At 43.5% G+C, this 60,948-nt stretch overlaps 1 protein-coding gene and 1 non-coding gene across 2 annotated transcripts; one reads left to right on the top strand and one right to left on the bottom strand.

The window, feature by feature from the left end:
* Nucleotides 1–2,536: 2,536 nt before the first annotated feature.
* B4galnt2 (beta-1,4-N-acetyl-galactosaminyltransferase 2 (SID blood group)) lies at nucleotides 2,537–38,579 on the bottom strand. The gene is made up of 11 exons (XM_076871364.1): nucleotides 38,566–38,579; nucleotides 27,063–27,242; nucleotides 26,227–26,364; nucleotides 19,449–19,555; nucleotides 16,981–17,018; nucleotides 12,956–13,136; nucleotides 11,497–11,583; nucleotides 8,029–8,216; nucleotides 7,040–7,180; nucleotides 3,333–3,552; nucleotides 2,537–2,742 (listed from the first exon to the last, which is right to left on the bottom strand). Exons 1-11 carry the CDS (start codon nucleotides 38,577–38,579, stop codon nucleotides 2,537–2,539), a joined length of 1,500 nt encoding a protein of 499 aa, XP_076727479.1.
* On the top strand, nucleotides 17,976–18,057 carry Trnaa-cgc (transfer RNA alanine (anticodon CGC)). Its single transcript has one exon. It is a non-coding gene; the product is annotated as a tRNA-Ala (tRNA).
* Nucleotides 38,580–60,948: the final 22,369 nt, after the last annotated feature.

Here is a 60,948-nt window from a genome sequence, read left to right as displayed (position 1 = left end):
GGGCTGTTGATGTTTAGATGAGTAAGAATAACACACATACACGCATATATAAAATTTAAAAATGATCATATATTTATCCCACTCAGTTTAACTTCCTTGTTTTCATTTCAGCAACATCCATAATTATATTTTTATAATCAAGTTTTTTTTTCAAATAACTTGTACTCTAAAAATAGTTCTAGTCTAAAGCAAAAAGCCACAGCCCGTGGGCCACAGGCAGCCTGTGGCTTGTCTTTGGATGGCCCTTAGAGCTCTCAGAATGGGTTCTACAATGTTTTAACAATAACACAAGACAGCTTATATGGCTCAGAAAGCCTAAAATATTTATTATCTGGTCCCTTACAAAAATGTTTCCTGACCCCCTAACCAAAAGCAAGGCTACTCAAAGTGTGGTCACTGGTATGATCTCTGAGCTGTGAAGCTGAATGTCAGTAGGGAATATGTTCCAAGACCCCAGGGGATGCCAGAAACCATGGTTAGTACCAAATCCTTCATATACTATGCTTTTTCTTATACATAAATATCTATGATAAAATTTAATTTATTAATAGAACTCAGAAAGAGATTAACAATGATAGCTAGTAATAAAATAGAACACTTATAATGACATACTGTAATAAAAGTAAATGTGCTTTCTAAATATCTTAATTTCTCACTGCTCTTAGCAATTATTTTCAGACCGCAAGTAAACATAGAAAGCAAAAACTCTGATAAGGAGCCCCACCATACATCTGTAAGCACAACTCTTTGTTGAGGTCACATTTTTTCATGGAAGACTTTCTTGATGAAGGAAGCTATATACTGATTAATTTGGACAGGGGTTTCTTATTTCCTGTGGACCAGCACTGAGCAATAATTATCCAAGGAATTAAAAATTTAAGTGTAACTATGGTCCTAAGTCTACAGAATTGACCTCGAGGGTTAATTGAAGCAACTCTAGGAAATTTAAAACTTAGCATTCCTTTTCACATTTTTAGAAATTATTTTTCTTCTAGAATATTCAAAGTTATCCATTAAAAGAATTTACAATGAACAAATATCACATTTAAAAATCTAAATTACTTGAAGCCAGGTGCAGTGGTGCATGCCTGTAATCCTAGCGACTCAGGAGGCTGAGGCAGGAAGATTATGAGTTCAAAGCCAGTTTCAGCAAAAGTGAGACACTAAACAAGTCAGTGAGACTCTGTCTCTAAATAAAATACAAAATAGGACTAGGGATGTGGCTCAGTGGTCGAGTGCCCCTGAGTTAAATCCCCAGTACACTCCCCAAATTACTTGAATAACACCTTAAATCTACTTAAAAAGAAAATTATTAAAATACTTTTTATAAAAATAAGATTATTGTAATTTTACCTTGTGGAAGAAAATCTAAGGCACAACAAAAATTTAAAGTTTATTTGAAGAAGAAGCAATTCACATAATCATATGTTCGTTGGCTGCTTGTGGTTAGCCAAGGTTAAGTTTTGTTTCTGTCTAATGTAAGCATTTACCAGAAATGACAGAAGTTTCACTTGTATTTTGCAGTGTAAGCAGCGTTATGGCCGTCTTTAAGATCCAGTCAGTTTTGTTTGTGCAGGAATTCTTCAGGCCTGGTATCCTGCTTGAATAGCATTCAACAACCATCTGATTGCCAATGTCAAGTTTGGTGTCATACCTCATGAATGATACATCTACACCTACACACACTCACCCTTCTTACCCACCAGCTGGTGCATCAATGTGCATCTTATTAGGAGTTATTTTTTGGCAGCCCTAACCACCAGGTCCACTGCCACCTGAACCAGGCTACAAACTCCTCAAGGCAAGGCTGCTGGTCATTCACTTTTTGGAGTCCACAAGATAGAATCAAATAAAAAGACGTGTGGATGATGGTGATGCTGGATATAACCTTTCTTTCTTTAAACATTCTTTTTAGATATACATGACAGTAGAGTGTATTTTGACATATTATACATACATGGAGTATAACTCCCATTCTTGTGGTTGTACATGATGTGGAGTTACGCAGGCTGTGTGTATTCACATATGGACACAAGAAAGTATGTCTGATTCATTCTATTGTCTTTCCTATTCCCATCCCCCTTCCTTCTCTTTATTCCCCTTTGTCTAATCCAATGAACTTTACCCCCCCCACACACACACATGATGTTTCTGATTGTCATATGATTTGCATCAAATAATCCTCAAGGATCCAGCAATTGTTCTCTTGACCGAGGACACCAACCAACAACCAATATATTCTATTGTGTGAAATCAGATGTGATGTTGTAATATTGTAATATACTCCTATGTGAAAATGCTTCATAAAAGGGAAGGCATCATACAAATAATTATTGTTATTAATGTAGTCTCCGTTGCCCTGATCATTGAGAATGACCCTTAACCTTTGATTGAGACATCCAACTTGCCCTATCCACAAGCAAATTCGCTGATATTCATCTTGTTAGGGAGTCTGCCTTCCGGTAGCCCTTGCCAGTTCCATTGTCCTCGATACCCACAACCAGTCAGTCTAGAGCTTTTCCTGCGCTCTGCACCTTTATGTGGAGCACTGGAGATGGTTCTTGAAGTAGTGGAGAGCCAGTTTGAACTGGACCCCAGCCCTGGTGTTGGTCCTGTATATGCTGTAGGTCTTCTCCAGGGCGGCCAACTCTGAGTCCTCCGATGGACTGCGGGGCTGGTGGCCGACAACCACATCTGTGCATGAGCCCACCAGCAGACTCCCCAGCCCATCAATAAAAAACTCTGTGAAGAGAGGGAGAGCGGGAGAAGAAATGAGAGCTCCCTCCAGAGAGCCTCCTGCAGCTCAGTGAGGGCGGCCAAGGGAGAAGCTAGAGAGGTCCAGCTCCGTGTAAAGCCACACCCCGAACTCCAGGAACCTGCCTGTCCCGATGTGTTGGGAGGCAATAAACTCATTTCTCAGGCAGAGAGGCATGATCAGGCTTCTATTGAACAGAACTGTGGGCTCCAGTTTGGAAGGATTGAGAGAGAGAGAGAGAGAGAGAGAGAGAGAGAGAGAGAGAGAGAGAGAGACGCGCGCACAGGGGCAGTTACCAGCAGCGCTTTAATAGGAGAGGACTTCTAGGGGAAAGTGACTGCAAAGCAGAACAGATCAGTAAGGGAATGAAGGGGAGGGGCATCTCAGATGGGCAGGGACAGCCTGGGAGAGGCCGGAAGTGGAAGACAGGTGAAGAGAGAGGGAGGCAAGAAAGATCATGAGCTCCCTAGTTTGGGGTGAAAGAGGAAGGAGACCCACTGGTGTGGCTCTTGGTGAGAACGCGCTGCGGAGGGGTACGCCCATCCCGGCTCCCTTCCCCGCTTCTCCAGCCTCCCACCTGAATGCGCCACACGTTGCAGGCGGGGATCAAAGCCAACTCTAAGGAGTCGCTCCGTGTGGGCCAGGAAGAAGTTGGCAACGCCACTGGTCACCACACAGTGGGGGAAGCCGTCCAGGCGCTGGAACCATCCGTTCCTCTTGTGAAGACAGTCACTTGCCTCGCTCTGTTCCAGCAACAGCTTGAACTGGAACACGTTCCCCATCACGCTGCCACCCACCTAGCCAGAGGGCACAGAGATGTGGTTTGAGAGCATCCTGCCTCTTCCAGGAAGCCCCACTGGACGACACCTCCCGTGTGATGAGAATCGCACCCGTTCTGGATTTGCCCTTCAAATCATCCCTCAGTTACTCTCTTCTTGCTCTGCGACCACAGTTTGTAACATACTGCTGCGGGGCCTTTTGGAGCTTTGAATTCCTGCGTTCCCTGATCTCCCTGATGTGAACAGCATTTCCCCAAGTCCAAAAGTCAGGCAACTGCTACCTTATGTTCTGATCACAGGAGCGCTAGCTCTCCTGTCCTGCAAGATCACTCAGCACTCTCTTCCATTACCGTAGTTCACGCAAGAGGCAGCCTATTCTCAATGGTCCATTTGTGAAGTGTGCATTTGCCAGATCTCCTTGCAGAAGATGTACCTAAGCTGCCTCCCTCCCTTTCTGTCTGATCCTGGCTTACCTCTCTATGCTGCCTGTCCATGCACTCATGGGGGATAAATGCATTTAAATGTTTGAGCTTCAGCAAAACCGGATGAGCAAGTACGTCATCCTTGGTATCCATGGAGAGCCGGTTCTCAGACCCTCTGCACTTACAGAACTCCACAGATGCTCAGGTCCCTTGTATGAAATGGCACAATTCCTGTATACTTTACATCTCTCTAGGGCCAGAGGTATAGCTCAATGGTAAAGCACTTGCCTAGCTGAGGTCCTGGGTTCCATCCCTAGCACTGAAAAAAAAAAAAAAAAAAATCATCTCTGGATTTCTTATGGCACCTACACAATGTAGTTGTTACACTGTATTGTTTAGGGAATAATGATAAGAAATGAAAATTTGTACAGGTTCAATATAGTCATGACCCTCAAGTGGTCTAACTACCTAGTACATGTCAGCAACAAGATAACTCCACCCCATGCCATTTTTGATCAGAGGTTGATTAGGTCCTCTGTTATAGAACTCACCAATACCAGGGGCAGACTGCATATCTAGGCCTGAAACAATCACCATCATTTAAAGGTGACACACTGAGGTCTACATTGTTCCTTCTCATCTTTTCCTTCTTCCTTACTTTTTATAAATGAACCCTCTGAGTTTTTAAGTGGAATAAATTTAAGTTGGCTAAAGTCAAGTAGCCAACTAAAGATGACATTTCCCACACCCCCTGCATCATAGTTTAATCTGGTGGCTAAATTCTGACTGGAGGGATATGATTTAGAACTAGTGTGTGCAACATCTAGCTCATGTCCTTAAAAGAAACCTTTGCAGGCCAGGCGTGGTGATGCACACCTATAATCCCAGAGGCTTCCCAGGCTGATGTAGGAGGACCAGGGTTCAAAGCCAGCCCCAGCAATTTAGTGAGACCCTATGCAACTTAGCAAGACTTTGTCTCAAGTTAAAAAAAAAAAAAAAAGAGGCTGGGGATGTGGCTCAGTGGTTAAGTGTGCCTGGGTTCAATTCCTAGTACACACACACACATACACACCAAAAAAAAAAAAAAAAAAAAAAAGAAAGAAACAGAAATCTGTTTGCCCTGGACTTCCTTCTCCCCCTTGTTTCTGGCCTGCGGGGGTGAGGTAGGGGGATCAAGGGGTGACAAGAGGAAACAGTTGTCTAGGATGCTCTTGGAAGCTGACCAGAATGCCAGCATGGAGTTTCAAAAGAGCATAAACTACACCTTCCCTCTTGTGTAGACTTGTTGGTATGGGGAAACCAACTATGTCTGAGTTCATTCAGATGCTCTGGGGATTTTCCACTGTGGTCATGCTACCTTACCTTAGGATCCATTTCCTTTTTTTTCTTCTCTTTTCTATACTTAATTGAAAAAAATAATTTTTTTTTTGAGGGGGGTTACCGGGGATTGAACGGTGCTTAATCACTGAACCACATCCCCAGCCCTTTTTAAAATATTTTTTTGTAGTTGTAAATTGACACAATACCTTTATTTTGTTTTATTTATTTCTATGTGGGGCTGAGGATCTAACCCAGTGCCTCGCACATGCAAGGCAAACATTCTACCGCTGAGCCACATCCTCAGCCCTCCAACCTTTTTTGATATTTTATTTAAAGACAGGGTCTCACTGAGTTGCTCAGTACCTTGCTAATCTGCTGAGGCTGGCTTTGAACTCAAGATCCTATTGCCTCAGCCTCCCAAACTGATGGGATTATAGGTGTGTGCTACTGTGCCCAGCTCAGCTAATTGACTTTTTTTTTTTTTTTTTTTTTTTTTTTTTTTTGGTATCGGGGATTGAACTCAGGGGCCTCAACCACTGAGTCATATCCTCAATCCCTTTTACATTTTATTTAGAGACAGGGTCTCATTGAGTTGCTCAATGCCTTGCTAAGTTGCTGAGGCTGACTTTGAACTCAAGATCCTCCTGCCTCAGCCTCCAGAGCCGCTGGGATTACAGGTGTGCACCACTGTGCCTGGCTAGTTAATTGACTTTTGATGTTTTTATTATTTTCCTCTTTTTAAAATGCCACTGGGGTCATGTGGCTTTTAAAATTTGTACTACAGGTCAAGCTTTCCTAATACTGAAATCTGAAATCCTAAATGGTCCACAACCCAAAACATTTTGAGAGGCAACATGACCCTACAAATAGTAAATTCTGTACCAGGAAACTTTGCCTCATGCACAAAATTATTTAAAATAGTGTACAAAATTGCCAGCATGGTGATGCACACCTGTAATCCCAGCAGCTTGGGAGGCTGAGACAGGAAGATCTCAAGTTCTAAGCCAGCCTCAGCAAAAAGCAAGGCACTGAGCAACTCAGTGAGACCCTGACTCTAAATAAAATACAAAATAGGGCTGGGGATGTGGCACTGAGTTCAATCCCTGGTACCCCCCACTCCCAAAATAGGATATAAGATTATCTTCAGGATATGTGTATGTATAAGGTATATACAAATCAAATGGATTTCACGTTTAGATCTGGGTCCCATCCAAGATATCTCATTGTATATATACAAATATTCAAAAAGTTGGGGCTGGGGTGTAGCTCAGTTGATAGAGTGCTTGCCTCACATGCCCAAGGCCCTGGGTTCAATCCCCAGCACCAAACAAAGCAAATATTCCAAAAGTTTTAAAAATCCAAATTACAAAGCACTTCTGGTCTCAAGCATTTAGATAAGGGTGGCTTTACCCTGTTTATAAAAAAAAATGTTCTGTGACAGAACTAAAGCACAGCTCTTTTAAATCTCCCATAGGTCCTCTGAGGGAGTTGGAAGTGATGCACAAACACACCATTTTAAAAGTAGAACAACTGTGAATTTTAAGTGGAGGGTGTATTTGCTCAAAGAAAAGCAAGTGTGGAGGCAAAAGCAGAATTCACATCTCCCGGTTCCTCGGGTTCCTTGTGCAGTGCTCTCAGGCCCAGAGCTGTGAGGACTTATTCATCTGTCACCTGTGGCATCAGCTCTCTCCCTCCCTCCCTCCCTCCCTCCCTCTCGGTGCTCTTTCCTCTCTTTTTCTCCAGCCTCCCCTTCTGTCCCTTACCACATCCAACTCGGTTTTCTCCAGGACATCCACCAGCACCTCAATCTTGGTCTTGTTGTTGAAGACAAAGTCATCGTCCACCCAGAGAACATATTTGGTGATAACTTGAGATATGGCCAGGTTTCTACCAGCAAACCAACCCTGTAAGTGGCACAAGCTTAGATCAGCAGTTGCCCACCCTGGTTACCAAGGAGAATTGCTGGGGATGCTTCCCAATAACCAGGCTGTACTCCCTCATGGATTATGTCAGAATCTGTGGGGGTGAAGCCAATACACGGCCAAGGTTGAAAAGCACTGGGAAAAGGGAATTCATGTCTCAGAGAAACACAGTAAGAGAGAGTGACTTTCTGGACAAAAAAAAGTTAGAAAGTCTTTATTGGGGGGTTGGGGTTGTGGCTCCATGGCAGAGCACTTGCCTCGCACATGTGAGGCACTGGGTTCAATCCTCAGCACCACATAAAAATAAATAAACAAGATAAAGATATTTTTAAAAAAGTCTTCACTGGCCTTGTAGACTCCATGAATGGACAGAAGAATTTTTTCACCTCACAGAATTCCTGTGATTCTTTTTCTACCTCCTAAGAGATGTCAAGTTTGGGGGACATCTGAAAAGTACTATAATCATTTCCTCCTTTACCCATGCAGGAAGGCATGTGGGGAAGAGAGAATTCTCTGCTGCTGGAGCTACACTTCAAGAATCCTTGGGATGTCAGAGACGGCAAGTTATTTATAAGGACCCCTTGTCATTTCCACACCAAATATGAAGGAAGATGAAATAACTGCTTGTTAATGCAGAAATATGAGGGTGACCCGATTTCTTTCTGAATCTGGAGTTAGCAAAGGGACTCAGGGAGAGACTCCAGGCCCTCCCACTCCAGGACTCCTCTTGTCTTTGGAGACCACTATAGTAGCCCCATCCAGGGTAGAACTTGACTCTGGAGCCCTCTTGTCCAAGGAGAAAAGTACCCCCAGACCTGAGAGGGACATACCTTCCCAAAGGGCATTGTATAATACTCCACATAGTCATCTTTAATTTCCAGGGGCTTCTTGCCATCATCAGCCACGATCACAGTCACATCTGGGTAATACTCTCGAATACTCTGGAGTAGGACCTTAAGCTTGTGGGGACGAAGGAAAGTCTTGGTGGCAATGGTCACCAGATTTCTGAGCTTCTTCTCTGAACAAAAAAAGAGTAGATGCCAGAGTTTTGTCTTGCAGGAAGCCTCACTGTCTTGACTTGCTCTCTGATGTTGCTTGGTTTTATTTTACCAGTGCTGGGAATTAAACCCAGGGCCTTACATACTAGGTAAGTGTTCTACCACTGAGCCACACCCCAGCCTCCTGAGGGCTTCTTCTTCTCTTCCTTTTTTTTTTTTTTTTTTTTTTTTTTTTTGGTACTGGGGATTGAACCCAGGAGCCCTTAACCCCTGAGCTACATCCCTAGTCCTTTTTTATATTTTATTTGGAGACAAGTTGCTGAGGCTGGCTTTGAACTCACAATCCTCCTGTCTCAGCCTCCAGAGCCCCTGGGATTACAGGTGTACTCCATCGCGCCTGCCCTGAGGGATTCTTCATGCCACATGTCACTTGATTGGAAACTGAAGGCATTGACAACACCCAACTTGTTGAAATTTTACATCTTTTCCTTTTCCTGGTTCTGTGAGCTCTGCTATGCCATCTTCCTACTGTTAGAATGCTTCCTTTTTTTTTTTTTTTCTTTTCTTTCTACTCACTCTTTAGCATTTTACAGGCACCCTGCTTCCATCTTAATACTAGAAGTTAAGATGCTCAGAGCTTCACCACTCAAGAGGTCCAAGGAGGAGAGTCACAGAACCCAGGTCTTAAGAAATCGAGACCTGTTCCTGCCATCAGATACAAGCCCTAGGAGAAGTCTACCTGGTCATTCTCCTCAGGAAGATATGGAAGGAAGGAGGTCCATTTGGAGACTGCAAGGCCTGGACTAAATTGTCCATTCTGAGGCATGTGACTTACGTAAAAGACTGGGGATAGGTCAGCTTTTCCAAGGAGAAGATCCCATGATGAAACAACTGGAGCCGTAGGTGGTCTGGAGTCAGCCAGTGGAGGTGGAGCCCTACCCACCAGCTGAATTTGGGGATGTCAGCAGGGCTGGTGTGGATGGAGTTAGCTCTGGCTGAAAGCCACACCCTACTACTGTGGGTAGGTGAGCATACATAACCCCAGGCAGAGTCACTTTCTCAGAATGACAGAAATCAGAAGTCATTTCAGAATCCCCTTAAAAATTTTGTCTTGGGCTGGGGATGTGGCTCAAGTGGTAGCGCGCTCGCCTGGCATGCGTGCGGCCCGGGTTCGATCCTCGGCACCACATACAAACAAAGATGTTGTGTCCGCCGAGAACTAAAAAATAAATATTAAAAAATTCTCTCTCTCTTTAAAAAAATTTTTTTTGTCTTGCACCTTTACTTCAGCTCCTAGTGAATCTGATGAAGGGGAAAAGACACCAGTGGAAAGAGGCAAGTAAAGCGTCCTCAAGCTGGGGGTGGTAGTACAATCCTGAAATCCCATTCACTATGGAGGCTTAGGCTGGAGGATGGGAAATTCAAGGCTAACCTCAGCAATTTAGCAAGACCCTAAGCCACTCAGTGAGACCCTGTCTCTAAATAAAACACAAAAAAGGGCTGGGGATGTGGCTAGGGGATGTGCTAAATTGGCTTTGAACTAGCAATCCTCCTGCCTCAGCCTCCTGAGTCATAGGGATTACAGGCATGTGTTTCTGCACCCAGTTAAAGCATATATTTTAATCACTAAAAATATTGTGGAATATATGTTTTTTTTTTGTGTGTGAACTGAGTGCTTTACCAAAGCCCTATTTGATGTTCTTTCCTTACTAATATATAGGTGTCCTTAAGTAAAATTAGACTTTAATGTGTGTTGAAGATGTTCATTTCCCCCATGTGTCCATTGTCATTTCACTTTGCTTATGGTGGGTTTCTGCCATAAAAATATTCTAAAATGTTATAGATCTTTTTTTGGGGGGAGTACCGGTGATTGAACTCAGGGGCACTTGAACACTGAGCCACATCCCCAGCCCTATTTTATATTTTATTTAGAGACAAGGTCTCACTGAGTTGCTTAGTACCTCACTTTTTGCTGAGGCTGGCTTTGAACTCATGATCCTCCTGTCTCAGACTCCTGAGCCACTGGGATTACAGGTGTGGGCCACTGTGCCTGGCTAAAATGTTATATATCTTATGGTTTTAGTCTCTAGGCTTTGTGTCATGCCTTACATGCCAACATTACTTTTTAAACTCTATGGGTTATTTTTTAGTACTTTAAAAATACTTAGATATGTGATCTATTTGAAATCTATCTTGCGATGAGTTGTGATATAGATTCAACTTTTTACCTTTCACATAGCTACACAGTGATCCCACATAATTTCTTGACTAATCCATCTTTAAGTTGTTAATTTGCCCCATTTAATTTGAAAAGCTACCTTTATCACGCTGTGAAATTCCAACATGTATTGAGTCTATTTCTGGGTTTCCAATTTTATTCCAAAGTGTTCACTATTTTTATTACTATTACTTATTAAAATGTTATAAATCACCAGACAGTCACTCACACCTAAAATCACCATGGCTCAGGAGGCTGAGACAGGAGGATGACAACTTCAAGGACAGCCTCAGCAACTTAGCAAGGCTCTATGCAACTTAGTGAGACCCTGTCTCAAAATATAAAAAATTTTTAAAAACATGGTGGGGAGGACTAGGGTATAGTTCAGTAGAGTATTTGCCTAGCATGTGTGAGTTACTGGCTTTGATTCTCAGCACCACATAAAAATCAATAAACAGGGCTGACATTGTGGCTCAGTGGCAGAGCACTTACCTTGAGTATGTGAGGAATTGTGTTCGATCCAGGGCACCACAATAAATAAACAAACAAAATACAGATCGTGCCCATGTATAACTTATAATAAGTAAATAAATAAATAAATAAACCATGTAGAGCCAAAGGAATGAGAAGCTGTACTCCATTTGTGTACTATGTGTCAAAATGCAATCTACTGTAAAATAAATTATATAATTTTTAAAAATTATGTTACTTGCAACAAATAAATAAATAAAGGTATTGTGTCCATCTACAACTAAAAATTAAAAAAAAAAAACAACAAGGCAGAATGTGGCTCAGTAGTTAATTGCCCTAGAGTTCAATTCCCAGTACAAAAAAAAATTTTAAAAAGGTATAATTTCCTTTTTCAAAATAAGCAGAAACCACATAGTAAGTAAATACAGTGAAGCAATACTAGGGGAATGTGTTCTAAATTTTTTTTTTCCCTTGAACAAAACTTGTGCTCAAGAATCCCACCAGCCCTGTAGTTGTGATCAGTTCTCCTCCATATCAGAGACATCTCCTCCAAATTTCAACCAGTAGCTCTACAAGATACCACAGTGGAGCTCCAAGGACAAGGGCCTTACCTGGTCCGGGGTCATATAACTTGGGTATGACCGGATGGCGGATGGTCACTGGGAACTTGGCCACTGAGGATTTGGATGTCAGAATCACTGAAGGGAGAAAAGACTGAGTAGCACCACATCTGGGTGGAACTCCACACTGCCCCAGGAAGCAGACTGGATGGGCTCAGGTGAAGGTGGTGGGGTGAGTCCTGGCAGGGACAAGATTGAGGACTCCACAGAGCCTATGGCCTGTGGGCTCCTGACTTGTCCCTAGGGCAACCTGATGAATGCCTCCAAAGCTCTCATTCTCCCCCTGTGAGAGTGTGCTGGGCGGAGTGGGCTATGGATCCCAGAGTCTGGATTAAGATTGTGCCGTGTACTCTCTGAAACACCTTGAAGAAGTCACTTCACTGCCTTCTCTGCCTACAAAACCAGGATAACAGTACCTGCTCTGTTTCACCTCACAGGGTCATTTTCTGAAAGGAAACGCTTTAAAACTTGAAGGTGGGAAGAACTATCTTTTTAGCTAGGGGTCATGAGTGATCTGTCCCATGTTGCATTTGTCTTCTGTTGGTGTCCTGGGAATGCATCCTGTGCGGCTAGTGAAGAGAAAAGGGTGATTTTTAACTGATCCAGAAGGAAACCGAGACTGCCTTGAAGATGGCAGGAACTGTTCTCCCGAGGTTTCTGGAGCGGGGAGAGGAGACAAAGTCACTGCCCTTAGAACTGAGAGTTCCCCCACATGTCCTCTTTCTGTTAGAGCCCAGGCCAGTATATTCATGCACAGACTGGCTCCCTCCTCTCTCCTTTCAAAGCTGAAGACTGAGCTTTAAGACCTGGGGAATAGGAGACATAACTGGACGGGAGACAGAATGGCTGGTGCTTTGGTTCGGGTAAATCTCTCCCAAAGGAAATGTGCTGAAGGCTTGCTTACCAGTGTGGCACCACCGGAAGGGGAGGAGCCTTTAGGGGGCGGGGCATGGGGAGGTCTTCAGATGACTGCAGGTGAGCTCCTGAGGGGATGGTGGGACCCTAGCCCCTGCCTCTTCTGTTCTCTTTTGCTTCCATGCACTCCATGCCATGATGTGCTGCCTCCCCGCAGGCCCAAAGCAAAGGTCCAAACAACCATGAACTGAAACCTCCAAAGCTGTGGGCCATGATAAACTTTTCCTCTTTATAAATTGATCATTTCAGGTATTTGTTATGACAGAACACTAATACAGGTGGTTTCCTCAGCAAGCCCACTGTTGTGTGATGGGAGCCTCATGAATGGTTTGTTCTGTCCTTGAGTCACCCTACGGGATCAATGGCAATGTAGGAATAGTATTGGATACAGTAATTGGGAAGTCTGGTATTAGAAATAAATGCAAATGAAGAATCTTAAACACAGGCAGGCTTCCTGGAGAAAGAAGACTGAAGAGGAATCCCAGTGGTATTTTCTAGTTTCTTAGACATTTGTGGTCCAAAGACAGGTTCTCACCCGTGTCCACTTTGTGGTGCTGGTACCCTGTGCTGGTATATGTCACATGCTGGAGAATGAACTTCAAAAGCTCCCGGCTACTGGTTGAAATGATCAGCTGCTTCTGGCCTCTGCCCTGCACAATATCACCTGGGACATCAGCGAGAGTGTTGAATGTCCCCAGAGAAGCTGTCAGGGTGACCTAGGATAGTATTAAGTTTATTCACATTATTATGCAACTATCATCCATTTCTATAACTTCTTCACCAATCCCAACTGATTCTTTGTATCCATTTAACAATAACTTCCCATTTTTCATTCCCCAGGCCCCTGGCCCCTGGCAGAAAGATGCTAAATGCCAGGATAGGAAAGTATCTTTTTTCAGGAAAAGCATATGCACAGGATGACCAGCAGGGGGCAGAGCACAGAAGAGCTGAAGACACAGGAGGGCTGAAGGACATTGTAGTTCTAGTTTTGCAGGGAATGGCTGCTGCAGCTGTATCCTCTCCATCCACTAAGGCCTAGACTAAGTATTAGGACTCCTGTGTGTTTAAGGAACTGTTTCTGCAAACATAGGGTATTTCTTGGTTTGTAAGATTTCTTCTTATTCTTCTTACTAGATTTGTTCTTGCTATTATTCTGTGTTACTGAGATCAAATTTAGGACTTCACACATGCTAGGAGAGTATTCTACCACTGAGTCACACCCCCAACCCTACTCCTGGGTTTGTTGTTGTTGTTGTTGTTGTTGTTGTTTGTTTGTTTATTTTGTTTTAAGAGTACATTTTTATTTTATTATTTTTTATATACACACACTTTTGGGGGGGGCTGGTGGGGTTTTTTGTTGTTGTTGTTGTTGTTTTGTTTTTGAGGTTTTTTTGTTTGTTTTGTTTTGTACTGGGTGCTTAATTACTGTACATCCCCAGCCCTTTTTTGTATTTTATTTAGAGACGGGGTCTCTTGAGTTGCTTAGGGTCTTGCTTAATTGCTGAGGTTGGCTTTGAACTCACAATCCTCCTGCCTCAGCCTCCTGAGCTGTTGGGATTATAGGCATGGGCTACCATGCCTATTTTACGGCTGTTTTTGACTATTTGCCATCTCATCCTCACTCTAACCTCCAAAGGGAGATTTTTAGGACTTGGTTGGAGACCCTTTTCCCTTCTTACTTTATACTTTCCTGCTAAAGGATTTCATCCATTCTTATTACTTTAAAGAAACAATTATTTATGAATGGTTTCAAAACCAGCTCATATCTTTTGGTAATCTAGCTGCCTGGTTGGTGGTCTTGCTAGGAAATTTCCCAAGCAACTCCAACTTAGTGTCTTAGACACTGAATTATTGATAGTTTTGATACTGATAGAAACTACTGGATAGATACCCATTGCCCACTCACCCCCTTTCTCCCTGCTTGGTGAATGGCACTTTGTCCACTCACCTGCTCAAGCCCCCCAAAGGAAGTTTTTCTTGTTCTCTTCTTCTCCTCTTACCTACAGCCCATTGTGGGCAAGCCCTGCCAGCTCTATCTTAGACATGCAGGTAGCTGTACACCTCTTCTCTCCACCCCCACTGCCACCCTCCACGCTGCTCTCTGCTCTTGCCTTCTGCAATAATCAAGTAGATTTGTTTGGTTTTGGTGCTGGGGATGGTACCCAGAGTCACTTTACCACTGAGCCACATCCCCAGCCCTTTTTATATTTTATTTTGAGACACAGTCTCACTAAGTTGATTAGGGCATTATTAAATTGCTGAGGCTGGTCTTGAACTTGCGATCCTCCTGTTTCTGCCTCCTGAATTGCTGGGATTACAGTTGTGTGTCATCACACCCAGTCATAGTCAGGTATCTTTATGAAAATACCCAAAGGATTTAAAGTCAGCATACTGCAGTGACACAGCCATATCAATGTTGACAGCAACTCAATTCATAAGAGCTAAGCTATGGAACCAATCTAGGAGCTCCTCAACAGATGAATGGATAAAGAAAATGTGGTATATATACACAATGGGATATTATTCAGTCATAAAAAAGAATGACTTTATGACTTTTTTCCAGTAAATGGATGGATATGGAGACTATTATGCTAAGTGAAATAAGCCGATCCCCCATACCAAAGTTGAATGTTCTCTCTGATCTGTGGCCATCCAACAAGGTGTGTGTGGGGGAAATAGAAGTTCATTGGATTAGACAAAGGAGAATGAAAAAAAAGTGAGGGGGGACAGGAATAGAAAAGACAGCAGAATGAATCTGACATAAGATTCCTAGGTACATATATGAATATACCACAGTGAATATCATTTACAACCACAAGACTAGGATCCTAATTAGAATAAGATGTACTCCATGTTTGTATAAATATGTCAAAGTATACTCTACTGTCATGTATAATTAAAAATAACAAGTAAAAAATCAACTGTAGGGGCTGGGGATATAGCTCAGTTGGTAGAGTGTGTGTGTGTGTGTGTGTGTGTGTGTGTGTGTGTGTGGTGCTGGGGATTGAACCCAGGTCCTTGTGCATGCAAAGCAAGTACTCTACCAACTGAGCTATATCCCCAGCCCCTACAGTTGATTTTTTACTTGTTATTTTTAATTATACATGACAGTAGAGTATACTTTGACATATTTATACAAACATGGAGTACATCTTATTCTAATTAGGATCCTAGTCTTGTGGTTGTAAATGATATTCACTGTGGTATATTCATATATGTACCTAGGAATCTTATGTCAGATTCATTCTGCTGTCTTTTCTATTCCTGTCCCCCCTCACTTTTTTTTCATTCTCCTTTGTCTAATCCAATGAACTTCTATTTCCCCCACACACACCTTGTTGGATGTCCACAGATCAGAGAGAACATTCAACCTTTGGTATGGGGGATTGGCTTATTTCACTTAGCATAATAGTCTCCATATCCATCTATTTACTGGAAAAAAGTCATAAAGTCATTCTTTTTTATGACTGAGTAATATCCCATTGTGTATATATACCACATTTTCTTTATCCATAAACTGTAATCCCAGCAGCTTGGGAGGCTGAGACAGGAGGATCCTGAGTTCAAAGTCAGCCTCAGCAACTTAGCAAGGCCTTAAGCAACTCAGCAAGATCCTAGGAGGGTCTAGGGATAAAGCTCAGCATTTGAGAGCCCTTAGGTTCGATCCCTAGTACAAAAAAAAAAAAAAAAAAAAAAAATCAACTGGATTGTCACTCCTGCTGAAAACATGATTTAATCAACAGATACTCTCTGAGAATGAACACGGTATTCCAGTGAGGAAGACATCAACCAGCACAGAGCCACACACAGTTACTCAGCTACAGATAAGGACCATAAAGAAGGTAGCAGAAGGAACTGGGGCATAGTTCATGGGTAGAACACCTTTCATGAGTCCCTGGATTCTATCCCCAGCACTGAAAGCAAAAAAATGTAAAAATAAAACAAAAGGGGCTGGGGATACAGCTCAGTTGGTAGAGTGCTTGCCTTGCATACACAGGCCCTGGGTTCAATCCCCAGCACCACAAAAAACAAAACAAAACAAAACAAAAAAAACAGTGCAACAAGAAAGTGACAGTAACAAGGTTGGGGACGTGCTCAAGGGGTGGGGGAACCAGAGAAGACCCACGGAGGACAGAATTAGCTCACTCATCACCATTCCAGCCTCTATCTGGCATGCAGAGGTAGGAAAACTAAAGTTACCTTTCACCCAGGGTACATCCCACCAATCAGATATCCCTTCAAAAGATCTCGACTTGGAGCATTCAGTAGGGAAAGAAGGACACTGAGCACTGTTGTCCTGCCAGCCCTGACCTCAACAGAGGTCACACAAGCCAGAGGCCACACAAGCTAGCAGCTTTCTCTGCAGCAGAAATAGCAGCCACGGTGGTGGCCCAATGCTTTGTGAGGCCTTGGGAATTCTCCCCACAACTCCAGCCACCCCCAAGGCTGAGAAGATCATGCTTCTACACCCATCCTCCTCATGGCCCACCTTGGACTCACGGGCTATTTCATCTGATAAGGGCAGTAACGGCAGTGCAATGCTGGGAAGGGGAATCTTACCTCATAGACTGGGGCATCTGGACCTTCAAACTGGAGACCTGGAGGACACAGGGAAAAGGACAAAAAGTGCCATCTGAGAGGATGCCAAGGATCCCTGATGCTCTCCCCTAACTACACATCCTTGAGAGACTCTAAGTGTCACCAGCTTTCCAGAGTGTTGGCTGACAAACCTCTTCTCTCCAAAGCTGTCAGATGGTGCCACAGTCTTTCAAAAACCCAAGTGGTTCTAAGGCCTCCAGGGCCCTTCCTCAGCTTTGGATGCTGGGAATTTACTCAGCTCCTTCCTGGTACCGAAAGGAAGGCAGCAATGGAGACATCCTTAGACAAGGGATCTGGATTTGTAAAATTCACAGAGATAGAAAGGAGAACGGGGATTGCTAGAGGCTGGGGAATGAGGAATTGTTGTTAAATAGGTATATAGTACCAATTGTAGCTGGGTACGATGGTGCATGCTTGTAATCCCAGAGGCTCCAGAGCCTAAGAAAGGAGGATCCTGAGTTCAAAGTCAGCGTCAGCAACTTATCAAGGCCCTAAACAACTCAGCAAAAGCCTGTCTCTAAATAGAATATGAAAAATGGGTTGAGGATGTGGCTTAGTGGTTGAGTGTCCCTAGGTTCAATCTCTAGTACCAAAAAAAAAAAAAGAAAAAAGTACCAATTGGAGGGCTGGAGGTGTGGCTCAGTGGTAGAGTGCTTACTGAGCATGTGCAAGGCCTTGAGTTCCATCCCCAGCACTGTGGAAAATAAAAATAAAATAAAAAGTTTCAGTTGGGAATTGTGAAGAGGTTCTAGAGATGTCTAGAGATGGGTGATGGTTGTAAAACAGTGTGAATATACTCAATGCCACTGAACTATATGCTTTAAAATGGTCAAAATGAGGGTCAGGGTTGTAGTTCAGTGGTAGAGTGCTTGCCTCTCATGTGTGAGGCACTGGGTTCAATCCTCAGCACCATATAAAAAATAAATGAAGTAAAGATATATTTTAAAAAGTTATCTTCTGGAGCTGGGGATATAGCTCAGTTGGTAGAGTGCTTGCCTCGCATGCACTAGGCCCTGGGTTCAATCCCCAGCTCCAAAAAAAAAGGTTATCTTCTAAAAAAATGGTCAAAATGATAGTTTGTGTTGCACATATTTTACCATAATGAAAAGTATCATCCCAAATAGAAAAGCATTTTTAAATAGCTATTCAAAAGCTAGGGATGGTGGCATACACTTGAAATCCCATCTACTTGGGAGGTTAAGGCAGAAAGATCTGAAGTTCAAGTCCAGCCTGGGCAACTTGATGAGACCCTGTCTCAAAATAAAATAAAAAGGGTTGGGGTTGCAACTCAGAGTTAAAGCACTTGTTCAGCATATGGGAGACCTTGGGTTCAATCCCCAGCACCAAAAAAACAAAAAACAACAATAACAACAACAACAACAACAAAAAAAAAAACTATTCAAATCCATTATCAATTCACTCCAAATGTATTTACTTTAAAATCTCTATTTTTATAATATGTTTAATTGTAATTCAGACACACCTTCTTTATGTGGCCCGAGTAAGCTTACTAGACTCTTACCGTCTAGAGAATTGGCAATATAGATAGAGTTTATTTCAGGGCTGGGGTTGTATTTCAGCTGTAGAGCGTTTGAAAAGCAAGAGGGCAGGAACAGAAATGAAGGGAGCTGGCTCACCTGGAGGAGGGGCTGAGGCTACTCCCTGCTTCTCTCTTCCCTTTGTCCCATCTGGGAGGCTCAGCCCCAGCTCTGGTACCTGCCTCTGGCACTTACTCATTGTTCCCTGTTTGGTGACTTTAAGTAATTTGGCTCTTGCTCATTGATACAGGACCTAAAGAGGGCTCATCTGACTCCAGGAGACATGCCCCATCCCAGCTGTCATTGCCACCCAGCATATACTTGAAGAGTTCATGGTGGGGCTGTTTGCCTAAAGATCCCAGAGCAGAAGAGTCCATCAGCCCAGTCCACTGAATCCACCGTCTCTGCACTGGGGGAAGACATGTGCACATGCAGTCTCATGCTTCTTGTCTCTTCTGGTAACATCGCACTTGGCTTTGAAAAGGGATGTGATACTGAACTAGAGGGATGTGTAAAAATCTACCATGGAGGAAGTTCTAAACAGCAGAAATAAGCTTTTCAAAATGCCCTCCCTGGAGAACGGCTCATGTGTTGCCTTTGCCCTTCATGCTAAAATATTCCCAAGAGTCAACTTTGCCCTAAGATTCTTAGAGACACACAGCTGTCTGTCCTCTTCTGTATTTTCTTTGTTCCCCAGGAAGATCACAGCCGCTAAGGGAGATTGCCAGTTGTGGAACCAGGGAGGTTAACATTAAATGACATCACACCAAGCTTCTTGAGTGGTGCTGTGTATACAGCTGGCACTCAATGAATGACTCCTTCTTCTCCCTCCTTTTTCCCTAAGGAGAGTAAGAATAATGTCTGCAGCCTCTAGGATGCTGGTATACCTACCTGGGATGAGAATCGTGTGCAGGGGCATCACCTCTACTCCGTGGACTGGGTACCCAAAGGGGATGTTGGGCTGGGCCAGCAGGGGTAGTGGGCGTGGCAGCCCTTCTCTGCAGGAGAATGCAAACATGAGCAGCTGCCCTGATGCTGGTCCTGTGGTTGGTCCTCAAAGTGGTCCCTGCACACACAGCTTTGCCCTTCCCATGTTGAGAAATCAAAAGTAGATTGTTCCTGTCACCCTCCCGCATATCTTTATTTTCACTCCTCACCCCAAGCTCTATTCCACAAAGGTACTAGGGCAGTATACAACAAAGCACATAAATATTAAAAATCATAACAAAAAATGAAATTATCAGACCATGGGGGTCAACCCTCCTGCAGTAGCTGAAAACCAAGGTCATATCTGAACTTCCTGGTAGCCAGGTATAAAGTGATTGACAGTACACTGTCCTTATTATCAACAGGGAGATGCAGATCCATTCTGGAAGGGAAAGAAACTTTCTCCAATACTAAAACATTAGCTATATCACAAGAAACTTGATTGTGAGTGGTTGTTATCTCAATATTTGTAGAGCAAACCCAGTAACTATTTTTATGGTTTGCTATAGTTGTTGACATCCTTCAGTCAATGGCAAAAGCATACCAATCCAGGAAGAATGAGGCTTTGAGGGACAAAACTGTGGTTAAAATGTAACTTTGAGGGATCCAGTTAACTAAGCATATCACTTAAATTACCTTGGGAAAAATAAGACCATTCCAGCGAATATGCATGCTAATAAGAAAAGGATAAAATTTTTAAATGAAAAAGGGCATAAATAAACATGTGAAACATGCTTCACTTCCATATCAATCAAGAAATGTGTATTTAAAAAATAATGAAGTTTGTAATCCCAGTGGCTCAGGAAACTAAGGCAGGAGGATTGCAGGTTCAAAGCCAGCCTCAGCAATTTAGCAAGGTCCTAAACAACTCAGTGAGACCCTGTCTCTAAATAAAATCCAAAAAAGGGCTAGGGATGTGGCTCAGTTGTTGAGTGCCCCTGAATTCAATCCCCGGTACCCCCAAAAAATAAATAAATAAATAAAAATAATGAAATACTTTTCAAATTGAAGTTTTAAAATGGTAAAAGCAGTGGCTGGGGATGTGGCTCAAGCGGTAGCATGCTGGCCTGGCATGTGTGCGGCCCGGGTTCGATCCTCAGCACCACATACAAACAAAGATGTTGTATCCGCCGAGAACTGAAAAATAAATATTAAAAAATTCTCTCTCTCTCTCAAAAAGGACTGAGGATGTGGTTCAGTGGTTAAGGGCCCCTGGGTTCAATCCTGGGTGCCAAAATAAATAAATAAATACATAAAAATGAATACAGCGTAATGAGAAAATGGTAACAAATACTCAAAGCTCATCACTTCTTAAGTATTTTACTATTAACTCTGATCTTGAAACTCTTTCTGTACAGTGGAGATATTTTAGAATTGTGACCTACTAGATGTCTCTTTCCAACTCCACATCCAGTAACGTCACACTGGTAACTTAAAATCAGCTACGGTATGGGTATTTTTCCACCAGGGAACCTGGCAAACACTCCAAATCAGGGTGACCTGCTTGGAGGCCATTTAACAACACCCTCAATAAATAACACTCATACTCACGAATATCCTCTAGACTTTTAAAAGCACAAATGATGGTATACTGTGCAATCTCCTCACATCTTGCTTTTTTTGACCTAATAGAGCTCTGTTCCCTACCAATGCATCTAGATTTACCAAATTCCTTTTACTACCTGAAACTTTTGTCCTCAGAATTGCTCCTCTGTGAAATAGAAGAAGATCTTAGAAGATGGAAAAATATACCCTGTTCATGGATAGGCAGAACTAACATCATCAAAATGACGATATTACCAAAAGTTCTCTATAGGTTTAATGCAATGCCAATCAAAATCCCAATGGCATTTCTTATAGAAATAGAGAAAGCAATCATGAAATTCATACGGAAAAATAAAAGACCCAGAATAGCAAAAACAATGCTAAGCAGGAAGGGTGAATCAGGCGGTATAGCGATACCAGACTTCAAACTATACTACAGAGCAATAGTAACAAAAACAGCATGGTACTGGTACCAAAACAGGCGGGTGGACCAATGGTACAGAATAGAGGACACAGAAACCAATCCACAAAACTACAACTATCTTCTATTTGATAAAGGGGCTAAAAGCATGCAATGGAGGAAGGATAGCATCTTCAACAAATGGTGCTGGGAAAACTGGAAATCCATATGCAACAAAATGAAACTGAATCCCTTTCTCTCGCCATGCACAAAAGTTAACTCAAAATGGATCAAGGAGCTTGATATCAAATCAGAGACACGGCGTCTGATAGAAGAAAAAGTCGGCTACGATCTACATACTGTGGGGTCGGGCTCCAAATTCCTCAATAGGACACCCATAGCACAACAGTTAATAACTAGAATCAACAAATGGGACTTACTCAAACTAAAAAGTTTTTTCTCAGCAAAAGAAACAATAAGAGAGGTAAATAGGGAGCCTACATCCTGGGAACAAATCTTTACTCCTCACACTTCAGATAGAGCCCTAATATCCAGAGTATACAAAGAACTCAAAAAATTAGACAACAAGATAACAAATAACCCAATCAACAAATGGGCCAAAGACATGAACAGACACTTCTCAGAGGAGGACATACAATCAATCGACAAGTACATGAAAAAATGCTCACCATCCCTAGCAGTCAGAGAAATGCAAATCAAAACCATCCTAAGATACCATCTCACTCCAGTAAGATTGGCAGCTATTATGAAGTCAAACAACAACAAGTGCTGGCGAGGATGTGGGGAAAAGGGTACACTTGTTCATTGTTGGTGGGACTGCAAATTGGTGCAGCCAATCTGGAAAGCAGTATGGAGATTTCTTGGAAAGCTGGGAATGGAACCACCATTTGACCCAGCTATTCCCCTTCTAGGTCTATTCCCTAAAGACCTAAATAGAGCATGCTACAGGGACACTGCTACATCGATGTTCATAGCAGCACAATTCACAATAGCAAGACTGTGGAACCAACCTAGATGCCCTTCAATAGACGAATGGATTAAAAAAATGTGGCATTTATACACAATGGAGTATTACTCTGCATTAAGAAATGACAAAATCATAGAATTTGGAGGGAAATGGATGGCATTAGAGCAGATTATGCTAAGTGAAGCCAGCCAATCCCTAAAAAACAAATGCCAAATGTCTTCTTTGATATAAGGAGAGTAACTAAGAACAGAGTAGGGACGAAGAGCATGAGAAGAAGATTAACATTAAACAGGGATGAGAGGTGGGAGGGAAAGGGAGGGAGAAGGGAAATTGCATGGAAATGGAAGGAGACCCTCAGGGTTATACAAAATTACATACAAGAGGTAGCGAGGGGAAAGGGAAAAATAATACAAGGGGGAGATATGAACTGCAGTAGAGGGGGTAGAGAGAGAAGAGGGGAGGGGAGGGGAGGGGAGGGGGATAGTAAAGGATAGGAAAGGCAGCAGAATACAACAGACCCGAGTATGGCAATATATAAATCAATGGAAGTGTAACTGATGTGATTCTGCAATTTGTATAAGGGGTAAAAATAGGAGTTCATAACCCACTTGAATCAAAGTGTGAAATATGATATATCAAGAACTATGTAATGTTTTGAACAGCCAACAATAAAAAAAAAAAAAAAAAAAAAAAAAAAGAATTGCTCCTCTGTGCTGGAAATGAACCACACTTAAGAGTTCTGCCCAGAGTCCCACATTATTTAATAGCGTCCTGTCTGCCAGGCCTGTGCTAAACTGGAGACACAGAAATACATGAAGCCCCTTTCCTGGAAGAATGGGAACCCAGACCCAGGCCCAGATGCCAATAATGAGAACACTAAGCCATCTTTTCAATAACAAAGAGAAAGCTGGGCTTTGACTGAACCTTGTTCTCAAATATTCTTTTCTCAATTATCAGATATGGAATCCATTCTCCCTCCCAAGATCTTCCATGTCACTCCCTCTAACTACTATGATAACACTGAGCTTTGAGTTGAACTCTTGAGCTTCCACCCAACTTGTTAAATACATTCCATGGACCACTGACTGTTCACATTCACTCATAATTCAACACTGGGTTCCATCACTCTGTTGCTATAGGGGCACACAAGGAGTGTTAATGTGAATAGACACTTGATTATGGGTTAGGGTGCACTTACTAGCATAAGCTCATTGAGTGCAGGGTCTGCATTAGATTTATCTCTATACCTAACTCACACCTTGCTCAAAGCAGGCATTCACTGTATTTCAGGAGTTAAATAAGAAAGATGTGAGGAGCTGAGTGTGGTGGCACACATCTGTAATTCCAGCGGCTCAGGAGGCTGAGGTAGGAGGATCCTGAGTTCAAAGTCAGCCTCAGCAAAAGCAAGGCCCTAAGCCACTCAGTGAGACCCTGTTTCTAAATTAAAATACAAAATAGGGTTGGGGATGTGTCTCAGTGACCAAGTGCCCCTGAATTCAATCCCCAGAACCAAAAAAGAAAAGAAAAGAAAGAAAGATGCGAGGAACATCATGGAGGAGCTGAACTGAGCATCTCTCTGCCTAGCTAATTTTCACTTTCTTTCCTCACATAATAATTGCATCATGATTTTGGTATAGAATAATATTCACTGTGTATATTATTGTAACTATGTTCACATTAATCATGAATAAGCCATAGATTGCTTTTTGCCAATTGCTACATTTTCTTTGCCAAACTTATACTTCCTTGTTTGCTTAAAAGCTTTCTGTACGTCATTGACACTTGACCTTGGAAGTCTGAGCCAATAGTATAAGTCTCTCGGTACATTTAAACGTATTAAACAATGTGTCTGTTTCTCCTCTGTCACAGATATGTCTCCTACAGCCTTATTTCTATCCCTCTGTTGACCACTTAGGCTTTGCTTGATGCATACCTGTCTTCACCACCATCCACGTCAACCATTATTAGTGGGCTCTGTTGACTTTTGTTCATTCCTATATTGTCTAGTGTAATCCCAAGAGCACTGGTCATTTCCACAGGGGGAGGAGGGGAAGATGCGGACATGCCTAGGATCTTCTCCAGCTCCATACCCTTCCCTGCTTGGAATCAGTCTCTTCTGATAATTCCTCTGCCCAGCTCCCTCTACCCTAGCACTCCACCCCTTAACCTTTCCCTGGCTCTCCCCATCTCACCCCCCTGGGACTCTTCAAATACCTTTCTCTTTTCTTTCCTTCTCCACCTGGGATATTCCCTCCTGGTGACAACCAACAGTTCCCAGGGTGGAGACAGAAGCTGACTAACCATAGGAGCATGTCCCCTGTGCCTCCCCTTACACCATTCTCTCATTTTATGCATGTTTACAGAGGCTTTCTTTGTGTCAGCCACTGTCTCAGGTCTGGAGTCTCTGTACAGAAATGTCATGAATTAGTGCCAGAGAGAAACTGGGAGACGATCAGACAAATGGTCTCAAGGTGAGAACTTGTCACACCAATGTATGGCCATCTCTATACTTAGATTGTTATTATTTGTTTATTTATTTATTTTGCAGTACTGATAATAGAACTCAGGCCTTACATATGCGGGGTGAGTGCCCCACCACTAAGCTGTATCTTCAGCCCTTTTCGTATCTCCCCACTGTCCTATAATCTCACAGAGAACAGGATGATCACGATGAAGGTGTTCAATCATATTACAAAGCAGATACAGTTTTAAGCCCTTTCCATCTATCAACTCCTTAGATCCTTAGGATGACCCTAAGAGCTAAGTACCATCATTGTGTTACAGAGAAGGCTAAGCAGATCGCCCAAGGTCACTAGCAGAAGGTGGAGGCTATAGGACCTGAGTGCAGCTCCATGCCCCTGCCTCCCATGCCCCAGCCCCATTGCTTTGCACATAGTCAGATGTGCCAGGTTCAAATCCATGGCAGAATCACCTGTGTATCCCATTGGCTATGTGGTTTTCAACACTCCCTTCCTACTGGTGCCTGAATCTCTCTCCCAGGGACTCCTCTACTTGCATGTGATTTGGGGATAGTGGCTCACTCCAAAAATCAAACACAGAGGGATTTGACTGGGTCCTTCTCTTACTTTTGATTTTGACTTTGGCTCAGTCAACAGAACACTAAGGCAATGACCTGGGGACAGTATCTTGCAGAGTTAATGACAACATAGGCACCAGATGGCTTTGGGGCCTGACCAGATCTTTAGTGTCCCCTTGACTCTTGTTCAGCTTCCAGCCTGCCCATCTTACCATCTAGGGATTTGGTGAAACCCCAGAATCCTTCCCACCAATTCCCTCTTGATATCAGCCAGAGAATCATTTCTTCCCTTTTCAACTAAGAGTCTTGGTTGATACACGCGCTGAGTGTTTGCACCTCTTGTAATTAAAAAAAAAAAAAAGTGACATGCCCCTTTTCACATATGGCAGGTGAACTGTATGTTCCCAATATGCAAATGAATAAAATAATGCAACTTGGTGATGAGTACAGAGCGACCCGCTGAGATGCCTGGGTGCATGGAGGCTCTCCCACCATCACCCTAAGAACTAGTTTCAAAATACCTCCATTCCTTTTTCTTCTTCTGTTATGAAATATTTTATGCATGTTCTATAAAACTTCTCTTAAGGACCATGTTCTCAATTCCCTTCTCATTTATTCCCAATAGCTCCTGCCAAGAGAAGGAAATCCTGGTTTTTCTCTTAGGACCCACTCCAACTCTCCCCAGACCCATGATCCCCCCGGCCCACATTACCTCCTCTGAAAGTGTTCAAATTCAGCCTGTCTCCTTGCCTTCACCGCTGGGAGCTCGCTTTGATTATAGGCATCCTGAAAGTTATAACCTCCTTGCCGTCGGGTGGTTTCACATTTGCACTGCTTTTTAGGAAACAGCCTAGAGGAAGCAAGAGGGCTGTAAACTTGGGTTGGGTGGGAGGGAACCTGAGGTCCAATTCAGTGTGTCCTTAACCCTAAGGATCTCCTTTATCACACCCTTGAGATCCTGGAATCCTCCAGCAGAGACACAGGTAGGGAGGGAAGGAAGGGAGGATTTGATCTCTCTCTCTCTCTCTCTCTCTCTCTCTCTCTCTCTCTCTATATATATATATATATATATATATATATATATATCCCCATCCATCCCAGGCTGGGCTTGCAATCCTCATGCCTCAACCTCCCAAGTCACTGGTATTACAGGCATGAACCTCAGCATCTGGCTTCCCCTCTCTTGAATTGTCCCCTTCACCTGGCCTCTTTCATCCTGAGAGCCACAGGAACCTCAGCAATGTCTCAGTCCCATGAGGAGGGGAGGGCAGAGCAATAGGAAAGAAATGTCTCCCTTTAGTCTTGGCCCATTGGGTCCTCCAAGTATTAAGGGATTTTGCTGAGTGCTACAGAGAACAGAGATTGTGCTCTGAAGACCAGGCTCTCTCCTGGCTCCTACAACTGGGAATCACTTTAGCAGATCAGCAGGGGTTCAGGAAGGCAGGGAGCTGTCTATACACTGGGCATAGCGGGGCTCTATATACCACAGGAGAGGCAAGAAGAGAGAGCAGGAGGGTGAGGGTGAAGAGAGAATACTCAGTGGCTCACCAGATTCCATCATAGGAAAACAGTTTCCGGAGGCGCTCCTCAGGAAGAAGTTTCAGCGGCAGGTGTGAATGCTCTGGCTTGAAGCTGCCGAATGCTACTGGAAGGGACACACTTCTGAATAAAACTAGGACAATGCTGAGTACCAAGATGAAGGCTAACGCCTTGAGGAGCCACAGATATCTAGAGATGATGGAAATATAAAAAAGCAAAACACTTTAACAACTCTTCCTCCTCCTCCTCCTCCACTTCCTCCTTCTATTCTGGGCGGCTGGGGATGGAACCCAGGGACTCTGCCCTTGCTACATCCCCAGACTCATTAAAATCTCTCTTTTTTTAAAAACTTCATAATAAATGGCATGGTTACATGATGTATATGAGAACAGTAACTTGAGGAAAAATGCAAGTTGAACGTGCTTCTTATACTGATCACCAAAATTGGTTTCTGATAGAAAGAATCAAGTTGCAATAAAAGTATTCAGAAACATTTCAAATAAAAGTGAATAAAACTGTCTCCAAAAAATGAAGAAAAAAATATAACAGTGGTCCACTTTATACTGTGAATATAGCCCTTGCTGCTCTGACACTCTAACTTATTTTTTAAATGAACATGTTTCTTTCTGTTCCTCTCTAGATTCTCCCTAATCCCATGGGCAAATAGGATTATCTTTCTTCCCCATCCTAGGCAGATGCCACAGGAACAATGTAATTCAGACTTAGGGATGGAACCAGAAGTCCTCAGAAATGACTGTCTCCCAAATCAACAAGTGAATTACAACTCCAACAGAGAACACATGGACTGTAGCCTTTGGGTCACCTCTTTAAAAACTGCCTGCTCCCCTGGATGGGCAGAATCACAGGCCCTGGGACAGGAGTTCCCTGTGTTTCTCCTTTGCTAGCAAAGCAATAAGACTTCTTTTTCCTTTTACTCAAAACCTTGTCCTTGTTATTGCATGGGCATCAGGGACAAGAAGCAAGCTTTTGGTAATACTCGCCTAATATGTGCAAAGCCCTAGATTTGATCCCCAGCACAAAGAAAAACAAAGATACCTTCTGATTGTGTGTTTTGTCACTATATTCATTTTATGATTCATGACACTTTGACAGCACAGATACATCTACAATGGAGCTGGGTGTGGTGATGCACACCTGTAATCCCAGCTCGCTACCACAGAGAATCAACACAGCTGTGTTCAAGATCAACACAGCGAGACCTCCAGTCAGAAGAAGGAGGAGGAGGAGGAAGAGAAAGGAAAAGAAACACCTTTAATAGGTGTAAGGTCCTTGCTTAGCATCTGGGTGTCCACCCTAAGTAACAGCCCCCATTTTCCTGCCCAAGGGAATATTATCACTCCCTCAAACCAACCTCACCCTTAATCACCCACATTCGGACCCACCTGGCTCTAATTCCTGAGCCTCTCTCATAAAAGTTCCAGAACTCGGAGCTGGGGTGTGACTCCGCAGTAGAGGGCTTGAATAGCCCATGCAGAGCCCTGGGCTGGCTCCTCAGCACCACATAAAAATAAAATAAAGGCATTGGGTCCAACTACAACTAGAGATAAAATATTAAAAAAAAAAAAATCCCAGAACTCAAGCTTGTGTTGCCCGTCTCTACTATGGAGGGATGTTGCTTTTATTTGTCAGCTCTGACAAATAATCTCTCTCATGTGTATCTCTGGCTGGTCTCCGTGTTTCATTACTTGCTCGCCCATTTCCCGCTTTCTCCCTTTCCTTTCAATAGGAAAGTCTAGATGTTTAAATATGCATCAGAACTTTTAAAGATATCTGCATGGTGAAAAATAACTCTGAAGTAAGAAGAGTAGTGTTGCCAAAATCTTGGTCCCTGTCTCCAATGCCAATTCAATAACCAGGACACGGTTTTGAGAAAAAGGAAAAAGAAGGTTTATTGTTTTACAGGAGACTTCTGTCCCAGAGGCTGTGATCCTGCCCAACAGCAGGAATAGGGGTTTTTTTAAAGAGCTAATTCAAGGGCTACATTCTACGTGTTCTCTGTTGGAGTTGTAATTCACTTGTTAATTTGGGAGATAGTCATTACCACTTACTTTTGGTAGGACTGACACAAGTGTACCTCTTAAGTTACATAAAAAACAACAACAACAACAAAAAAAACATTGTTTTTCCTTTAAATGTCCATGTAGGACTGTGCTCAGCCTGTACTCTCCTGCCAGGTGTTTAAGACCAGGTTGGTCAAAACTGACCTTGTACTTATCTACCCTTAAGAGTCAGCTGAGGGCTGGGGTTGTGGACTCAGCAATAGAATGCTCACCTAGCAGGTGTGAGGCCCTGGGTTTGATCCTCAGGTCCACATAAAAATAAATAAATAAAATAAAGTTACTATATCCAACTACAACTAAAAAATAAATATTAAAAAAAAAAAAAGAATCAGTGAAATTCCTCAGAGATTACTCTTGGGGACGTGTGAGAAGTCTCTTGGCTCCTTTAACCAGTGGTACCGTCTTCCAGGATGGGCCAGTGTCTTGTTAACCATATGTGACTTCTCTTGGAAGCATCAATGACCTTCCATCTCCAATGACTGTCTTCTTTGCAGAATGTGCACTGGTTGGCTTCCACGATCCCTTCCTTTTTTTTTTTTTTGGAAGATATCTTTTCAATTGTTTTTTGATTTTTTCTCTAGGGTCCTATTGATCAGCAGATTGGGTGACTCATGAGAGTTGCAGGGCCCAAAGAGGGGTTCCTTCGTTTTTTAGATTCTGGCTTAGGGCCAAAGTAAGGGCAAGGCCCAAAATGTTGGCTGCATTTTCCTTGGTTCTTTTACTTCCTTGACTTTGGTCTCCAAGTGTTTGGTTTTAAACACCCAGCAGGTTAGTTTCACCATTCTTAAAGTGGGAGTAACAGGTTATAACTTCAATATCTATGATTTTACAGTTACCCATTGAAAGGACACTTGTAGAGTCCACACAAAATCCAAAGACCACACTATACACCAGAATCTCATGCAAGGGGTCAGAGAGGGTTTCAGGTGGGGGCAGAGTCTCTGGAGTTGGAGGACTTGACCATGAGTCATAGGTCTCTATCTTGGGCATCAGGGGCTGGGAGAATAAGTAGGCAACGGTTCTAAAATGTACAAGGAAAATACTATTATTGGCAATGACCAACACACTCTATTTTGCTGAGACTCCATGCCATATAAGAAATGCTTCTTCCATGAGAAAGCCCTGCCTCTGTACCCATCATCAGTTGCTCAGTATAGCATGTTTGACAACACAAAATGGCAATTCTTATATAATGTAAAAGTGTTCTCTCTGTTTCCCATTTTTCTTGGACTACATACCCTGTCAGAGATTGATTGTCTAGATGTTAGTAACCATTCTTTTTTTTTTTTAATATTTATTTCTTTAGGTTTTAGGTGGACACAGTATCTTTATTTCACATTTATGTGGTGCTGAGAATCGAACCCAGTTCCCCACGCATGCTAGGCGAGCATGCTACCACTTAAGCCACATCCCCAGCCCAGTAACCATTCTTTAACTTGTACTCAATTAGGGACATTTTGGCCCCTTTTCTGCTTATGATTTTAGATCTCATGATGTTTGTTTATGGTTTTGAATCACAACAATAGCCACTTATAATTAATGTGGTTTTGAACTATAAAAGGTATGCTCAAATCCCGAGAAGGGGTTGAAGGGTGTAGACTTGCAGCCTACCCCTTGAACCACCAGCTGGTAGGTCCAGACCACACACTGGTGAATACAGTTTCTGTCTCCTGCTTTAAGATCGACTTGGTGACATATTGCAATCTTGCCTTAACAATATAAAATGAAATTAACAGAGAAAAAAAAACTTGTGTAATAACTATGAACCAAGAAAAATGATTTTTATAATCTTAAACTTTACTTCATTATATATTATAAGCCCTTTTTATTCTGAGATCTCAGTAATCTTTATAACAAAATTTGTTCTTTTGAATACAACTCTAAATGAGCTCAAGTCTAGCCTATTTGGAGCCAATCTAACATGGAGTAAGGTGGGAGGCATAGTCTTACCTCAAGTAAGGCGGTGCTCTTGATAGATAACACAGTACAACATTACATCTAAAACATGAATCAAACAAAAACTAAGAGAGTTTTTCACTTTCTTTTTGTGGAAAAAATGGCAAGATGCTTCCGTGTCTTACAATTCTGCAACTTAAACATTCACAACTTCAGGGCTGGGGTTTGGTTCAGTGGTAGAGTGTTTGCCTAGCATGTGTGAGGCACTGGGTTCGATTCTCAGCACCACATGGGCTGGGGATGTGGCTCAAGCGGTAGCGCGCTCGCCTGGCATGCATGGGGCACTGGGTTCGATCCTCGGCACTGCCTAAAAATAAGGATGTTGTGTCCACCGAAAACTAAAAAATAAATATTAAAAAAAAATTCTTTCTCTCTTAAAAAAATTTTAAAAAATCTCAGCACCACATAAAAGTAATTGAAATAAAGGCCAATTGACAACGAAAGAATATTAAAAAAAAAATTCACAACTTCTTTTTTGGGGGGAAGGGGATACCGGGGATTGAACTCAGGGGCACTCAACTACTGAGCACATCCTCAGCCCTATTTTGTATTTTATTTAGAGACAGGGTCTCACTGAGTTGCTTAGTGCCTTGCTTTTGCTGAGGCTGGCTTTGAACTTGAGATCACAACTTTTGTTTTTTTATTTAGTTGTAGATGAACACACAGTATCTTTATTTATTTTTATGTGGTGCTGAGGATTGAACCCAGTACTTTACACGTTCGAGGCAAGCACTTTACCACTGAGCTACAGCCTCAGCCTCAAGATCACATGCCGGGTTTCAGTTCTCGAGACTAAAAGGCTCAGGGGTCACTCCAGTTAAACTGGGCTAAGTGGGCTGCACGAAATAACCACACAAGAGACACAAATACCTTTTTCTTTGGGGTCGCTGTGACGGCTCCTCTAACCTTAAGGGTCTGCAGAAAGAGAGAGAGCGAGAGCACGTGCTGACCCCTTTTATTGAGGGAAACTATTCAAATGAGGCAAGGGGTCAGGTTTCAGGGGGCTGAGTATCTTCATGATGTCCACTGTCAGCAGGTTGACTGACACCTGGGTAGGCCACACCCAAGGGCACAGTAAGAGAAGGGGACACACACAAGGCACTTCCATGGAAGATTCTATCCTAAACAGGGCAAGGGGTTACATTACAAAGGAATAGGTGAGCATAGCTTCACCCATGGGACTGTAGCAAGACACCCATGCACGAGACATCGACCCTGGAACCAAGAAGAATGGGGAAAGCTCTGCCACATTTCTGCGACTGAATGCCTCAGCACCCAGCCGGGGTCACGTGTAAGGTTGATCTTCCACAATCATAACTTCTTTACATCCTTAGTTTTGTTCTATCTTTCGTCTTGGACTTTAGACAATATTACTTACCAGACGAAATACTTTCTCATCTAGAAACATGTCTTTTACCTTCTAACTTCCCATACTAAAATATTTCCATACCTATAACTTTCTTCTATCTTTTTTAGTTTCAGACCCTTTCTTAAATTTATAGCCTGAAACAATCCTTATGAATGTTATCTGTGCATGTAATTTCCACAACAAATTTCATCACAGGAGAGGGATCAGACAATCTGGCATATACAAAAACCATGCCTTAATCTTTTTTTTTTTCTCCCTGGTGGCTTTCAAGGGGTTGGGGATGAAGCACAAGATATTTTTGAGGCTGACCTGTCTGCCTTTCCAGTATCATGATGCCATCAACTTAAGTGAGTTCCCCACCCTCAATTGTACACAAAGGCTCCTTTGCCTTTTTCTTATATAGGTACATTGACATGCAGAGGCTGCCTACAAAACACAGGCTGGCCTTAATTTCTGTCTTTTCCTTTTCTGGGTGCACTTACTTATTCTGCCAATCTCCCCAGGAATTAAGTTTGATGGGATACTATTAACAGCAAGAACTGTTTTGCCCCAGTGATGGATATCCCTTGGTCAAATGGGGTATCCTGTCACATCTTAAGAGGGGAGACTGCTCCTTTCCCAGAGGGCCTGGAAGGCAGGGCAAAGGCCAGGTTCTTTTTTTTTTTTTTTTTTTTTTTTTAGTAATTCCAAAAGTTGACTTCCCTCGATGCACAGGACACAAGGTGAGAGGCAGACTCACATGAACCTTAACAAGACACAGGCCTGAGCACCACCTCAAGGAGGACAGCATCTGCTCACAGCACATTCAGCCACCACTATGGGTGCCAGGATGAACCAGCAAGCAGGGTGAGGCCTCCCGCGCACCAGTCTGCCTTGGCTCCGGGTTCCAGTCAGCATAAAGCAACAAATACTAACACATGACACGCAGAAGGGAAGCCAAGGGGCAATGAGAGAGACCAGGGTGGGGTGTTTTCTCATATGTCCAAGAACAGTGTGACATTTCAAGTACTGAAAGGAAAACCATACATTTTTGTGCATGGGGCATATGACCTTTGAACCATACTGTGAGTACCACTGACCCGCATCACCTCTGTGGATGCTGAGGGATACATCCAAGTAGGGCTGGGCAGAGCTGAGCCAAGCCAGGCCTGGGCAAACCAGGGAGGCCCAGGCAGGGTTGCCCTGAACATGCCCCACTCTGCATCCTGGAAGACAGAGCTTGGCCCAGCCCAGAGGCCGCCAGACAAAGAAGCCTTGACATTAGGACTTACTGGTGAAACTCTGTGGGGAGGGTTTTTGCATATGTGTTATTTTTCCTGTTGCACAAAAAGTTCACCCTCACCTGCCCACCACATCCAGGTAAGAAAGAAGGCTGGGCACTGCCCATCCTGTGCCACATAGGGCAGGATGGTGAAGAGCAGCCAATCAGAAACACACTCACACTGTAGCAATGGCTGCACCAAGCCCCCGGCCACCTGCCAGGCACCTCCTGCCCCTGACAGTGACACCAGGTTTTCTTTAGCCATTTTCTACATCCCAGGAAACTTTTCTAGGATTTTTTTTTTTTTTTTTCCAATTTAGGGCTGGTGTCCTGGACCACAGTGAGATGATCTGCGGCTGCTCGGGACCAGGCTGAGAATCGGTGCTGGGAGCACTAGCACTGGGTTGAAGAGATTTAAATCTGTGTCCTGCTTGTGTCCTGCTATCCTTGCACACCATAGGTAGTGCCTTTGGACACCTTCAGCTTAGCTCCTGACATCAGACCCCTTATCACACAACTGCATAAATGCCTGTACGTACAGACTCTCTTCCATATACTTGACCCCTGACACACCAACTTCAATGTCAAGATTGTGCAATGTGATCCAGAAAAAACATTTAAAGGCTAGACTGTGTCACAGCAAACTGTCTCTCTCTAGACTGGCTTATGCCTTTAGGTGGCATTCAGCCAAGATCCCTCTGCTCAAGAGACTACTGGTAAATCAATGCAGGGGTTGGGGTTGTGGCTCAGCGGTAGAATGCTCACCTAGCATATGTGGGGCACTGGGTTCAATCCTCAGCACCACATAAAAATAAATTAAAGGTATTATGTCCAACTACAAGTAAAACAAAATATTTTTTAAAAATCAATGTAGCATGGCCCATGTCTTAAAGAGACAGTAACAGGTGAAAAAAAATTACTCAGATGAGAGAGGATCATCCAAACCAGGGCTGACAGATAGGAACCTTTAAACAGACAGACCTGCAGATACAAATTTTTCCTACTTACTTTACTTTTTTTTTTTTTTTTGGTACTGGGGATTGAACTCAGGGGCACCCAACCACTGAGCCACATCCCCAGCCCTATTTTGTATTTTATTTAGAGACAGGGTCTCACAACTCACAATCCTTCTGTCTCAGCCTTTCAAGCCACTGGAATTACAGGTATGCACCACCGCCACCCGGCTACTTACTTTACTTTTGATAGACCAACTCCAACTGCAACATTGTAAAATAATTCAGAAAGCTATTCAAAAGCCAGATCTTTACAGTAAAATATTGTCTTAGACAGGCTTGTACCTTTAGCTGGCCCTTTCTTCAACTCACCCTACCTCTGAGCAACTCCAATTTCAAGATTGTACAAAAGAGAAACACTGAGAGAGACAACCAGAGAGGAGCCCCCAAAACCATGACTGGACAGATGGGAACTTTTAAATTGAGCAGCCAAGATCTTTTCCAAGAGTCTACCTATAGGATCAATGCAGTATTGGCCATGTTTTAAAAGGGGTAGTAACAGATACAAATAAAACAAAACCACAGACCATCATAGAATTCCCAAGCTCAAGGCCAACAAACACATGAGAACCTAGAACAGACCAGAAAGAAGTACTACCTACTGGTGTGGGTTCTCCTACATCAGTGGACGCGTAGATGTGTGAACATACACAAATGTCCCCAGAAAGAGGGACCAGATGTGTGGAATCAAGGGTCTTGGCGTGTACACCAGGACACACCAAATGGTCAAGGGTGTGACTTTCTTGAGTTTAGTTTCCTTTCTCTCAAAGTGGACCATGAGGGAGAAAACTGTACTGTTTAGGGAGAGAAGGCAGGCATTCCCCAAGGCAAAAGGAGCTTTGGCAGCTGCTGGGATGGTCCCCCAGTCCCTCCTTTGCCCACAGGAACAGCTCCTCTGGTTCCACCTGAGGCAAACTCACCCATCTCCTAACTCTTGCAGTTGACTCTCAACAAGTTCACCAGCACGCTCAGCATGGAAGTGGGGTTCCTTGGAGAGACAGGCCTGACCAAGAAAGCTGGAGTGGGGGCTGCTCTCGGTTCTCACCTGGGTTACCAAATTTGTTGCTGGAAGCTCGGTCCTTGTTCCCAGAGCTAAACCAATAATGAGGCCATGGTTTTGAGAAAAAGGAAAGAGAAGGTTTATTGCTTTGCTAGCAAAGGAGAAACACAGGGGACTCCTGTCCCAGAGGCTGTGATTCTGCCCATCAGCAGCTACAGGGTTTTTTTTAAAGAGGTGACTCAAAGGCTACATTCCACGTGTTCTCTGTTGGAGTTGTCATTCACTTGTTAATTTGGGATAGTCATTTCTGAGATCTTGTGGTATCACCCCCAAAGTCTGGATTACCTAATTCCTATGGTGAATGTGTACTGAGGGACAAATAACTCTGCCTGGGTTGGAGAAGAAAGGTAATTCAGTTTCCCCTGAGATTAGGGAAGGGGAGAGATTAGGTAGAAGCAGGGAGAGAGGAGGAGAAAGAAGCATGTCTATTTTAAAACAAGTCACAGTGGCAGAGCAGCAAGGACTATATTCACAGCGCCGAGTGGAGCACTGTTACAATCTGAGAGCCTTAGGAATTAAGGGGACCTTCTGTTTCCAGTCACAGTAGACCAGGCAATGCAGACCAATCTCCTCAGTGATGACAATGAGAAAAGCTGGAACATGCACAAGTGTGCATGTGCACACACACACATACACACACAACCTGTGAAGATATCAGAAGGCTACCAAGATAGTTGAGGTGAGGGGGGGCAGCCACCAAGGAGGCTCCCAAAGAGCTCTGCCTCCAGGAATTCACACCTTTGTGTGGCCCTTAGCCTTTGTTACCAACAAGCACATACTATATGCCATTTTTAAAATTAGACAATAAAAGGCACAAAGCCTCCTCTTTTGTGGCATTTTCCAGTAACAATGAACAATCATGTGGGAGTTGACCTTGGCAAAGTTATTTGACTTCCTCTTCATTTGTTTCCATTTCTAATCCTTTTGATGTCCTTTCCTAATTCTAAAGAGAAGACACACCTACATGGTTAAGAGATTAATTGCTAAATCTATTTCTTTAGATTTATAGAACCAGAGCATCCTGAAAACCTTCAGATAACATGAGAAAGTGTAACTGCACTTCATGGTTTGGTTTGATTTTGGTTTTGTTTTTATTTTTTTATTTTTTATTTTTATTTATTTATTTATTTTTTTGGTACCAAGGATTGAACTCACGGTGTTTAACCATCGAGTCACATCCCCCAATCTTTTTTTAAAAAAATATATTTTATTTAGAGATAGCTCTCAGTGCATTGCTTAGGGCCTCGCTAAAATGCTGAGGCTGGCTTAGAACTCCCAGTCCTCCTGCCTCAGCCTCCAGAGCCACTGGAAGTACAGGCCTTATCCATGGGCCCAGTATTGTAATTTATTTTTATTTTTTTTAAAGAGAGTGAGAGAGAGAGAGAATTTTAATATTTATTTTTTAGTTATCAGCGGACACAACTATCTTTGTTTTTTTGTATGTGGTGCTGAGGATCGAACCCGGGCCGCATGCATGCATGCCAGGCGAGCGCGCTACTGCTTGAGCCACATCCCCAGCCCTGTAATTTATTTTTAATTGTTAATTGTCTAACAACGAAAGAAGGAGTCTATCTCTGTTGCACATGCTTGTAATCCCAGCGAGTCAGGAGGCTGAGGCAGGAGGATCACAAGTTTGAGGCTAGCCTTAGCAACTTAGGGAGATCCTGTCCCAAAGCTTTAAAATAAATAAATAAATAAGCTGGGGATGTAGTGGTAAAGAGGCCCTTTTGTGCCATCCCCCTGCAGATTTTTGTGCCTGATTCCAACTGTTCATAAATGAATTCGTTGGCATCAGTTAGAGTTTGGAGCCTGGGGCATTGAGTTCCAGCTTCCTCCTCAGTCACCCGTTTAGGAATGGGAAGGTAAATGTTGGGGGAATGTTAGAATGAAAGTTAGCCAGGAACGTGAGTAAATGCAACTGCTGCCTTCCTTCCCTCATTCCCCTGTGTTCAACGTGTGCTTCTTTCTAATGTTTGTAAAATGTCACCTCACGAACGCGTTTTTTTTTTTTTGCATTTTCACAAGATGACTTCCTTGTCCGTGTTTAATGATTGTTCTAGAGTTTTGAGAAATATAAAGAAAGTATACTTTGGGGAAAAACAAAAACCCGCAAACGACTTCTTCACAGTCTATAAAACTAATCTACACTTCCAAGACGAGTTTTCCGCGTTAATTATTATGCTAATTCTTAAAGATGTGTTAGCGCTCCGGCTACGGAGCAGACTCTCAATCTGTCTTGTGGATGTGCGCTTGGATCTGAAAACCAATTTTTCAAAATCCCAGGCTCTGAGCAAGATGCTTTCAAAAGCTGCAGAAGGGACAAAACCAGCTCCTGGACTGCCCAGAGCCCGCGCGCCCGGGGACTGTATCCTTCTGATCGCCACTTGGTCCTCGGCACCGGAAAGAAGCCCCAGCCCAGGTCAACGCTTGTGGGTTCCAGGCTGCGAGCCGGGTAGCCAGTGCCCCCAAGGCCGAATTCCATGCTCTAATTCCTCCACAACGCGTTCCTGGCCACGAGAGGTTATCTCCATATGGAATTTTCTCACGGAAAAAATCAGTTCCCTCTTCGTTCCTATGGGCGCCGCGTTGGGGACCCAACCTGGACTGCAACTGCTTCCGAACGCGCGGTCCCCCGTTACTGAGGCTGCCACCTACCCGCGAGACGCGTTGGACTTAACACCAATTCCCCGCTGACTGCCCGGCGCCTGCTGCGCCCACGTCGGCTCCTTCCGAGGCAGTGCACCCACTTTTCTCTGCTCCGGGGATACTCACTTGCTTAAAGTCATCCCGAATCACGCCGCTCCCCGATGGCCGAGATCGTGGGGCGAGGCAGCCACTCCACCCACCGCCCAGGGCTGGTACAAACTCAAGCAGGTTCTCCGGAGGCCCGGCAGGTGTGGGAAGCCGCCGGAGCTTGGGGCGGTGCACGCCCAGGTCCTGGATCTTCCTGTGCGCCCAGGTTGTTCCCTGGCTCGTGGAAACATCTTTGTGCTTGTTTGGATTGGTTCTGCTGGACTTCCCGGTGCAAAGAGCCGCCACTGACCCACGCCCGAGAGAACTCCATAAGGTAATGAGGATGATCACTGACCTTTTTTCTGCCATTTACTAGATAAGTAGTGGACTCAGCCCTAAAAGCGTTGTCTACTCTTCAGTTAATCATTACAACAGCCCTAACCGGTGAGTACAGGTATTAGCCCCATTTTTCACTTGAGGGAATTAAGGCTACGTGGGATAACCGGATAACAAGTGGGATTCAAACCGAATCTGGGTGACCCTGAAGCCCGCAAGTTGAGCCCTTTCTGTCCCTCGGACCCAGGGCTAAGAAAACAAGACGCCTTCGCTCTGCTTGGTGGAAAGTTCGGGGACTCTCTGCTGGGGACCGCGTGTTTTCCAAGTATTTCCCAAACCTCAGGATCGAGAGGAGCTGGGAGAGCCTGGGTAGGCAGCACGGTCCGGTCCCCACTTCCCACAAGTCACCTCCCTTTTTTTGTTGCTTCTAGGCGTCTGCCCCAGGCTTCGGGAGCCAGTCGCACCCAGCGGTTAACGCCCGCGCCTATACAGCTTCCTCACTTCTCAGGTGACAACTCTGCCTGACCCCGTATCTACCAGAGGCTTCGTTATCTATGGGTCCATGGGTTTCCCTTTCCACTTCACAAAGAAACTACTCCGGTACACACTGCTAGTTTCCCTGCCCTGCGTCGCCTACCTGTCCTTACTGCCTAGGCTGGGTCCGTGCCCACCCATCTCTCAGCCTCGCCCACAGCCCAAATTCGTCCTTTGCCCTACCTCGACTCTCTTCGCCCTACACTCCACGGAAGCTATCTGGGCAAAAGACGCTCAGAGTGGAAAACTGAAGTGCGTTGGAATCCTTCTAAAAGGGACCTGTGCAGCCATATAATACCTATATGCCTGCAAAAGTGAGTGATGAATCTTAGACGAAATTAGCATTTTCTCATTTACGATAAACTGGGGTGCAGGGGTGAAGAATAGAGGTATTTTGGACTAGACAGAGGTGAGTGAAGGGAGGGGAGGGGACATGGGGTAGGAATGATAGTAGAACGAATCAGACATTATTACCCTAGGTGCAGATATGATTACATGCCCATGTAACTCTACATCGTGTACAACAAGAAGAATGAGAAGTTATACTCCACTTATGTATGATGTATTAAAATGCATTCTACTGTCATGTATAACTAATTAAAACAAATAAAATGTATTAAAAATAAATGAGCATTTTCAGGACCCTTTTCATAAGCCAGCTCAGTGTTGGGGGTTCCAAAAGCCATCCCTACTGTGACTGTACTGTATTTTACTCTGACTCAGCTAAATGGAAAACAGGATTGTTTTTCAAGTAGACACAATGATGGTATGCAACATTGCCATGCTTCCATGTGAGTATTTAATTATACCTTGCCAGTGTCCCAAAAAGGATGTAAGATGAAACATAAAATACAAGGTAGTGTAACTAAAAGATAAAAGTGGTAATCAATAAGTTAACCAAGTCTGGAATGAGTGCAATAGAAAGATTCCCAGAATGATCTAAACCTTGGTGCCAGTGAGTTCCAGAATCCCTTTGGAATTTCTCCTTAGCCAGCAGACAAGATACCCAGCTAGTAGGGAGTTGGAAGTCACAATTGCAGATAACTTATTTCCCGGCTCTGGACTGAAAGAGGAATGTTATTCTCTCTTTGACAAGAGCAATCAGCAAAATGTTGTGCTGACCATGTGTGTGCATTAAATGAAGAATGTTCATGCAAGCCCTTCTTGCTTACAAAGGCTTTCCCTAACATTATTCATTATTCAACACTCCTAATAATGCTGCCAGGGAAGACCCAACCTGTGAGAGATTGTATGATTCATTTGGATTTTTGTGGCCAGTGAAGGGACCAGTGTTGGCCAGTAAAGGGCAACCAGTGTTGGCTCAGCACTGTCAAAATAGAAAAGCTCTTTGCCCTATCACCTCTTCTTGTGACTTGGAAGTGGGGAAGGGGTTAATTCAACCCTAAACTTCTACCTCACTGCAGTGCTGTGATTGGCGATTGTGGTTGCTGAGTCTCTTCCTGCTCCAGGGAAGAATTGAAAAGAAGAGAAGGTGAAGGTTAAATGAGGTTGTTCTTTTTCTGCCTGAACAGGGACTCTGCATGTGTTCTCCATGACAGAGCCAGTTGCCCTCCCAGATCCAGATAGTGTCTGCTGCTACTGCTCTGCGGACTAGAGGAGGCTCAAGACCACCTGGAGCCCCAAACTTGCCATGTCTGTTCACATCTCTGGGATCAGCCCACAGGTAGCCTCTCTCAGTGGCTTCCCTATCACTATAGCTGGTGGTAATGTATCACTATAACAAGACTTCCACTTCTGCAAGGCTGTGGGCATTTCTGGCTCTCACCTTGGCAAACTGACAAATTCTTAAGTAATTGGAAAATTGCCTGGGTAATTTCAGCTGCTCCCAGGGCCCAGAACACCTGCCTCTAACTAACATTGATCTTGTTAGGTTAAAGGGCAAACTCTATTCTCTCTCTCTTTTTTTTTTTTTTTTAAGAAATGGTGCCTCACTAAGTTGCCCAGACTGGTCTCAAACTCTTGGGATCCTCCTGCCTCAGCTGAGGATACAGGATACAGCTTCAGCTACAGGCATGAGCCACCATGCCTGGGAAGGTCAAACACCTTGTCTTTCACAGTTGGGCTCCTGTCTTCTTGTTCCTGTGGGAGAAACTTCGAGTGGCCTTCAAGGTACTCAGATCTGTCTAGCAGATCCTGGTGTTGTGACTGAATTTTCTGACAGGTGTTCTTGGAAGACCAAATAAACTAGCTTTGCATTCCAGTCAAGATAGCACTTTCTACCAAGAAAAGTGTTTGGGGGGAAAAGGGAAGTCAAATTATCTTTGCCAATTAGTACCAAAGAGGTAGTACTGATTTCTTAGCTCCTTAGGAGTAGGGCTTTTTTTTTTTTTTTTTTTTTTTTGTGGTGCTGGGGATTGAACCCAGGGCCTTGTGCATGGGAGGCAAGCACTTTACTGAGCTATATCCTCAGTCCAGCATTTCTGAGTCAATGTTCAACTCCAAGAGACTTGCACAGGTCTGACTCAGAGTGGGCACCATTTATTGATTGACTGAATGAATAACTGCCAGGAGTGATGAGTTTGTTTTCTTAACACATAGTCTTTAACCCTTCTTCTTCCCCAAATCCAGTCCTTGCTGATGCTCAAAAACGTATGTTGAAAGAAAAAAACAGGTGATGTTTTTCATCAAGGGTATGTTCTTCAGAGGACTGAAGGACAAAATGCCCTGACTTGTCATAATCCTTAAGAAAAGGAAGCAATGTCACTTGCTCAAGGATAATGATTAAGCTATGGATGTGTGGTACAAATAGCATTTGATTTTTTTAGAAGATTAATTTTTTAATTTTTATTTTTAGTTGTAGTTGAACACAATACCTTTATTTTATTTATTTATTTTTATGTGGTGCTGAGAATCAAACCCAGTGCCTCGCACGGGGTAGGTGAACGCTCTACTGCTGAGCCACAACCCCAGCCCCAGCATCTGATTTTATCATGTATATTTTTTTTTCAGTTTTGTTCACAGTTCCTGGCTCATAACTCCCTCCCAAGGCACGTGATTGACATTCAAATTTCTTTTTCCGATAGAGGCTTCTAGAAACGTTTATCTTTCTTCCCTTTTTCTGGTCTACTTTGTCTGGTAGTAGATAAGACCCCCATTTCAGAAGGGATTCTGTCCTATTCCCAGGAGTAAGAAATGCTATGCAGAGAGGTCAAGAAGAATCTGAACAGACAGGCTTGCTAGGTTTTCCCATCCAATCTATTAGAGTTAAATATGTAGTAAATTCTCCCTAAAAACTCAAAAGGAGAGAAATCCAGGTAGCTAACCATGTGGAAATTCCTAGAGGGTATTGCACCCCGAGAAGGCATGAAATCTCCATGCCCTTCTCCCACACTCTGCCCTATACATCTCTTCATCTGTATCCTTTGCAATATCCTTTATAATAAACCAATAAGTGTTAAAAGCTCCCCTGAGTTGTGTGAGCCCCTGGAGCAAATTAGTCAAATCCAATGAAGGTATGCTGGGAAGTACAGGTAAAAAATCTGGGGCTTATGAATGGTATCTAAGGGGAGCTGGGGGTCTAGATAGCTTAGTGTTAGGCAAAGGGGTAGCCTAAGAAGTCAGGATGAGACTTTGTGACATTTTGACATGGGTTTGAACATACCCAGATATTTGGCTCGCAGACTAAGAAAATATATACCTTTGAATTCATATATAGTTGCTGAACTTTCAAATCAGATGTACATCCAACCAGATCTGAGCTAAGAATTGTAAGATTATTATAAACACCAACCTTGTTAGATTTCCTCTAGGTAGTTGGAGATAAACCCTAATCAGAGACCCTGGAGTCTGGTGGGGGTCGGGTGGGGGGGATCGAAATACAATTGAATCTGAAGGAGAGCCTACTGGGGTATATCCTGCAACACTGGAAGATATTCAGGTACTCCCAGTTACCCAAAAGCAAATCATTTTCTTTTGCATCACAGCCTGGTCACAGTACTCTCCAGAAAAAAAAAAAAATTAAATGATCAGAAAATTAATCTCTTAACTATAATATATTTCAGCTTGATTTACTCCATGAAAAGGCAAGAAAGTGAATCAAGATCCCTTCTATATAGAGCTTCATGGCTATATATCAGAATCAAGGTTGGAAAAAAAATGGGCTTAATATTAAGCTCAGAGTTTAAACTGCCTACGCTAGAAAATCTTGTGAATAAGGAGGAGCTTTTATATGCCAGAGGCAAAAAAAAAAAAAGAAAAAAAAAGTCTCTGATTCCCAGGAATCAGCATCTGTCTCATCTGCAGCACTACCACAGACAAGTGGTACGGGGGAAATCTTCCCCACCTATTCCCCAGACTCTGCTGTCAAACCCACAGCTCCTCACTCCCATGCAGATAGAACCTAATCCTTTACTGCCCCAGCCCTCCCCTGCCTGACAGTACAACTACAATAGGCACGAGGGATACGTTATACTGGATGCTGATAGAAATCTAATCAAAGTGCACTTGCCTTTCACCACCTGAGATCTATACAATTAGAAAGCCCGGACCAGGAACAAGGACAAACCCCGAGGACTTCATCGCTCCGATAAAATCTTTTCCATTCATAACTCCATCTGGGCAGATATCCAAAGGCTCTAGATGACCCTCTTCAAGGCTGAGGAAATGTCAGCAGTTTCGGCAACAGCCAAGAAACTAACGGATGAAGTGTGCCAACAGTCTGGAATCAAGAGCCTGGGTGATAAAGCAGGGAACTGGGACCGGTGATTCGGGAGACAGGGAGTTAGGAGAACATTACAAAGGGCTACATTCCAGAGCTGTGAGAAAAAATAAGCAGATCTTGGGTAAATTTGGGCAAACCAAGGGAGGAAAACTCTTCTGCCTTCTTAGATTAAGGGAGTGTCTCAAGCAGGACCCTTGTGCCTCAGCTTGTTGGGTGCTTCTATCTCAGAGTGATCCACATATCGGCAGGAAACTGCAAAAATTGTCCATAGGTCTGATATTGATTCTTCCCTATTGATAAAGGTGGCCCTTTAAAGGTTTCAATAACAGGAATACAACTGAAGATAAAAAGGAAGTTTTAAAAAATGAAAAACCAGGCTTCCCTGCTGGCTGTTGCCTCCAGACTACTCCGGAAAGGGACAGGAGCATGCCCTAGGTGAATACTCTCGGCCTCCAGTGTGGGACCTGAGAACCACCAACAAGTTTGGTATGTTAATTTGTTGTGGCTGTGACCAAAATATCTGGAAAGAACAACTTAGAGGAGGAAAAGTTTATTTTGACTCAGAGTTTCAGAGATTCCATCCTCATCCAAGGCAGATACATCATGGCAGAAAAACATGGCAGAGGAGAGCTGCTCATCTCATGGCAGCTGGGAGGGAGAGAAAGAGAGGGAGAGAGGAGAGAGAGAGAGAGGGAGAGAGAGAGAGAGAGAGAGAGAGAGAGAGAGAGAGAGAGAGAGAGGAAGGAACAAGATATAGTCTCCAAGGGCTCACAGCCAGTGACCTACCTCCTCCAGCCATGCCCACCTGCTTATAATTACCAACCAGTAGTCCAGTCAGATTATTAATCCATCAAATGAATGCATTTACTGATGAGGTTACAGCTCCATAATCCAATCTTTTCACCTCGGAACACTGCGGCATTGCCTAACACATGAGTTTTTCAGGGGACATTCCTAGATCCAAACCATAGAGTTGGAGGTCTCACCAATGTGCTTACTTGTAAACGAGAGGGACATGGAAATGGAAGTGTCCAAACTGCCCCCAGAAAGGGAAGGAAGGGGCCAGACCTGATATTAACCAGTTGCCCCTGATCTACCCAAAGGACTGATGGGGACTTGTGGTTTCACTAAGACCTATCATAACCTCTCCCAAGTAGTCCCAGTTTAATTTGAGAGAAAATTAAATTTTTGCTTAATATAAGAGTCATTTATTCTGTGATGGTGAGCAGAAAGCCTTCTTTGACTGACAAGAGATGTAACATAAAAGGAGTATCAGGAAGAGGAGGGACCCAGTGATTTGTAGAGCACTGTGAACTGGGAACTAGGATATTAAAGCACTCTTTTTTATATGTGCCTGAGTGATTAATCCCATGTTGGAAAGATACTTGATGGTTAAATTAGAAGCTACTGTAAACCTACAACATAACAAGTTAGAAAGACAAGTGCTTACCAACAGGGGAGGCAATTTACACTCCTCCTGCAAAGGAAATTCTCAGCTCCATCCTTAATATTGAAGGAGATTGGGGGTGAAGTGGGCAGTAATGGGGATTGAACCCAGGGGCATTCAACCACTGAGAACATCCCTGCTCTTTTTTTTTTTTTTTTTTGGTATTTTATGTACAGACAGGGTCTCACTGAGTTGCTTAGGGCCTCACTAAATTGCTGAGGCTGGCTTTGAACTCGCTATCCTCCTTCCTCAGCTTTCCAAGCCACTGGGATTAGGGACCTGCACCACTGTAGCGACCCCTTGCCCGCAAGGAAGACGCAACTCAGGAATCTTCTTTCAGCAGTTTATTCAGGCCTTGATTAAAGTATCTTCTAGTGACCCCCCCTTTCTCCCGAGCGCCCAAGCACAGCCTAATAAAGCCTTCCAAGTACCAATCTTAAGCCGCCACATGGATCTTTCTCATAGGGTAGCAAGGGATAGCGTGCCAACTCTCCATAAAAGGAGTTGTTTACCACAGGCCACAGTGGAAGCCGGCGCCATCTTCTAATGGCGGCCACAATCTACAACAATGGCTTACCACACACCACTGCACCTGGCTACTGAAGGAGATTTTGGCTAAAGTTAACCCCAACATATGGTCACAGGGACAAGCATGCTGAGCCATAAATATCCAACCAGTGAGGCTTAAAACATATGGACAAATGGCCACAGGTAAAATAATACCCTTCAAGCCCAAAGTCACTGAGGATGTTCTGCTTGTACTTACAGGTTGCTGGCATGAAGATTAACAAGACCTTGCAGATCCCCTATGTTACCTCCATATTACCAGGAGAAAAGCCTAAAACTAAGGAATATGAGTTTGTGCAGATCAGAGCTGCAAATGGAACAACATGGGACATACACCCCATGGTTCCAAATCCTTATACTTTGCTGGCCAACCTGCCTGGAGAAAGTAGATTTTATCTTGTAATAAACTTGAAGGGTTGATTCTTTTGATTCCTTTAGATCCTAAGTCCTAGGAGCTATGTATGTTTAAATGGGAGGACCCCAAGATGCGTCAGAGACAACAGTACTGTTAGACTGTCCTACCACAGGGCTTTAAAAATTCCTCCACTATCTTTGGGAGATTTATGAAAGTGATTTATGAAAGTTAAGTTTATAAGGTATATGCACTTTCAATTTAATTGGATTTTCCAAATTATTTTACCTTAAAATCATGTGATAATTCTCGTTACTGAACATCCTGAACATGCTAAGATAATATTAGAATTATTTTGGCCAGCTGGGTGTGGTGGTCCATGCCTAAAGTCCCAGCTGCTTGGGAGGCAGAGCCAGGATAGCAAGTTCAAGGCCAGCCTCAGCAACTCAGTGAGGCCCTAAACAACTTAGTGAGAACCTGTCTCATTTTTTTTTTAAAAAAGAGGGGGTGATGATGGCCAGGCACAGTGGCCCAAACCTGTAATCCCAGTGGCTCAGGCAGCTGAGACAGGAGGATTGAGAGTCAAAGCCAGCCTCAGCAAAAGTGAGGTGCTAAGCAACTCAGTGAGACCCTGTCTCTAAATAAAATATAAAATAGGACTGGGGATCTGGTGATCTAGCGATCTGAGTTCAATAGGGCTGGGGATCTGGTGATCTGAGTTCAATCCCTGATACAAAAAAAAAAAAAGAGTGGGTGATGGCTGGGGATGTAGCTCAGTAGTAAAGTGCCCTTGATTAAACCTCCAGTACTGAAAAAAAAAATTATTAATAAGAATTCTTTTGATCAGGGCTGGGGATATAGCTCAGTTGGTAGAGTGCTTGCCTCCCATGCACAAGGCCCTGGGTTCAATCCCCAGCACCACACATACACACACACACACACACACACACACACACACACAAAATTATTTGGTCAACCTAGTAAGGATGTAAGTATGTATTAGTATAAAATTATGTTTTTCATTTACAGTTTTTTAAATAATTAAATATATTTTTAAAGGTTTATTTGACATTTTCTTTCTTAATTGATTTATAGGCATTTTTATTATATTCTGGACGGCAAATTCTTTGTTGATAATGTACATTAACAAAGTCTTCCAAAAATATCTACCATCAAGGCCCTTAACTCTTTGGCTGATAGAGTGTAAAAGGTATCAAAAGAAAAGGCAGAGACACCTAAGGAAACTCTCAAGTACCTGGGGTTTATTATTTCACGAGAACAGTTCAGCGTACCTTAGGAAAGAAAGTTGATCATTGTCAAATGTCACCACCAAAACTCTGAAAGTAGGTAAGAGGTTTTTGGGGAAGGCTGTTTTCTGCTGCATCTGGGTCTCTAACTTTGGCTTAATAGCTAAACCTTTAGATTATAAATAAAGAGGCTGACTACTTTAAGTGGCATGAACTATCAGATCCAGACTTTTAAGGGTTAGGGACATGACTCAGTGGTAGAGTACTTGCCTGGCATGCACAAGGCCCTGGGTTCAATCTCCAGATTGAAAAATAAGTAAAGGAAGGAAGGATTTGCCAGTGGAAGTTCCACTTTTTGGTTTGTATGTAAATAAGAAGTAGGAGACAGCAGTGGGGGTACTAACCCAAACCCTGGACCCCTTTAAGAGAGTGATAGCCTATATGGGCTGGGGATGTGGCTCAAGTGGTAGTGCGCTTGCCTGGCATGCGTGCTGCCCGGGTTTGATCCTCAGCACCACATACAAACAAAGATGTTGTGTCTGCCAAAAAATAAATATTAAAAAAAATTCTCTCTCTCTCTCTCTCTCTCTCTCTCTCTCTCTCTCTCTCTCTCTAAAAAAAAAAAGAGAGAGAGTGATAGCCTATTTTTCTAAATAAGTAGATACAGTTGCCAAAGGATCACCAGATTGCCTGTGGGAATTGCCATCTATCTTCCTGCTTGTTAAGGAAGTATAAAAACTGATTTTGGGACAGGTCCTTGCCCCACACTAACTCAACAGTACCTTGGAGACCAAGGTCACCTTGGTTGATAGAGAGGAGAATGTTACAGTACCAGGCTCTGTTGCTAGACTCTTCCTCCCACTCCAACTCTAAAACTTTGCCAGATACTTAACCCTAACATCTTGCTGCCTGCATCCCATAAACCATGAATATATGACTGCTCAGAACTGGTCAGCCAGGTATGCTCCAGGAGAGACCTTCCAAGTGAGCCTCTGCCTAATGTTGAAATCATGTGGTTTATAGACAGAAGTAACTCCATAATAAATGGCCACAGAGGGCTGCTTACCCTATGCTACCTCTACATGGGACCACGGAAGCAAGAAGCCTTCCTCCTTATATCTCTGCTCAAAAGGGAGAAATAATAGCTTTGACTTGGGGCTTGGAACTGGAAAAAGAAAAGCTACTAAATGTATATACGGAATCTAGATATACCTTCTCAGTGATCCATGCTCATGGAACAATATGGAGGGGGGCGGGGGCAGACAGAGAGACAGAGGCATCTTCAATACCAGCAAGGGAAAAAAATGAAAAGGAGATTCTCAGAATCCTTCAAGCAGTAAACACCCCTAAAAAGTAGATGTTGTACATTTTAAAGAACATCAGAGTGGAGATTCAGAAATAATAAAGGAGAGGGGCTGGGGTTGTGGCTCAGTGGTAGAGTGCTTGCCTACCATGTGTGAGGCACTGGGTTCTATCCTTAGCACTGCATAAAAATAAATAAAGCAAAGGCATTTGTCCATCTACAACTACAAAAAGAAATTTTAAAAAAGAAATAATAAAGGATATAATAAAGGAAAACCAGGCAGCCCATGCTACAGCTAAAGGTGCAGCATTGTCCAGAGAGATTTCCCAACTATCTTTAATCCCTTCTTTGCCTCTCTACAAATTTGCCCCCTCCTATTTAGAGGAAGACAAAAAGAAACATAAAAGGCAGGATTTCAAATGGGTGTGGTTAGTAAGTTCCCAAGGCAAATTTGGGCTCCCAAAGAAAGTAATTTAGGAGTAGTTGTCAGTAGTTGTCCACCTGTACCAGACCATCCCTGCCCCTGCATGTGATCACAAGTGACTACTCCTTGGTGAGTTACCTTTTGCAAGGTTACTTCCCCTTCCTGGTATTCTAATTCTTAAGACTAATCACACCAACATTAGTAGAATGTTTACAGTTCAATAGTCTTTCTTTAGCTTGACAGATCTAGAATATCTGGATTACAGTACAATATAAAATACCCCTCCTTAGTCTTTAGTTCTGTGCATTCACTAACAGGAGGCATGTAAATTGCTTTGAGGTTCAACTTGCAGAAAAGTAATACCTCTGTCTAAAGAACTACAGGCTAGCCCCAGTGCCGCAGTCTGGCTGGGCACAAAATAACCGAGCCACCACAAAAAAATTTGGTGGCTTGCACGGGGAGCAACTGAGGGTAAGTAAACTGCTCGCCCCTGAGGGCAGGGCGAGAGGATGGGTAGCCATTTTCCTCTTTTGTTTTGCTTCACTTTTGTTTTAAGTTGCCTGTCCCTGGAGATGTGTAAGATGGAAGAAAAACCGCTCGCATCTGAGGAACAGATAGGGAGAAAGGACGGATGGACATTTCAGGAGGATAGAAAGGCTATAATGATTTTCTGTTGTTCCAATTTTGTTTCATTCTGTTTCAGTTTTGTTTGGCGTTATCTTCTTGGGTTGTATTATAGTTATAGTAGAAATATTCAAGTAAAAGAGAAGGTCTCTCGAGCTAGTCAGACAGAGGAAAAAATTCAAGTAAAAGAGAAGGTCTCTCGAACTAGTCAGACAGAGAAAGAAAGTGTAAAGCAGAAAAGGCCATCAGGGGGAAAGTTACAAAAGGAGACTGCTACTAACACCTTTCTATCACCAGAGGGCTTAAGTGTCCAACCAACAGCACCACCTCTACAGGAGACTGCTACTAACACCTTTCTATCACCAGAGGACGTAAGTGTCCAACTGACAAGGCCACCTCCATATGCTGGGAGGCCCCCAACCCCCGCAGTTGATAGTTCGGATCCTGAGACAGGATCTTAAGTATTAACATGCCCTGTATTTGAGGTAGGAGAGCAGCGAATTTACCATGCTTTAAATTTCAAAACAGTGAAGCAGCTAAAAGAGGCTGTAACAACCTATGGTCCTCAAGCACCCTTCACTGTAAGCTTGGTCGAATCCATTGCCAACTTGAACATGACGCCAGCAGATTGGGCTAATATGTGTAAAGCTGTGCTAAATGGAGGACAATACCTGTTATGGAAGGTTTCCAATGAGGAATTTTGCAAGGAGACGGCTAGGCGAAATGCAGCAGCTGGTTATCCTCAGAGAAATCTAGATATGTTGTTAGGAAAGGGACCTTATGAGGATCAGCAGCAACAAATTGCATATGATCCTGGTGTATATTTACAAATTGCTGTAGATGTAGTTAAGGCATGGAAGACTTTACAAGGACATGGAGGTTTACAAGGTCAATTATCTAAGATAATACAAGGAGCTAATGAATCTTACGCTGAATTTGTAGATAGGCTTATTCAAACAGCTACCAGAGTTTTTGGGAATACAGAACAAGCAATGCCATTAATAAAACAACTGGCTTATGACCAAGCGAATCGTTGGTGCAGAGAGATCATTAGACCATGGAAACATGAAGATTTAAACACATATATTAAATTATGTAGAGACATTAATGAACAAGAGCAAGTCGTGGCAACTGCAGTAAAACAGGCTTTAGATGCCAGAGACATTAATGAACTAGGGCAAATTGTGGCAGCTGCAGTAAAACAGGCTTTAGATGCCAAGCCAAGAACATGCTACAATTGTGAACAAACAGGACATTTTAAAAGGAATTGCCCCATAGGAGGAGGGTTTAACAAAACTAGGTATCAAAGGAGTAGAATACCGGGTATTTGCCCACGATGCCATAGAGGGAGACATTGGGCTAATGAATGCCATTCTCAAACCACCATAGAGGGTACTCCATTATCAAAAAACGAACAAGGACCAAGTGTTTATCCATGATATCGTGGAGAAAGGCATCAGGCTCCATTGCCAAAAAATGGACAAGGGGGCCCAATGCTCCGGGGCCCAAAACCACACATATACAGAGCACTGGAGGAACCCAGCAACCCCATCAGGGTAGTGCCCAGGACACATTGTCCATCAGATCCCTCATCAGACAATCACTGGGTCAGGACCTTAGTTAATCTCTCTGGAATCCAAATCGGCTGCTGTTCGTAGATTCCAACAGCAACTCTTTATTCCCGAACTCTCAACGGCACTCTACATGCACGTTCTGGGGAAAATACACACACTCCACCGGGCTCTGCGTACCAAATTCCCTCTGAATCCCGCGAGAACTCAACGGGAACTCAAGGAGCAGGCGCCTGAGGCAGCAGGATATGCCCTATTCCCAGCAGGATCCACCCTAAACCCGGATCCACCCTAATCCCTGAGCAGGGTCACCTTTCAAATCAAAACTCTCAAACATTCATGCAATGTCACTGCAAATGACCTGGGTCCAAGGCAAGCCCATTTCCACAATGGAGAGTCCTCCCTCTAAGCAACATTGGGTAGGCTGACAAGGAAATTGCCCTGTGTCATTCCTACTTGGCTATGGCTCTCAGCACCCCAGGAGGTCAAGGTCCATTGGGATGCCAGTCAGAGAAAGGGGGAAAAAAAGACACATTCCCTGATGACAAAAACCCTGCCCAGCATATCGTCTTCTTGCCCACTATCCTCTGCATTTTATTTCCCAACTTATAAAACCCTTTTCATGTTCCTAAGATCCACGAAATGGAGTTTTAAAAAGGACAGCCCTCTCCATCTCCTAGGATGCAAACCCTTAAATAAAACTGATTTCCTTCATATCAACTCTTGTCTCCGTAATATTGTCTGTTAAGTGGTGACCTCTAGACTTGGGTTCAGTAACAAATTTGGTGAGCCAGCCAGGAGGGTGCCTCCTGAGCAGCACAGCCTTCTTGGTTTCTATGACGAGGAATGATGATTGCTCATGAAAATTCAGCTGCTCATGTATGACAAGGGGACCACATATTTGGGATTGTGGGGACTTCCCAGCAGCTTTTGAGAGTCTTTCATCTCAGGGGTTTTCCCTTCTCTCTTCCTTACTGCACCAGCTACTTATAAATGGAAGAGAACAGTCTGTGATCTTTTGGGGAAGTCAGTGGATTACAGGATGGGGAAATCACACCTGTGTGCACACTGGGAATCCTCTGTCTCCCCTGGTTGAGAATTAAGTAGCCATTTGGACAATGCATGGATCATTTGTAGTACCAGTTGATGTCAAATAAGAGTCTAAGAACTAGTATTCCCAGGTTCTCCTTTGGGAGAAATGTATTTGTTTGGAAAATATTCCTTTATTCTGTTTGACTTTTTCTCTTTTTTTGTCTTATAACCACTTGTCCTCTGGGTCACATGCTAGCTGACTGAACAACTTATAGCTATAATCCTCTTACTAACAAGAATTGGAACTCCATCGAAACACTGCTTGGCCCACATATGTGCTAGATTCTGATGAAAGATGACAGCTTCATGAATCGTCAGATTATATACTATTTTACAATAGGAATTGTTCTGTCAAAGATCAGGTGTAAGGGTAAAATTTCTAAGCTGATTCTAAGCCGCAGAACCTGAGTTAAAGTGTAAAAGACCGGGCATTGTAAAGTTTCTAAACTGCAGGGCTTGGATTAAAAAGTAAAAGACCAAGTATTGTTAAAATTCCTCTGCTACCCCCAAAACCTGTAATCCCTGTAGCTGTTAGGACAATACCCGAACTGCCCAGTAAATATTCTCACTGACTCCTCTGGTTGTCTAATAACTTGGGATTCTGTGTAATATGTCACGTAGGCATCGCAGGACCTAAACCAATCAGTTTAAATGTGTACCCCGCTTAGGAGTGGCCAATCACCCCCGTCCAATCTGTTCCCGCCAATGAATGTACTAATCAGGTCTCAGAGTTGTTGTTCAATTTTCCCGTGCCTCATGATGATTTGTTCTGATGTATGCAAAGCCCTCTGCCCTCCCCAAAAAGTGTACTTAAGCACTGCTTGACCTCTGCTCTGGGCTCTGGGCTGCTCTATCTTCCTGAGTGAGCCTGGAGCCTCAGCATGCTGAATAAATATAACCCCTTCTGCCAATTGTATGAAGCCAGTCTCTTGTGGTCTCTTCCTCCGACGTTTCGTTGGTTCCTTACATTTGGTGGGTTGGCCGGGAACTGTGCATCGCCGAACAGGGAGACCCCAACAGACTGCTTTAGGGGGTAAGTAAGTAAGGCACCTCTTTTCCTTCTTCTTCTCCTTGTTCTTCCTTTGCGATTGCTCAGGTTTGGTTTTTGGCTCAATGGTGGGCGTGAGCTCCCAGAGAGTGTGAGCTCTCAGAGCCTTTTAGATTGGTTTGGGTTGGCAGCATGTGGCTGCCAGTGGAGAGCGTGAGCTCCCCCTGGCGGTGGCGGACAGATGTGCCCTGAAGCCACAGGCCACCCCCTAAGGGATGCCTTAGGGGACTCGGGGGGACGGTGCCCCCCATCAGGTAGAGGGACAAAAGAACCCTCGTCGGGTGTATTCTGCTGCCAACCCGTCGGGCTTTGCCGGTAATTCTTTTTCTCAGGTTGAATTCACTGCCTGTCTTTAATCTCTGCTTCTGAACTTGTGTTAAAAGTTTACTGTGTGTCCATGTTTGTGTCACGTTTGTATTGTCTTGTCCCTGTCTTTGTTCAGGTAACTCCCAGTATGGGACAAAGCCATTCCACGCCTCTGTCCCTGACCCTTGATCATTGGAAGGGCCCAGAATCTTTCTTTTACAGTGAAACGCAGGATCTGGCAGACACTCTGCACTTCAGGATGGCCCACCCTCGGAGTTGAATGGCCCCCAGGAGGATCCTTCCACCTCCCTCTAATCCGCAAAGTCAGAGATATTGTCTTTCAGCCGGGGCCACATAGCCATCCAGATCAACAGCCATATATCTTATCCTGGCAGGATCTCTGCGAATTTCCTCCCACAGGGGTGAAGCCCTTCCTTGTTCCAGCTCCAACCCCTCCCCCCACCCGACTTACAGGTTTAGTCGAGTTGCTGATGTTCTCACACCAGCCCACTTGGGATGACTGCCAACAGCTTCTGGGGACTCTCTTCACAACAGAGGAACGGGAGAAAATCCTCTTGGAAGCCAGAAAGAATATTCTTGGACCAGATGGGAGGCCAACTCAACTTCCCAACATCATTGAAGCTGGCTTCCCCTTGAACCAACCCAACTGGGACCCTAACACCTTTGAAGGTAGGGAGCATCTGTCCACTTATCGCTGGGCTCTTGTAGCGGGTCTCCGAACGGCCGCTAGGCGGCCAACTAATTTGGCCAAGGTAAGAGAGATTATCCAGGGTATGACCTTAAGAGATTTGGTTAGAGGAACTGAGGAAGAGAGGGAACAAAAGGAAGATGAAAGGAACAAAAGGCAGACTAAAGCATTGGCTAAGGTCCTGGTCACAGCCACAGATAGGCCAGAAGTTAGAAAGCAGGGAGACAGGAAGGGATATCTGGGCCCACACCAAAAGCTGCCCCTGGCCTCAGACCAATGTGCCTACTATAAAGAAAAAGGACACTGGGCCAAAGAGTGCCCCAAAAAGAAGCAGCTACGCCAGCCTGTCATGCTGACTCCAAAAGATGACTAGGAAAGTCGGGGCTCAGATCCCCTCCCCGAGCTCAGGGTAACATTTGAAATTTCTAAATCCTTCAATAAAAACTCCCATAGTCACGGCTTCGACTATGTCAGTAAAAGATAGATATCAACTCTTTACACCCCAGGGACTGATCAAACAGGCAAACTACCCCAGAAATAGATAAAAGATTATCCTGATGCCTGGGCAGAAACTGCTGGGTTAGGTCTGGCCATAAAACAACCTCCAGCAGTAGTAAAATTAAAAGCCTCTGCCTCTCCAATCAGTGTTAAACAATATCCTCTAAACAAAGAAGCTAGGGATGGGATAAGACCCCATATTCAGAAATACCTGGCTCTTGGGGTCCTAAGGCCCTGTCAATCGGCCTGGAATACCCCCCTGTTACCAGTAAGAAAGCCAGGAACTGGGGACTACCGTCCTGTTCATGACCTGAGAGAGATCAACAACAGAGTGCAGGACATTCACCCCACAGTGCTTAATCCATATAATTTACTTAGCACTCTGAATCTGGAGCGGATATGGTACACTGTGCTGGACTTAAAAGATGCTTTCTTTTGCTTGCCCCTACATAAGGACAGTCAGTTGTTGTTTGCTTTCGAATGGATAGACCCAGAAATAGGAACATCTGACCAACTAACCTGGACTAGACTCCCACAGGGGTTCAAAAACTCCCCCACTCTCTTTGATGAAGCTCTCCACAGGGACCTCAACGACTTCAGAACTACACACCCCAAAGTCACCCTGCTCCAATATGTGGATGATCTGCTGCTGGCAGCCAACACCAAGGAGAACTGTGAGTCTGGGACCCAAGCACTATTATCCGAGCTTACTCAGCTCGGATATAGGGCTTCTGCCAAAAAGGCCCAAGTTTGTCAACAAGAAGTAATCTTCCTGGGTTAGTCTCTTGGGGGTGGCAAAGGATGGCTTACAGAGCCCAGAAAATGAACTGTTGTGCAGATACCGCCCCCATCTGATAAGAGACAGCTCAGAGAGTTTCTTGGGACTGCCGGCTTTTGCAGGTTATGGATTCCTGGGTTTGTGTCTTTGGCTGCCCCTTTATACCTGCTGATAAAGGGGGATGTCCAATTCCAATGGACCCCTGAACACCAACAGGCTTTTGGTAATATCAAAAAGGCGCTGCTATCTGCCCCGGCCTTGGCACTCCCAGATGTAGAAAAACCCTTCACTCTCTACCTCGAAAAAAAGAAAGAAATAGCACGGGGAGTGCTCACTCAGACTTTGGGACCTTGGAAAAGGCCGGTAGCATACTTATCAAAGAAACTGGTTCCAGTGGCTAGCGGGTGGCCCCATTGCCTAAGGGCTATAGCAGCGGCAGCCCTTCTAATAAAGGATGCTGATAAATTAACGTTGGGACAGAAGCTGACTATCATAGCCCCCCATGCCCTGGAGAGCATCATCCGTCAGCCTCCAAACAGGTGGCTATCAAACTCCAGAATGACCCATTACCAGAGTCTCTTACTTGACAAGGACAGAATAACGCAGGGACCCCCTGCTCCACTCAACCCGGCTACACTACTGCCAGAAGAATCATCAGGACCTGTTGCTCATGATTGTCAACACATACTGGCAGAGGAAACCAGTGTACAAGGAGACTTAAAGGATCAGCCACTGCCCTGCCCTGAGGTCGTATGGTTTACGGATGGGAGCAGCTTCCTCCAAGATGGAGACTTGGCTGCACAGGAACATTCAGGCAGCTTATCGTCTGAGGACACAGATACAGAACTCTGGGAAGCCTTCCCCACAAAGGAAAAAATAACCCAGATGATGGTCAAAAAGATTCTGGAGGACATCTTTCCAAGATTTGGACTGCCTAAGGTAATGGGGTCCGATAACGGACCGGCGTTTGTGGCCCAGGTAAGTCAGGGATTGGCCAGGACCCTGGGGATTAATTGGAAGTTACATTGTGCCTATAGACCCCAGAGTTCAGGACAGGTAAAAAGGATGAATAGAACCATCAAAGAGACCTTAACGAAATTAAGCTTGGAGACCGGCATAAAAGATTGGACTATGCTCCTACCTTATGCACTGTTTTGTTCTGATCAGTTCTATTTTTGGTCAACTGTGGAGTTTTTAAACAACTTGAGTTATGTGTTGTATGTCTGTATGTGTGTATGTCCATATATCCTGCAGTGATATGACAATTGACAGATGAGGAGCACTCATAAAAGAATTTTAAAAAAATAGATCCAAATGTCTTCGATTCCTGTGATTCAAACGGTTCAATTTAAATTGGGTAAACAGATAAAATGTAAATGTCTATAAAATAATCTACTTACATTCAAAAATTTACAAGTATTGTTTCAAAATGTGAACAGAAGGAGGTTAACAGATGGAAAGAGAGAAACTAGAAGGTTCTAGATATGGATTTAATAGAGGGAAAATGTGTTTCTAGATAAAAAAAAAGTCTATGTTATTAGGTAGTTAAGAGGGTTTAAGTAAGTGATAAAGAGGTTTGTGTAAGTTAGGTATGTGTGTAAGTTTTTGAGCAAGTAATCTTAAAAAAATTAAACAGCTGGTTAAACAAGTGCTGTTGTTTTAGAGAATTGTGCTAAGTCACTTCTTTAAAAGCCAAATTTAGTTAATATAAAATCATCAATGTAATTATGGTAATTTTAATATATTCATATCTTCCAGGTATACAAGTCTGTAAGGTAGAAGCTTCAAAAGAGCATTATATCAAGCAGGTGTTCTAAAGTTGTTTGGTAATTTTAGGCTTAAAAGAAAGACATGTTGGAGATTTATTTATATCATTTGTGTTCTACAACTGGGCTTGTTATCAATAAGATATGTACAATTTCATGTTACTTTTCACACTGAGATACAATTTTAAAACACAAAAGTACTTTGCTACTTTTCTACAAAAGGTTAAAAGCTTTCAGCTTTTCCCTTAATTCATGTTTTAGGTGTGATATTGTGTTGTGTTAGCTAATATTCATGTAAACTTGAGCAACAATTTATGCAGGCTTTATAAAATGATGTCTAAAAAGCAAAGATCAGTTTTAGAACTATAGTATTTAAGATTTATAAAGAGCCCTGCCTTACTTGAGATAAGGCTCTATGTCCCATCTCGTTGCATGTGAAAGTGAGTATGGAAGAAGTAGGCCAGATTTCAGTACATTTAAAGTTGTGTCCAAAAGTTGGTTTTTGTCACGATTGCCAGGATCTCAAACAGGGGATGTACTCTGCCAAAATTCTAGGTAGCTATTACATAAACTAAATATGTTTTTACCCTAGTTAGTTTTGTTTTGTAGTTTGCTTTTAGATGGTCTAAGGATTGCCTGTTATTTTTTTTTTTTTTTAATGTTTATTTTTCAGCTTTCGGCGGATACAACATCTCTGTTTGTATGTGGTGCTAAGGATCGAACCTGGGCCGCACGCATGCCAGGCGAGCGCGCTACGACTTGAGCCACATCCCCAGCCCAGGATTGCCTGTTAATGTTTTAAAGAGGTACTGCTTTAAGAACTCACAACCTGGGTCAACTTATGATAAGGAGTTATCACCTACAGGATAAGAAGATAGACATTAAAGCCCAGTACCCTTAACATAAGGCTGTTAACATATTTGCTAGATGTTTAAGATTAAGTTATAAAATTAAAAATTTGGCTCTTGCCCTCTGAGTCAGTCTGAGTCAGGGGATAGAGGACTTCTCCAAAGGGCTCTGCAACTCTAGGCCACATAACCTCCTGAACAGGGAGATTAATGAGACCAGTGGAATGGAGGACAGAAAGCCGATCAGTGCATTTGCTGTGAAGAGGAGGGTCATCAGAAAAGGGAGACATCCCTGATGCTTGGGTTAAAAAGTAAAAGACCAAGTATTGTTAAAATTCCTCTGCTACCCTCAAAACCTATAATCCCTGTAGCTGTTAGGACAATACCCGAACTGCCCAGTAAATATTCTCACTGACTCCTCTGGTTGTCTAATAACTTGGGATTCTGTGTAATATGTCACGTAGGCATCGCAGGACCTAAACCAATCAGTTTAAATGTGTACCCCGCTTAGGAGTGGCCAATCACCCCTGTCCAATCTGTTCCCACCAATGAATGTACTAATCATATCTCAGAGTTGTTGTTCAATTTTCCCGTGCCTCATGATGATTTGTTCTGATGTATGCAAAGCCCCCCGCCCTCCCCAAAAAGTGTACTTAAGCACTGCTTGACCTCTGCTCTGGGCTCTGGGCTGCTCTATCTTCCTGAGTGAGCCTGGAGCCTCAGCATGCTGAATCAATATAACCCCTTCTGCCAATTGCATGAAGCCAGTCTCCTGTGGTTTCTTCCTCCGACGTTTCGCCGGTCCCTTACACAGGTAAGTAGGGGCTGGGGCTGGGGCTCAGCAGTAGAGTGCTCGCCTAGCACGTGTGAGGTGCTGGGTTCAATCCTCAGCACCACATAAAAATAAATAAATAAAATAAAGGTATTGTGTCCATATTTAAAAAGATATTTTAAAAGATCAAAACATATTTAAAAAGATCAGGGGGCTGGGGTTGTGGCTCAAGTGGTAGAGTGCTCGCCTAGCACATGTGAAGCACTGGGTTCGATCCTCAGCACCACAAAAAAACAAAATAAAGATATTGTATTCATCTAAAACTAAAAGAATAAATATTAAAAAAAGATCAGGTAAATAGTATGAAATCCATTATGTACAAGTTTTCATGGCTTTGCGTAATGAACACTCCAATGAAGAAGGAAATAGGTTGATTATTCAAATAGGAAGTGAAAACAGTTCCCCTTCCCAGATATTAAAACTCAGGAGGAAATGGAAAATGAAGAAATTGGTCTTTTAAATGCTTTAAATCTGCCTCCCTCCAAATGGTGCAACAAGGTCAATGGACAAGGAGTGGGTCACTGGAGCTGCATCCCTTGACCATCCCACTGTGAGGCAGGAATGTTCTCCCCTTTTAAGACCCAAGGACAGCCCCAACAAGGGTGCTTTTAAGGCCTGTGTGTGTGTGTGTGTGTGTGTGGTGCTGGAGATTGAACCCAGGGCCTTGCTTGTGCATGAGAGGCAGGCACTCTACCAACTGAACTATAGCTCCAGACCTAAAGCCTATTTTTAATAAACAACTAAACCCAGGACACAAAGTTACATAAAAATTCACATAACTCCAAGTGCAGTGGCACACACCTATAATCCCAGCAGCTCAGAAGGCTGAGGCAGGAGGATCTCAGGTTCAAAGCCAGGCTCAGCAATTTATCGAGGCCCTAAGCAACTCAGTAAGACCTTATCTCTAATAAAATACAAAATAGGGCTGGGGATATAACTCAGTGGTTGAGTGCCCTTGAGTTAAATCCCTAGTAACCCCCGCGGTCCCCCCCCCCCCCCCCCCGCAAGAAAATTTACATAACTAGTTCTTATAAGGAATGCTCTCCAGAGCCTAAAGGCAGAACTACTATAGATTTATTGAACAAAAGAGGGTGTTCTAGCTGGGGCTATAGCTCAGTTGGTAGAGTGCTTGCCTCGAATGCATGCACAAGGCCCTGGGTTCAATCCCCAGCAACACCAACAACAACAACAACAACAAAAAGTGTTCCAAGGTGAAGACATCCTGTCAAAGACCCTGGAGTGATCCTACTGATCACATCTATTATCCTGACGTCACACCACAAGAAAGACTCTCTCAGTGAGACTTGGTCCCAAACCAGTGAGTGTTGTGAGAATGATAAACATACAGTATGTGTGTATTCATGCTTGGCCTGTTCTGCAATGCGTAGAAGTAGCTATTGGAAACATGGAAATTAAAATAGCAAGACAAAAATGATAAAAACAAAGCATCCAAGAAACT

The sequence above is a fragment of the Callospermophilus lateralis genome, chromosome 11 (assembly GCF_048772815.1).
Source record: "Callospermophilus lateralis isolate mCalLat2 chromosome 11, mCalLat2.hap1, whole genome shotgun sequence".
Classification (NCBI taxonomy): Eukaryota; Metazoa; Chordata; class Mammalia; order Rodentia; family Sciuridae; genus Callospermophilus; species Callospermophilus lateralis.
This window is presented reverse-complemented; position numbering and strand designations above follow the sequence as displayed.

What these genes read in the sequence shown, in the direction of transcription:
- B4galnt2 (XM_076871364.1), bottom strand. An exon ending in TTTTCCTATGATGGAATCTG is followed by an intron (nt 26,365 to 27,062) that starts GTGAGCCACTGA and finishes TGCTTCCTCTAG; the next exon opens with GCTGTTTCCTAAAAAGCAGT. An exon ending in GCACACGATTCTCATCCCAG is followed by an intron (nt 17,019 to 19,448) that starts GTAGGTATACCA and finishes TGTGTCCTCCAG; the next exon opens with GTCTCCAGTTTGAAGGTCCA.